The sequence below is a fragment of the Hemitrygon akajei genome, chromosome 1 (assembly GCF_048418815.1).
Source record: "Hemitrygon akajei chromosome 1, sHemAka1.3, whole genome shotgun sequence".
Classification (NCBI taxonomy): Eukaryota; Metazoa; Chordata; class Chondrichthyes; order Myliobatiformes; family Dasyatidae; genus Hemitrygon; species Hemitrygon akajei.
The window spans coordinates 201,244,878-201,310,451 of NC_133124.1; the positions used below are offsets into that span (position 1 = coordinate 201,244,878).

A 65,574-nucleotide genomic window follows, 5' to 3' on the forward strand; every position below is an offset into this window, starting at 1 on the left:
AGTATGCCAGTTATGTTTCCACTACGACTACAATTAGAATTAATAGAATCATAACTAGGAAATCATCCCCTTCAGCCCACGGATCAACATTAAACACCCATTTACACAACACTATTTTTAAAATATATAAATTCTTACCTCATTGCCATTGCACTCAACATCAGCATGCCAAGTAATTGATTGTAGACTTCAGGAAGAGCAAGTCAGGAGAACACACATGCCAGTCCTCATTGAAGGGTCACTGATGGAAAGAGTCAGCATTTTACATTCCTGGGTGTCAACATCTGAGGATCTGTCCTAGGCTTATCATATGATGCAATTACAAAGGCGGCTCTGTTTCGTTAGAAGTTTGAGGAGATTCAGCACGCCACCAAAGACCCTTGCAAATTTCTACATACTGCATGTAAAATGGAGAGAGTGCTGATTGGTTGCATCACAGCCTGGTCCAATGCACCAGAGGATCACAAGGGGCTGCAGAGGGTTGTAGATGCCATTTCAGAAATAACCCTCCCACCATTGAGGACATCATCAAAGAACAGTGCCTCAAGAAAGCAGAATTCTTCATTTAGTACCCTGACCATCCAGGCCATGCCCTCTTCTCATTACTACCACAAGGGAGTGAGGTACAGGAGTGTGAGGAACCACACTCAGCTTCTTCCCCTTGGACGAATTTCACATCAGACAGCGATAACAATCCTGATTCATCAGCTCCACTAAATTCTATCGTCAACCAGTTTACTGGAACCAACGAACCTCTCAACCAGATGTGGGAGGAAACTGGAGTTCTTGGAGGAAACCCACAATCACAGCAAGAATATGCAAACAACAGTCAGCACCTCTGGTCAAGAATGAACGTTGGTTTCTGAATTTAGAAAGAATTTATTGAGATATAGTGTGGAATAGGCCCTTCTGGCCCTTCCAGCTCTAGCAGTTGTGCCTCCTTGGCTTGCATTGGACCAGGGCAGCAATTTATTGCCCTGTCCTGCAGCTCGTCACAGAAACGTTTGTGTGTCCTCTTCCTGCTCCAGACGACAGAGTGTGAGATGGACTCTTGGCCGCACAACCTACCTTATGAACTTGCCCCATCTTTTACATTTGATTCCGTATTAATGATTTACTCTACACTATCTCAATGCACCATGTAATGATTTGATCTGTACCAATAGTACGCAAGACAAGCTTTTCCACTGCATTTTGGTAGATCTGACAATATTAAACCAATTCCAATGTTTCTCTGACTATAAAGTACAATTCATTCCATATAGAAGATCAGCCTGGGGATGAGCAAGATGCTTCTCCCACGTGGGACGTTTCTCAAAGTACCTTTTCAATCATTGATTAGTTTGCAAACTTCTACAGACTGGATTAGCTTGCACTATTTATCCCTTTGTGGCTAGGATCAGGTTCAGCAAATCAAAAGTTTTTATTCAGAATGCTGGTATGTTTACTATTGAACTCATATCAATGGATTAAGTTTAAGTGCCTCTTGATGCTCAATGACCACTACCCTTTGGCCTACTTTTCCCTCGGCAACGCTTACATACCCATAGGCTGGGCTGGCTATTTAGAACAGTAGTTAACAATTCTTGCTGGGGTTCTGGGATCTCTTCATGGATCAAGGAAAGCAAATTTCATTGAGGAGGTCTTAAAATTGATTCACTGGCAGTCCCTAAAGGTGATATTTTGAGAAATATATTCCTCATGGAAGAATCCTTTCAGAAGCACCTTTCTCACCCCTAGGCTGACCTTGTATAACAACTGAATCATCGACACTGTGTGGGAAAACATGATAACATGCTCGCCCTCAGCAGGCTCCTGTAAACTTCAATAAGCAGCGACGTAATAATAATCCCAGTAGTGATCGAGAGATTAATGTTTCACAAGGTAAATTTTCAGGAAGAATCATCTCTTCAAAAAGCAAGACACACCAAGCGCTATGAATGAAGACTTTTGGATGGTGCTCCCCCACCCCAGGTCAGCAAGTCCCTTGCACAGGTTGGTAGGTCCCAGGATCAGTAGTACATGCAGGAGGGAGGCATGAGGGCCTGTGATCCCCTAGGCCAGCAAGTTGGGTGTTTGAGGCCTGGCTGGATACCGGAGATCAAAGCCCAAAGTTTAAAGACGAAGTTGACAATTCCACTGGAGAAGTCAGAAGCCCGATATCAAGCTAGGACAGGTGTACATTCATCTTCTCCAGTGTCTGTCATGTAACTGCAGAATTTCACAGTTTGATGGAGCTGAAACAAATTAGATTACTAGCATCCCTGAACTGCATAAACAGAGGAGAGCATGAGAGAGAGGCCAATTCAGCTTGATTGCATGCGGGAGGCTTAGAGTATACTGATAAACCCACGCCTCTTCAAAATAAAAGCAGGAGCACTCCTCATAGGCTGAGTGAACGGCAGAGCACAACCCTGACGACTACTTCCTCACGTTTGTTGCTAGAGGTCTGGGACCCTCAGAGATCCTTGTTTGCACATCACTATCATCTATCTTCAATCACTTTTAAAGTTTAACAGACGTAGATATTCCAGAAAACACAGAGTAAGCCTTTGTTTTCTTAAATCTTATCGCAGTCAAGTTGCTACTGTACCTTATCAGCATGGGGGGAATTCAGATTGAATAAATCTTTCCTGATAGGCAAACTGAATCAGATTAAGGTGCAACATGAAGACATCAGTTCACTCCTTTCAGTTCTGGGCAAGTCCAGAATTTGCCTCACTTAGATTTTTTTTTAAAAAAAATAATAGTTATCTTGTTTTTGTGGAATTGCAGATGGGATACAGTCTAGTGAACATGGTTCAACAAGAGGAGGAAGTGCCAGGTCCCTTCTGTGGTGGGGGCTCAGCACAGAACCATTTAGACTCCTAAAGTATTGGACCATTGCAAATAAAGGTGAGACCAGGTGATGCAGCAGGACAGGTTGCAACCAAATCCAAAGAGACCTCACAACCTTTCAAGGCCATTTGCCATTGCTGTTGGGGAAAAAAGAATAAATTGATTTGGTAGGGAGAAATGAGACAGATGTATAGTTGAGGGGGTGGTGAGACAAGGGGAAAGAATGAAGGAAACTATAGACAGTAGGAAGCACAGTTAGCTCAGGACATAGGTGCATAAAAGACCATGGAAAGAATACGAGCCTAAATGACATCATTTTGAATGCAAAGTTTCTGGAAACGCAGATGAACTTGGAGCTTCGATCAGCACATGGGAACTGAACATTCCAGGGTATAGAACAGCCAGAATGACAGGGGGCTTTGCAATATTGATTAATCCATTCCTGAGGTAATGAGGAAGTATATCATAGAAGACACCTCAAGAGCACATAAGCATAAGGGGCTATCATTTTGCTAGGGACCAATGATAGACTTCCTTACAGTCAACAAAGGAAAAAGAAGCAGCGGGACAATCCAGGAGCAACACGATTATAGCAGGACGACTTCAACTTCCTCAATATTAAACTGGATCACTTTACTGAGAAAAACATAGAAGTGTTGGAGATCTTTGAGTTGATGAATAGCCCTACTAGAGAAAAGGAAACAAAGGTTATCGCAGCAATCCTATTGGTTTTAAGGAATATAATAGAACATTACTTAACACATTTAACTATGAACGTAAGAACTGAAAAGGCATTGCATGGTTTATTCATTTAAATATTATGAATAAACTTAACATTTATATAGAAAGACAAGTTTGTTCTTGTAAATAATTTATGAATAAAGTTTTATTTTGCTATATTAAAAATTCAGCCTGTGGGTACTGTATGACAGAGAATTGATGGATTCTATGAGATGGTTCCCATCTGGCAGAATCCCTCATTGCGAGACTTCACCAAAAAGGACAGATACCTACATTGGTTTGTAGTTAGACAGGCCACTCACACCAGATCCATCCTGTATAGACAAAATGTCATCTCCATGTACACTGTCATTAGGACAGCCGCTGTGGGCAAGATGAGGGTGGGACTGATAGCTCAACATTCCAGGTATAGAATCACCAGGACGACAGGGGATGTTGCAGTGTTGACTCTCCTGTTGGTCGTCTGTGGATCTACTAAGGTGTGCATAGGGAGGTAAGGATTCTTCCCTTGGGTAATCCCAAGCAACTGCAAAACAGTGAACTCTCTGACCTATGGACTGTTCCCAGTGGTCACCTATCAAGATGTCAAATGCTGCTGCTAGGACATGAACTTGGTGATGCTCTTTAATCTGCCTGGAACTTGTTTCTTTCAGCACAGCAAATGTCTATAAGGGAATACTGCCGACTGGCACATCCCAGGCTGCAGGAGCACATGATAAAGCTCGGTACAGCCAACACAAAGGCTCTGTGAGGAAAGGCCACAGTGTGGACTCCTTCCACTTCTACACAGGGAGGGGCTGAATTGAGTGGGGAAGGCCCTTGGACACTGAAAGGATGGTAATGGGTGATATAGTTTTAATTTTTTTTTTTAAAGTTAACATAACTGAATATATAGACCATGAGCACAAAAACTTACACAATGCATTTAGTATTTTGGTATTTTTTATTATGAATAAAGTTTATTTTTGAAATAAAAGAGGCACAATGGGACCAGATGTTTGAGATTGTAGCCAAGCCAGTGGTTGAAATGTTAGCTGGAACGCGCTTGAAAATAGCATCCTTAAGTTTCAAGATAGTTATAGAAAGGAATACGGGTGGCCTGGAGATTAAACTACTGAATTTGGGGGAAGGCCAATCTCATTGTCAGAAGACCAAATCTGGAAGTAGTACGTCTACTTGAATGGGAATTATTCAAAAGCAAAGTTAAGCATTTGAGGCTGACTCATTCACACAAGGGTGAAAGGTACTGAGAGCAAATTCAAGATGCCAAGGTGCAGAAGGACTGGATAAAGTAAAAATAACCATACAGGAGAGATAGATAATAGAGGCAAGGCACTTTAGGAACACAAAATATGCAAGGAATACTTAAGGGAAATTAGGACAGAGTGTATGAAATATTACTGGTGGAAAACACTGATGGAAATGGAGAAAGAATAATACATTTCCAAGCTGCAGTACTGCACAACATGAAGCTCAAGAACAAGTACAAGATCATCAAGGACTAGAGGGTAATCTGGGAAAGCACAGATCCCACAGGACTTATTTTCTTGGAGCAGAGGAGGCCGAGCAGTAACCAGAGGAACACAAAATTAAGAACCACAGCAAAGATAGATAGCAAGAAACTTCCATATGCAAAAAAACAAACGGATCTGGAAGGCATGCAGTTAAGGTGAAGAATATTTAGTCCCTCTGATTTTGTTGCTATTTTGTCTGACTTTGATTGGGGTGGCCTGCAGATAATGACAGTGCTGGACCGAACTGAACATGCTTGAACTGTTTCAATGAAGACTTTGTGGATTTGTGTTTTATATTCTGTGTTTTTTTTTTGTGGATTGTACAATGTTTGTTTTTTGCACATTGGGGGTAAGGGGATTGATGTTTTTCTTTGAATGGGTTCCATGGCTTTGTTTCATTGTTGGCTGTGGGAAGGTGAATCTTGGGGGTTGTATACAGCACACAAACTCTGATAATACATGTACTTCGAACCTCTGAAGGGGACCAGTGAATTTTCTTCCCCACCCAGAGGGGTTTTAGAATCTGGAATGCATTGAAGACAGGAAATCTCAGCATTGAATAGGTCATCCCTTACATTCAGGTCTGGTTGCCTTATCGGAAGCATGTTGAGTCTTTGGTTTAGGTACAAAAAGAGGCTTGCACTAGGATGTTGTCACAATTAGAGGGCAGTGCTGAGGTGGGACAGATTTGAGCTGTTTTCTCCAGAGCAGCAGAAGCTGCAATAAGACCCAACATTGTGAAACAAGAATATGAAAGATTGAGATAGATAGCCACTTTTTCCCCAGAATTGAAACTGCATGTTTTTTTTTTAAATGGTAGGGGTTAAGTTCAAAGGAGATGTACAGGGCAAGTTTTTCCTAAGTGGTGGGAACCTGGAACAGTAATGAGGCAAATATGATAAAAGGCAATCAAGAGGCTGTTAGGCACATGAATGTGCAGGGAATGGAGGATAAGGGCACTGTGTAGGAAGGGAATAGTTTAATTGAGTATTTAATTACTAATTTACTTAGCTCAGCACATCACAGTCCCAGGGGCTAGACAAGTAGTGTGTTCTATGTATTTAGATAAACATTTGAATCGTCAATGCATAGAAGACTACAGACTAAGTGCCGTAAAATCAGTTTTGAACAGCAGGTACTTAGTCATTATTGAAGTTGGATGGCCAAGGAACTGTTTCCATGCTGTATGACAGCCCAAAACTATTCCCTCTCCCTTGTGCAATGAAACCTACTGCTTCACAATGACTGAGCCCCACAGATGGACAGTCTTTGCTGAAAACTTCAAAGCTGTCATGCAAAAGCTGCAACCTCCTGAAAAAGTTTAAACATAGAAACACAGGAAATTCTCACCGTCAAAAACAGGAGGCTTCTGATGCCCAAAGAGCTGTGTCGATGAAGGACGACAGAACTTCCTCGTATTTGACACAAGTGCCAAGTATCCTCTCCCTCCACCACTGAGGCACTATGGGTACAATAGCTCCTCACCCTGCTGTGTAGATGAACAAAGGCAGCTGAACTCCATATTGTGCACCACTGCAGCTTCGGAATGTGTTATTCCTTCTCGACTTCCACTGGATAAAAACCTTGGAACTCTGCTAAGTTAGAGTAACCAAGCTCTGGACATTTTGGCAACTGTGCCCATCTGTACTGCAGTGGTTCAAGGTGGTAGCTTACCGCAACATAGCAGTTAGCACAATGCCATCCGAATGGATTAATTGCCCACCACTGTCAGCAAGGAGCTTGTATTTTCTAGCCATGGCTGCATGCTTCCTCTAGGTGCTCTGGCTTTTCCTCCCATATTCCCAAGCAGCACGGGTTAGTGGGTCTGTTGGTCATATGGGTGTAATCAGGTGGTGTGGGCTCATTGGGTTGGAAAGGCCTCCCACTGTGCTCTCTCTCTAAATAAAATAAATTCGCACCGTCTTCCCCAGGTAATTAAATGTTCAGGTTGTGACCTTCATTATCCAAAGCCAGGTTTTAAAAAATGTCATCCTTTCCAGATCAAATTAATCACACACCAAAAGCACTGATTGCATAGATATCCATGCTTGGCACAAGATTGGTCTTGATAAATCTCTGATAGGAACCAGATACGAGAGGTCACAGGCAGGTCATTACCACCTGTAGCTGCTTCAGCACCAGAGACAGGCAGACGAGCAGCCCATACAAAACAGCAGGCTTGAATTCAAGGAAGTTTTGACTCGAGCAGCAAGTCCTAACATGTGCAATTCTCAGCCTCTGATTACAGAGCACAAGTCACAAATGAGGAAGGGAAAGGGGGATTAAGGGGAGTGTAATAAAGAGATGGAGACTGAGGACAGCCTGGGAGTGATACCAAGGAAAAGTGAAAGGAGATTGTGATTAGACTGATAGAATATTAAGGATAAAAGGGAGCAACACGAGGATAGGTTTAAGCTTGGATTGACATTAAGGACACAGGGACTGGGATATTAGGGATTTGGGAACATAAGGGAGAGTGGGGCTTGTTCTTGGAGTGCAGGGCTATGCATCTTGTAGGTTAGGAAAGTTGTCGGCTGAGCAGAGGCCTGAAATGCAGCCACAATAGAAAGGAAAGCTGTATTTCAAGACATTTGGGCTTGAATATCATTTCTAAAGAGAATTAAAGGCAAATGACAAGGAACAGGTCGATACTGGTAATGTCTGTGTGCCGGAAGATATCAGTAGTCTCCACAATGGCATGAGGTTGAGCCCTGTTGCAAGTCTGGATAAGACACAACCTAATGAGGTCTGGCTTGAGGGGCGCAGTAGCTTCATCCTATTTTTGAAATCGTGGACCTGCTACATCCTCCAGAAGGGAACCCTGGCATTACCAAACACAAATGTGTTGCGTGGAGACATCTTCAGCAGCATCTCTTAAACCTGCAAACCTCGCCATCTAGGAAGACAAAGGCAGGTGTAGCTCTGAGGTTCTACTCAATCATTCATCACCATGTGGGTGACCTCCTGTGCAGTTACGTGGCTACCTGTGCATTCACATCTAGGCTCCAAGAACAGCAGCCTGCCACGCTTCCAAGTGACTGGTCAACTAGCCAGATGGTTCTCAGTGCAACAGCCTTGATCTCCAAAACAGATGGATGCAAGTCAGTCCAACATTAGAACAGGTAACACTGAGAATGTACAACACTGTTGAGGGCAAAAAAATTTGCTTACGCATGGTGCAATAGAATTGAAAGTGGACGACTACAAAAGTGTGACTTTCCACATTAGAGAATTCCTGTTCTTAATTCTTCAGTGAGATATTTGCAAATCTTGAAGCCCTTCTGGTATGAGAAATTTATAAATAGGATTCAGCTCAGAACCTGTTCCACCAGCTGCTCTTCTAACCTCGGGTATCATTTTCTGTGCCCGTTTCACTGGATTCCTGAATAAAGAAATTTGTCACTGCTTTGAATGCAACCCAATGATTCATCACCTTCAGATAAAGTTCTCAACTCAGTCCTGCATCTTTGCTTGCACCCTTGTTGAACCATTTAAAAATTGCACTACACTCCCATGAGCCCCAGCTTCCTTATTTTCTCATCATACATCTGATCCCACAAAGCTGTGGGGTGAATATTTATTGCAAGTCTTTTGGATAAGGGAAAAGAATATTGTGCACAATACTCCAGAAGTGATGTGGAGACCCTACATAATTGTAATATTTACTATCATACTTCAATCCACTTACAGCAAAGCCCAACTGATCAAAGGCCTTAAGACAAATTGTTGGAAATACTCACCAGGTCAGGCTGCATCTGTGACAGCAAATAAAGTTAACATTTCAGTTCAAAGGCCCTTAATCTAAAAAAATACCATTCATCTACTATGCCTGCATGTTAACTTTCTGATGTAAAAGGCCACCAGGTCCCTTTCAGCATTGCTTTCCGATCTCTCTATTTTAAATAGTTTTACTACCAAAATGGGTGACCCCATGCATTCCACACTGCTGTCCACTAACAGTCTTAGTACCCACTTCAGTACTCGGATTTCCACTGAACTGTTACTGGCATTCTTGGAAATGTTACCTTTAGCTTCCCTCAGACAAATCAGTATAGATTGGGAATAGTTGGTGCCCAAATATTTGTCCCTGAAAGACCCATCAGCTGTGAATAAGACCATAAGAGCAGATTTAAACCACTCGGCCCACTAAGTCTGCTCTGCCATTCCATCCTGGTTTATTTATTATCCCTCTCAACCCCATTCTCGTGCCTTCGTCCTACAACCTTTGATGCCCTGACTAACCAAGAATCTATCAAACTCTGCTTTAAATACAGACTTGGCCTCCATGGGTGTCCATGTTAATGAATTCCAGATTCACCACCCTCTGGATAAAGAATTTCTATAGATGCTGCCTGACCAGCCGAGTTCCTCCAGCATTGTGTACGTTGCTTTGAATATCTAGCATCAACAGACTTCATGTTTATAACACAGTATTTGCCTTCCTTAACACAGATTTCAATCTGAAAGTTAAACTTTAGTGAACACTGCACAAGTCCCTTTGTACTTGGATTTTCTATTTTCTCCCCATTTAGAAAAAGCCCACCTTTATTTCTTCTACCAAAATACATGACCATACACTTCTCTACACTGTATTCCATCTGCCACATCTTTGTTCATTCTCCCAAACTTCTGTAGACTCCCTGCTTCCTCAACACTATCTTCACGTCCACCTATCTTTGTATCATCTGCAAACTTGGCCACAAAGCCTTCCTGAGATTCGTGACCCTGACTTGTGCCATGACTGCATTAGCAAAGAAGATCAGGGCCAAGATCACACTCCGGTCTCAAGCTACCAGTGCAGAGTTTTAATTCCATGTTCCATTCTCATTCTGATATGTCTATCCACGGTCTCCTCTACTGCCAAGATGAAGCCACACTCAGGTTGGAGGAACAACACCTTATATACCGGCTGGGTAGCCTCCAACCTGAAGGCATGAACATTGACTTCTCTAACTTCTGTTAATGCCCCCTTTCTTACCCCATCCCTGATATAATTTAGCTTTTTTCCCCCTCCCCCTTTTTTTCTCTCTGCCCATCACTCTGCCTGTTCTCCATCTCCCTCTGGTGCTCCCCTCCCCCTTTCTTTCTCCCTAGGCCTCCCGTCCCATGATCCTTTCCCTTCTCCAGCTCTGTATCCCTTTTGCCAATCACCTTTCCAGCTCTCAGCTTCACCTCACCCCCTCTGGTCTTCTCCTATCATTTCGCATTTCCCCTCCCCCTCCTACTTTCAAATCTCTTACTATCTTTCCTTTCATTTAGTCCTGACAAAGGGTCTTGGCCCAAAACGTCGACCGTGCTTCTTCCTGTAGATGCTGCCTGGCCTGCTGCGTTTCACCAGCATTTTGTGTGTGTTGCTTGAATTTCCAGAGTTCTGCTGAGCATGGCGGCTATTCAATCCCAAGAAAGTTGAGTGACATCTAATTCCCCTTCAGCCCACAGGAACAGCCTTCCTTAGTGTTCAGAGATGGCACACCATCAGCCTGCAATACTCGTCTAGGGCCCATAATGATCTCCATGATTGCAATGCACAAAGCATGCCACCTCCAGAAACCATACCAGGTCCCCACAGCATCCTTTCATTCAGAAGCAGAGAGTACTGGACATAAAGCATTTAAGTCTTCAAAGAGCCATGGGATGGAGCATAACATTAAATCCTTGTATTTAAACATGATGGCCACAGCACAAGATTACTGAATACACCAGCTGAGGCAGTGTGTGGGGTTCCTGTCAAGCTACCTCACACAGAGCTCAAGGCAAGGCTGACCGTTTCCCTCAGCAAAATTAACAGAAAGATCCTATCAGCAGATGGTATCTATCACCTGAGACACCAGCTTCTGTGCAGGTACTAAAACATGAATTGATACAACAACTTATCACGTTGACACACATTGAAGTTTTTGAAGTAATCACAGGAGCAGACTTATCAACAAGTAATGACCACTGAACTGTACCCTTCTTAACTATGTTACACCACCACACTGAGCAAGTTTTACCTTTTCCACAAGTATCTCACACACTAATCTAAATCAGACATGTGGCAAAGTCTGACTGGGCAATACAGGTTTCCACCCGCTATCCGAAAGTACAGCGTTCCTATGAAACCTTTCGAAAGCTAAAATGGTGCAAAGCGAAGAAGTAATTACCAGTAATTTATATGAGCATTCCCAGACTCAAAATAACCTACCAAATCATACCAAATAACACATAAAACCTAAAACACTAACATATAGTAAAAGCAGGAATGATATGATAAATACACGGCCTACATAAAGCAGAAATAGTGTATGTACAGTGTAGTTTCACTTATCAAAATCGGGAAGATTTAGCCAAAACCCATTTGTAGAGAGAAAAAAAAAATCGGCACGTACATGCACGCGCAAGGCTTCAGTCACGGTAGTCTTTCTCAGGGTAAACACAAGTTTAATGTGGGCATCTTTTTTCATAAAAGTGAAAATCCTCCTCAGATTTCTTTCAGTTAGCGAAAATAGGTACTAATGTAGGTCTTTCGCAAAAGCGAAGTGGCGTAAAGCAAGCTTTCGTAAAGCGGGGGGGGGGGGCACCTGTAGCAGAAATGACATAGGTTATACATTCAGTTACGTCGCCCCCAAGAAAACTTTTATTTCACCAATGCAGGATGTCTTAACGTGCTTTAGTCACGGACTTACAGAAAATGCTGTAACAGAGGCAAGGCTGAAAGGCAATTTGTGCCAAGTCGGCTCCCCAAAACATCAATGACCGGATGATACTCCAGCGATATGACAGGGATCGATGTTGGGTGAGATATCAGCCAACTCTTGCAGTGGGCAAAGTGGAGAGCAGGAATCCCACTGGGCTTTAGCATGCATCATATCTCTATATTATAACAGCGGCCACAACACCAGTTACGTGGTTGAGCCATTTAATTTGCTCTGGTGGAGGGTATGGAAAAGCATGGGCAAAGGCTGCCGTTTTTCATGGGGCCTTTTAACAACCACTTCGGTTGAGAGTCGTTCAGTAAGCACGAAGCCAATGAAGCATTTAACTAGGTCTAAGTATCGGTCCACATCAAAAGTTTGCCGCTGCCCTAACAGTAAACGCTTCTGATCACAAATCCTGAAGCACCACCTAGTGGAGATTGCGCTTAACTGCAACAGTTCACTGGTTTCCCCACCGCTGCCACTCATGTCTGCAGGACTGTTGAATGCTGCAACAAACTATCTAGCTCCAGTTTCTGATTAACCGGAAACAAGCGCTCAGAGTTGTTCTTGTCACAAGAGAAAATCTGCAGACGCTGGAAATCCAAGCATCACACAAAATGCTAGAGGAACACAGCAGGCCAGCTTGCATCTATAGGAAAAGAGTGCAGTCAATGTCGCGGGCTGACTGAGTTCCTCCAGCACTTTCTTTAGATGTGTTTTCATTCATCAAGACACACACTCTGATACAAAGTTAGCAACTGTTTTGGGGCTCTCGGGATATAAATTAAATGTCGTCAATTTGTGCAACCCAACAGATTTGAAACCCACCTACTTAATGTCAATTCTGTTACACGTCAATTTTCACCCACATATTGTAACACACCCAGTTTATATATACATATATATTTTAATTTAACAGTTTAAAAATACATGGCATTTCATTTCAAAGAATCTTGCAAATTTCACATGAACATTAGTCCACACTTCTATAGAAAGTCCTCTCAAAATGAGACAATAAGTTATCTTTTCACAAATACCGGGAGACAATTTTAAAGACACCAAAAGTTACAGCAGCTGTGAGTGGTTAGAGTCTGACTACCCAATGCATAGACCCGGAGAAGCACAGCAGTACTCAAAGTGTTGAGGTAGTCAATGCTTTTGCATCCAGTCTTTATCCCCTCATTCCAACTTTGCTTTTTTAACATCAAAGTTCAACATGTACCATCCCAGTACAGAATTATTTGCTCAGCACTGCAAGGAATATTGGGCATAACAGGGGCCAGCATGGCCACCCCTAACATCTACTTCAGGACACGGTGCCTCCCTCAACAAACACAGCATCAGAGGGAGTCAATAATCTAAGAGATAACCCCTGTTAGCAAGACTCCAAACTCATTTTCTCATCAGTCCCAACTCCTCAGCCCAAGGATTGGTTGGGTTAGATATACTGTCAGAAAATACTGGGGAAGCTTAGAAAAGTGACAGAGACTCAATGGAAAGAGAAAATTGTTCTATATCTGAAAATTTAAAAAAACGTGTTTGTGGCTTTTGTTGTATGATCAGATTGGGTTTGAGGGGGTCTTGATCTCCGTGGCCAAAGAAGAGGGTTGTGGAAGAGACAACAGGAGGGCAAGAAAGTGAGGAGCAGCATCTTGCACAGGCACAATGGACATTCAGCACCATACAGAAAAGCAGGCATATACCTTAACTTCCACTTGCTTTGTCTGTCAAATGGGACAAACTTAAAATTGTGCACATTTCACCACCCGGTAATCTTCATTCTGGAGTCAATAAAAACTTATGAAACATTCAAGCTCCCACCAACCCCTCCTCCTATGCCACAACTTTCTTCAAAATCAGTGTCAGGAATTTGGGAAGCGGGCAAAGATTTTCACTCACCTTCCCTCAGTAACTGGTAGGAAAAAATCCAAACTACTAAAATGCCTCACCCTGGACTGACAAAAATACCTATATGATACATTCAATTTTAACATATTTACCATACTCCCTCTGGACAAATAGTGTAGGGGAACCTCTCCAAACCAAGCCCAGGGACAGCCAAGACCAACACAGTCACCCATTCACTACCCACCGTGGCGTGGGAAAGGTCTAGACCCAGCATCCCTCCCTTTTACCTACAGTGCACTCCCATTGCAGATTTGCACCCTCTGAAGATGGGTCAAATTGCATGCACACCATGCACTAAACCAAATTCCTAGTTGCCCCACTACTGTGTCCTCCCCTCACTTGCCTCCACCACAATTTTCTGCTTTTATCTCACTGCTCCAAAATTTCCTCGTCCACCCCTCATTATCTTCGTAGAATACCTTCTCACTTCAGTACCCATCCAGCACTCCTTCCTCTCCCTTCCGTACAACTCCTCTCCTTCACCAACCTCAATCCCATTCCTTCATCCGTCCCTTTTCATGCTCCCACCAGCTTCTCCCGTCACTCTCTCACCTTCCTCTTCCACTAATTCGTCCTTAAACCTCACTCTCTTCCTTCCAAGCGGAGTCAAGTTCTCCTAACCAAACCCACAAGGATGAGAGGTCAAGTGTTAAATGAATGTCAGCATAGATTGAAGGGTTTTAAAATCCCTGTGCGAGAGCACACTGCCAATCTCCATGTGTACGCATACCAGGTCAAGCACAAAACAGTCCACTAATCTCACTGCATATAAACCCCTCCCATGCCTATCCTCATGCAACCACCCTTCTATCAAAATTGACCTTCTTGGCTGCTGCAAATGAAGCCCCAGTGCTAATTTCCCTGGTTGGAGGCAGGTTTTATTAAGAGTTATATCCTGATCCATTGAGTCCTGCAACACACAGCCAAGGTGCAGGGCAGTTTGCAGTGTTTCAGAATTCAATCACTGGCTGGGTTCAAAGCTCTATTGGGATATGAAATCAGCTCTTTCATGCCTCTAACATTCAGACCTTGGCTTGCTTTCTAAAATTGCCCTCTCAAGTTTTTGAGGACGGTTGGGGAAAGGTCAATGAGAGATACCCAAAGTGCTGGTGGGCTAACACACTGAGTGTTTCGGCATCCTCGTTCAACCTTCAGTTCCATGGGAGCCACTCATTCAAAGCTGTACCACATTTCTGCTACAAAGAGCGCCCTCACAAAGAGGATGACAAGCTCTGTTGCTGCTTCTTCAAAATGACGCTCTTGAAGAACTCGTAGACCGACCAGGAAATGGCAGTGGAGGGCATCTGGTAAATGACACGGGCATGCACGCCTTTGAAGTAGGCAGCGAGGCCACCAATCTGGTAGACAGTCCGGAAGGCATTGGCCAGGCCCGAGAGGTGCCCACTGTTGGGTTTCAGCGTTCTCACCGCCAGGTTCTCCTGCGTGTTCAGCAGCGTCTTGCACACGTCTAGGGGTGTGGTGGCAGCCGCGGCCACCGCTCCCGCCATGGCCCCAGACAACACATGCGTCGAGGGGCTGTACTGCCTCATGGGGTTCAACCACTCCTGCATGATCTCATAGGTTATGAAGTGGATGGCCTGGAAGGGCACGTTCATGGTCAGCTGTGTGGTGTAGCTCCGATAAAAGGCACGGCTCCCTTCAACTTGCCGGATGATCCGTATGCAATCCCAAACGCCTTTGTAGGGAGACTGGAACATCTGCATCCGCTGCTTGATAGCTGTGGGGATGGGGAAAGTGGAAGAACAAAAGGTTAGCAGTGACCATTCAAAAGCCAAAAAGGAACAAACACTCAGCCAGTCAGGCAGCATCTGTGGGAAGAGAAACTGAAGCTCAAGGTCAATGACCCTTCTTCAGAAACCAGTAGTGGGAGAAGGAGAGGGGACTTTTGTTTCAGATTCCACTAGCTGCAGTTTTATTTGCCTTCTACTACTTCTCTTCCAGGTATTTCCTATCAATCTTCTTTGAAAAATCCACAGATTCTGGAATTTGGAGCAGCAAAGGAACTCATTGGGTTAAGCAGGGTCCCTGTGGCTGTGTAGTTGATGTTTCAGAATCCTGATGCAGGGTTTCAACCCAAAACTTCAAAGTATTCCTCTCCCGCTCCCACCAGCAAAAATGCTGCCCATCCTGCCGAGCTCCTCCAGCAGACTGCTTGGGAGTCCTCCTCATCCCGGAGAGGTTTGTGTCAGACCTTGTTCTCCCTCACAGCTGCTTTGAAAACTGTAACCCCTCTACTCTTTCAAGCTCAGAAGGGCCCCAGATTCAAAACTTTTAAGTGCTTTGTCTCCCCCTCCACCTGCACAGATGTTGCACGATTCGTTGAGAACTCTTACAGATTCCATCATCTGCAGTTTTGCTTTCTCTAATGCCCATCTTTGCCCAACCAAGCGCAGGCTGCCTCCTCCCACCCGAGTGGTGCTCTGAGTGAAGCTGCAGTAACCTCCATTGTCTTTGATGTGACTGATGAGGTTCTGAGACCTGCCAAAGGGTTGCTTCCTGTTGTGAATACACTAACTCCTGCACTGCACAGATGGACATGGTTGCCCTCAAAGACAGTGGTTGTACACTTCAGCAATTAACTTAACTGCATCTCTTTAGATTGAAAGGGGAAACTGGAGCACCAGAGGAAACCCGTGCCAATGGGGAAGAAGAGACAAGCAAGGATGTAATTAGGCTCGTTGGGCCAATTACAGAGCTGTATCTCTAAATAAACAAATCACTTCAGGAGCAGTCATATTGCAGGAGAAGGATGTTACCAGTTAGGGGGCCTTGCAAATTACTTGTCAGCAGAAGTTCCGGGGCCAAGGTTAACTTGCAGAACCCAGACAGCGAAGCTCCTGGGAAGCAGAGTAACAATTTTAACTGAAGGTAGCAAGTGGACCAGGCAACTTGTGGGTTGGGTGTAGGAGACAGGATACTACGCTCACACTGAACAAATATATTTATAGATGACAGGGCCTCAGGGGCTGATACCAACATGGAACACACTGGGAAGCAGAACGTGAAGCGACCCCAACCGCAGCTTCTCTCAGGAGCCTTTACCTTCAGCTGGCGTCATTACAGCGTCATGCAGCAGTGTTGCTGTGCCTCCGGCAATACCTGCAGAAGGAATGGGAGACATCAGCAGGTTGGCTCTTGGCACTGCCAAAGACCCTTGGAATTTCAACTCAATCACCACCTTCAACAAGTAACACAGCAACTAAAGAACAGACACCTCACCCCCATCGACCGGAAAACAGGCAAAGTCCAGGCACCAGGAGACTCTGGACAGCACATGTCTACAGGCATGGCATGACGCCACATGGCAAGGTTTTAGAGCTTAAGCAGCCACCAGCTCTGGCATCGAGGAGAGACACGAGAAGCAGGAAGAAGAAAGATCCTTGAAATAATACATAACAGAGCAAAAGTCTTAAGCTGGGACTTCACTAGCTATCAACCTGATGTTTCAGGAGAGAGGAGGCATGCAGTGAAGGTGAGGGCTAGAGACAGGATCAATGAAGAGACAGCAACACAAACGATCAATGGGGACGCAGGGCATTTCATGATCACGGGATGTTGTATGCAATTCACATCTAATGATGTGCTTTGAGGTACAGTGCTGGGGAAGGAACTGATTGGACTCAGGCGAGTCTGCGGAACCAGTGAAAAGGTCAGTCGGGCTGTGTCACAATGCAGATTTATCTCTTAGCATCAGTTCTCCTGCAGAAATGTTCTCAGTGTATACTGGATTTCCTTGACTGCAATACAACACACACTTTGGTAATATTAGCTAGATTATGCACAGTTGGTCAGTAGAGTTCACTGCATAAGACATTTAACCTAGGCAGCAAATCACTGCCCAACATTGAAAGTGTGGACACAGAAGACATTGCAGAAACCAAACTTTAACCATGTGCAAACGATCAGAGATACATCTCAGCTCTCAATAAAACTTAACCAATTAAAGTCACTGCATTTAACACCAAGGGCTGGGTGCTTAAAATGAATCTCAGGGTTGTATATTGTAACATGAGTACTTTAATAAATTCCCCTTTGAACTTAGTTTAAAGAATTCCTTAGAAGCCCTGCTTCAAATGTGGATGAGAATGCAAAGATTAACCAAGTTAATTCCAAGGATAAGAGACCATCCAGTGAGAATAGCTGAAGCAGATGAAGCCTATATTTGAAGTTTAGAAAAATGAAACAACCTCATTGAAACGTCCAAGGATTTCTTTCGTAGGAGTTGACAGGCAAGATGTAGGGATGATTCTGGAGTAACTAGGATCAGGGGTTAATCCCAAAATAATGAAGCAACCATTCAGGCCTGAGCCAGGAAAAAGTTACATTAGTCAGAGGCTACAGTGGCTTAGTTGCTGTGTTCAATACTGATATATGCTTGGACTTAAGGAATCAAGGGATTTAGGACAAGCAGTTAGGGACATAAAGTAATATTGGCTTAATAATACCTATTATAACAAACAAACTGAACAGAAATAGGTATAGGTCAATTGGCCTCTCATGCCTGTTCTTGCATACCATGATTAATGCAATGTTAACAATCCACCCATACCTTAAAGAACAATAAGAGCAGACACCTGGGTTAAGATATTTATACCTGGTTTCATATGTACTTTTGCTCTAGATATGATCCAGTCATAATGTTTTGCTCATTTTTAGAGACTTTTCTATCCAAACTGCTTGTGGCATTTCCTGCATTACAATGCAATGTTTTAATTTCAGGTTTATTCCCTTCCTACCTATATCCATGAACTTCACAAGCTCTCCAATACTTTCATAACTTTTCAGCTCCCTGGCCCATTATGAAAATGAGGCAGTCAGGATAAACCAGTCCCATACACTTCCACCCCCATCAAGGCCTTGAAGCCCTCTGCTTTTGACAACAGACCTAACCAGTTCCTCCTCCACTACCACCCTCCTGTCTGGCAGAACTGGTCCTCAACTTTTCTTTTGGCTCCTCCCACTTTTTCAAAAAAATGGTGTAGCGACAGGCACTCGCACGGGCCCCAGCTATGCTTGACTTTTTGAAGGCTACGTGGAGCAGTCCATGTTCCAAGACTACACTGGTAATGCTCTCCCCCAACTTTTCCTCCACTACGTCGACGACTACACTGGTGCTGCTTCCTGCACCCACGCAGAACTCAATTTCATCAAGCTTACTCAAAATGTACTCGTTCCATCTCTGACAACTTCTCCCCTTTCGTAATCTCAGGAGACAGACTATCCACTGACGTATTTCACAAGCCTACTGAATCTCAGTTTTCTTGACTGCACCTCTTCCTCTTGCCACCATGTCAGTTGTAAAAATGCTATTTCCTTCTGAGTTCCTCTGACTGCCACATCTACAGTGGTGTGCAGAAGTTTGGGCACCCTGGTCAAAATTTCTGTTACTGTGAATAGCTAAGCGATTCACCTGATTTCCAAAAGGCAAAGTTAAAGATGACATATTTTAAGCATGATTACTTTATTTCCATCTTTTACAGTTTCAAAATTAACAAAAAAGGAAAAGGGCCGAAGCAAAAATTTGGACACCCTGCATGGTCAGTACTTAGTAACACCCCCTTTGGCAAGTATCACAGCTTGTAAACGCTTTCTGTAGCCAATTCTTGTTTGGGGAATTTTTGCCCATTCTTCCTTGCAAAAAGCTTCTAGTTCTGTGAGATTCTTGGGCCATCTTGCATGCACTGCTCTTTTGGGGTCTATCCACAGATTTCCAATTATGTTTAGGTCGGGGAACTGTGAGGGCCACGGCAAAACCTTCAGCTTGCACTTCGAGGTAGTCCATTGTGGATTTTGAGGTGTGTTTAGGATCATTATTCTGTTGTAGAAGCCACCCTCTTTTCATCTTCAGCTCTTTTTTTTTTAAACAGACGATGTGATGTTTGCTTCCAGAATTTGCTGGTATAATTGAATTCATTCTTCCCTCTACCAGTGAAATGTTCCTTGTGTCACTGGCTGCAACACAGGCCCAAAGTATGATCGATCCGCCCCCATGCTTAACAGTTGGAGAGGTGTTCTTTTCATGAAATTCTGCACCATTTTTTCTCCAAACATACCTTTGTTCATTGCTGCCAAAAAATTCTATTTTAACTTCATCAGTCCACAGGACTTGTTTCCAAAATGCATCAGGCATGCATCAGGAAAATGTTCCTTTGCAAACTTCTGACGTTGAACTTTGTGGTGAGGACGAGGAAAGGTTTTCTTCTGATGACTCTTCCATGAAGGTCATACTTGTGCAGGTGTCGCTGCACAGTAGAACAGTGCACCACCACTCCAGAGACTACTAAATCTTCCTGAAGGTCTTCTGCAGTCAAACAGGGGTTTTGATTTGCCTTTCTAGCAATCCTACGAGCAGTTCTCTCAGAAAGTTTTTTTGGTCTTCCAGAGCTCAACTTGACCTCCACTGTTCCTGTTAACTGCCATTTCTTATTTACATTACAAACTGAGGAAACGGCTACCTGAAAACACTTTGCTATCACCCACCGATGACCCCTTCTTCCTGTCTTCAACCCTCCTCCTCTTCATGGACACCCCGCTCTGGTCTTCTACCTGCTCTGGATCTCTTTATTGCTAATTGCCGACAGGACATCAACCGTCTTGACTTCACCACACCCTGTTCCAATTCCAACCTCACTCCTTCCCAACACTCTGCTCTTCGCTCCCTCAGCACCAATCCCAACTTCACTATAAAACCTGCTGATAAGGGGGGAGCTGTTGTTGTCTGGCGTACTGACCTCTACCTGGCCGAGGCACAGCGTCAACTCTGATACCTCCTCTTATTTACCCCTTGATCATGATCCCACTAAGGAGCACCAGGCCATTGTCTCCAATACCATCACCAACCTTATTAGCTCTGGGGATCTCCCATCCACTGCCACAAACCTCATAGTTCCCACATCCCGCACTTCCCGTTTCTACCTCCTACCCAAGATCCACAAACCTGCCTATCCAGGTAGACCTATTGTCTCAGCTTGCTCCTGCCCCACTGAACTCATTTCTGCATACCTTGACACTGTCTTATCCCCCCTTGTTCAATCTCTTCCCACCTATGTTCGTGACACTTCTCATGCTTTGAATTTTTTCAATGATTTTAAGTTTCCTGGCCCCCTCCGTCTTATTTTCACCATGGACGTCCAGTCCCTATATACCTCCATCCCCCACCAAGATGGTCTCGAAGCTCTTCGGTTTTTTTTGGATTCCAGACCTAACCAAATCCCCTCTACCACCACTCTCCTCTGTCTAGCGGAATTAGTTCTTACTCTCAATTATTTCTCCTTTGGCTCCTCCCACTTCCTCCAAACCAAGGGTGTAGCCATGGGCACCCGTATGGGTCCCAGTTATGCCTGCCTTTTTGTTGGCTTTGTGGAACAGTCCATGTTCCAAGGCTATTCCGGTATCCATCCCCCTCTTTTCCTTCGCTACATCGACGACTGCATTGGCGTTACCTCCTGCACACGTGCTGAGCTTGTCGACTTCATTAACTTTGCCTCCAACTTTCACCCTGCCCTCAAATTTACCTGGTCCATTTCCGACACCTCCCTCCCCTTTCTTGATCTTTCTGTCTCCATCTCTGGAGACGGGCTATCTACCGATATCTACTATAAACCTAGACTCTCACAGCTACCTGGACTATTCCTCTTCCCATCCTGTCTCTTGCAAAAAGGCTATCCCCTTCTCACAATTCCTCCGTCTCCGCTGCATCTGCTCTCAGGATGAGGCTTTTCTTTCCAGGACGAACGAGATGTCTTCCTTTTTTAAGCAAAGGGGCTTCCCTTCGTCCACCATCAACTCTGCTCTCAAACGCATCTCTCCCATTTCCCGCACATCTGCCCTCACCCCATCCACCCGCCACCCCACTCGGGATAGGGTTCTCCTTGTCCTTACCTATCACCCCACCAGCCTCCAGGTCCAACATATAATTCTCCGTAACTTCAGCCACCTCCAACGGGATCCCACTACCAAACACATTTTTCCCTCCCCCCCCCTTCTGCTTTTCGCAGGGATCGCTCCCTACGCGACGCCCTTGTCCACTCGTCCCCCCCATCCCTTCCCACCGATCTCACTCCTGGCACTTATCCTTGTAAACGGAACAAGTGCTACACCTGCTCTTACACTTCCTCTCTCTCCACCATTCAGGGCCCCAGACAGTCCTTCCAGGTGAGGCGACACTTCACCTGTGAGTCGGCTGGTGTGGTATACTGCGTCCGGTGCTCCCGGTGTGGCCTTTTATATATTGGTGAGACCCGACGCAGACTGGGAGACCGTTTCGCTGAACACCTACGCTCTATCTGCCAGAAAAAGCAGGATCTCCCAGTGGCCACACATTTTAATTCCACGTCCCATTCCCATTCTGATATGTCTATCCATGGCCTCCTCTATTGTCAAAATGAATCCAAACTCAGGTTGGAGGAACAATACCTTATATACCGGCTGGGTAGCCTCCAACCTGATGGCATGAACATTGACTTCTCTAACGTCTGTTGGTGCCCCTCCTCCCCTTCTTATCCCATCCCTGACATATTTAGTTTGTTTGTCTGTTCTCCATCTCCCTCTGGTGCTCCCCCCCTTTCTTTCTCCCGAGGCCTCCTGTCCCATGATCCTTTCCCTTCTCCAGGTCTGTATCACTTTCGCCAATCACCTTTCCAGCTCTTGGCTTCATCCCACCCCCTCCGGTCTACTCCTATCATTTCGCATTTCCCCCCTCCCCCCTCTACTTTCAAGCAAGTCTCTTGCTATCTTTCCTTTCGGTTAGTCCTGACGAAGGGTCTCGGCCCGAAACATCGACATCGCTTCTCCCTGTAGATGCTGCCTAGCCTGCTGTGTTCTACCAGCATTTTGTGTGTGTTGTTGCTATCTTCTTATAGCCTTCTCCTGCTTTGTGGGCATCATTTATTTTAATTTTCAGAGTGCTAGGCAGCTGCTTAGAGGAGCCCATAGCTGCTGATTCCTGGAGGTTTGAGGAGTCAGGGTATTCATAAAGCTTTAAAATTTGCATCAGCTGGCCTTTCCCAACAATGACTGTGAACAAGCCATAGCCCTAACAAGCTAATTAAGGTCTGAGACCTTGGTAAAAGTTATCTGAGAGCTCAAATCTCCTGGGGTGCCCAAACTTCTGCATGGTGCTCCTTTCCTTTCCCCCCCCCCCCCAACTCTAAAATTGTACCAAATGAAAATAATACACTCATCTTGCTTAACATGTTGAAAAGAACGTTTCATCTTTAACTTTATAACTTTTGGAGATCAGTTCATCTTCTACTTAACTATTCACGCAAGGGTGAAGGGGGAAAAGTTTAAAGGGAACATGGGGGGGGGGGCTTCTTCACACAGAGAGTGGTGGGAGTGTGAAATGAGCTGCCAGATGAAGTGGTAAATGCAGGCTCACTTTTAACAGTTAAGAAAAACTAGGACAGGTACATGGATGAAAGGTGTATGGAGGGATATGGTCCAGGTGCAGGTCAGTGGGACTAGGCAGAAAAATGGTTCGGCACAGCCAAGAAGGGCCAAAAGGCCTGTTTCTGCGCTGTAATGTTCTATGGGTGCCCAAACGTTTGCATGCCGCCTTATTCCCAGGATGACTCTTTCCATTCTGCAACATCTGAGTGAGATGTCCTTCTCCCTCCACCCCCAAAGAATGCAGTTTTCTTTCTACCGCCATCAATGCTGTCCTCATCCACACCTCCTCCCCGTCTATCCTCACCTATTCCTCTACACAACAGGATAGGGATGCCCTTACCCAACACCCCAAGAGTCGCCATATTCAACATACGATTCGCTGTAGTCTCCATCATCCACCAGTACGAACTGTCCCTGCACCCCCCCCCCCCCACAGGGTTTCAGTAGGAAAGACTTTGTGATTCCCTTGTTCACTTGTCCCTCCTTATGAACTCTTTCCTGGCACCTCCCTAGCAATTGGGACAAGAGCTGTACATGCCACTAGACCCCCCCCCCCCCCCCCCCAACCACCATTCAGGGCCTCCAACAATCCTTCCAGCTGAGGTGACATTTCACCTACAAGTCTACACCAGTGACAGAGCTGCTTTGTCAAGCACTTTCATTCTGTCATCCAAAAGGGAGGATATCTGGTGGCCACCCATTCCATTTTCCATTCTGGTTACTCTCTTACCCCTTCCCCTTCTCTTCACCACACTCTGTTCCCTTCCGGTTTCCCTTTCTTCTATGGTCCACTGTCCTCTCCTATTAGACTCCTCCCTTTAGCCCTTTACCTCATTACCTATCCCCTCCCATCTTCTTCATCCCCTCTTCACCATAACCTGTCATTTCTCTTCCCTCCCCCCTTTGTTTTCCCTCATTCCCATGGTCCCCTCACCCATTCTCTTCCCCTCTTCCACCTTCACTATCTTTCCATCACCTCCCTCTGGTTTCCCAACCTCTTCCTTTAATTCCATAGTCCACTGTCCACTCCTATCCTTATTCCTTATGCTCAATATTGAGCATTCTCCAACTATCAACTCCCAGCTTTTCACATTATTCTCTTCCATCCCCTTCACCCACCTACCTTGCCCCCTCTCTTCTGAACTCGCCCATTACCCATTAGCTTGCACTCTTCCCATCCTACCTCTTTATTCTGTTTTTTTGCCCTCTTTTCCCAGCCCTGATGAAGGGTCTCAGACTGAAATGTCAACTTTTCATTTCCCTCCATAAAAGCTGCCTGATCTGCTGACTTCCTCCAGCATTTTGTAATTGTCCATCATAAGTCAAGCGTTCACCGATATGACTGAAAGACCAAATAACGATAGAGCTTCGTAGCTCTCAGCTGCCACGCAGCCAAGCTCAGAGCTGGAACCTTCTGTTTGCAACAAACAAGGTCACAGCTTCAAAACTTATTCTCAGGACTCTTGAATGATCTGACAATTGTTGGGGATGCCACATTTTGGTTAACGTGTTAAACCAAGACTCCATCTGCTGTGAGGACAAACAGCACGTTAGCTCAATTTCAAAGTGTAGCGTAAATTATTAAAATACATATTCAAAAATATCAAAGTTTATTTAACAAGTCATTAAGGTCTGGAACCTGCACCCAGGGTAATAAATTCAGCTGATTAAAGTGCAAGTGTAAAATTGAGCTGGATGAGAATTTGAAAGGAAGTGAGCAGTGGGTTAGGCGATGCTGCTCTCGAAGCCACCATGGTCTGGTGTACTGAATGGCCTTTCACACTAACCTTCTTTGACTCTTCAGGTCATGAGTGAAATTTGGATTTGCAGCAGTTGAGAATAAAATCACAGTTAGTCTACGGAGAGCACACAAAGGCAGGTCTCTTACCCTTAAAGACATTTATGAAGGGCATTTTTTAAAAAATAAATAAGCCAAATCAATTACATGGAGAGAAAAGGTAGAAGTCACATTCCCAAACTACCAGGGTGTTATCTGAACCTGCAGGCCTGCCAGATGATTTGTTCAGTAGGATATCCAGTATACCTCCCATCGTGATGTGTAGGACCTTTCCATTGTGCAAATAGATGTCTACACTGTTGCTGTACCTCAATGATGGCAGGCGATCTTGGGATATTGAGACTCCGTAAAACATTTTGCTCCATTTTCTTACACCCGTGTGTAACAATTATAATGCAAAGATCCAAATAATGAGCTGCTGCCAGGAGCAACAAGGTTTACGAAAAACCAAACGCTCAATCAATATTTTGACCCTAATAATATCCCAGTACAGCCTTGGCTTTGGTGCACCATTACACCATTCAACTGCCCTGAAGTGCTGCAGGAAATGGGAAAATAAATCAGGAGGGAAAATAGGTGGAAAGCCACGGTAGTCTTCGCTGAGTTATTTAGCTGTGACTGAACTCAAGGCTACTGGCAGCAATCACAGACTTTATGGCAGCTTCAAGCACTTAACTTCCTTCTGTGAATTTCTAGTTATACATTAATCTTTGCTCGGCTGGAAGCTCATGACCCACTTGGACTTGGACTTGGCAGTGTCTCCTTATTGCCCTCTGAGACAGCACCACAGAGGTGTGGGATCCAATTCCTAGTCACATCTCAAAAGGAGACAGCTACCCACGTCTGGAATGAAGATGCAACGGGGGGGGGGGGGGCACAACCAGGTGTAAACTCTATGAGGGAAGCCAGGATATGGCAGGAGAGCTTTACTGTGTTAAAAGACAAGTCCCTACCTTATTGACTGTAAGAGATGGCTCATGGTAACATACAGCCTGCACCTACTTCAGTACTGAATTAGCTCTTAGTTGGAGTCATAAATATTGCTTCACTGTTCTTTCAGACCCAATTTAAAAGGTGGTTGTCTCAGTTACTTACAAGCCACCTTGACTGATAAGCTACCCTCTAAATGAAATTTAATGGGAAAGTTTTAATGGTTAGACCAATTAATCTGTAGTATCATCTGCTCTAGTAATAATGTAGTGTTATGAATCTCACCCCATTCACTTCGAACTAAGTCGGAATGATCAAGCTGATTAGATACTACCACCTAGTGGTCACATACGATGGCTCTGGAGAAGAGAGCTCAGAGCCCTTTGAATAAAGTGGCAAATTCAAGAAACCTAGGCAGCACTTAATGGCCAGAAGCTCAAACAGGAACACAGTGCTTTTAACAGGGAGACAAGGGACAAGTTGTTTGTCCCACTCAAAGAAACAATTATGTTAAATAAAGCAGACATCGCTACCCAACAGACAAGCATGCAACAGACAACTATTTTAGAGAAGCTTACAGTCGCCGGCTGATTTAAGTACAAGAGCTGAGCCAGGATTGCAGCAGATTGTTAGAGAACAGAATTCATCGGACTTAATTGTCAAATACCGTTTGCCAAGTGACTATTGCCACCGTGACTGATGGCGTCACTTAAAGTCCTTTTCATTTTCTCATAGCAGGCAAAGTACAAAGCGTGGGCAGGGCCCGCACCGACCACCATCGCATTCAGTCCTCGCAGAGGTCTCCAGGCGCCTTCCGTGTGGATTATCCTCAGAAGACCATCAAATACGTTCCTGTATTGTGCCTTGGGATCAGGCTGCAAACTCTGCATGCGTGTCTGTGTAGGGGGAGAAAACACAAAAAGGTGAGATGAGAGGGGGTCTTGGGGCTGCTGAATCCCCACCCACCAACCTGTGAACTGTAGCAGGTCAAGGGGGCAGAATAACAAGTGCCAGGAGGGAGATCAGTGGGGGAGTGACGAATGGACAAGGGGGTCATGTAGGGAGCGACCCCTGTGGAAAGCAGAAAGTGGGGGGCAGAGGGAAAGATGTGCTTGGTGGTGGGATCCCGTTGCAGATGGTAAAACACTAGGGATCACTCCAGACGTAACTCACTTGTCCATTCGTCCCTCCCCACTGATCTCCCTCCTGGCACTTACCTTTGCAAGCAGCACAAGTGCTACACCTATGCCTACACCTCCTCCCTCACTACCATTCAGAGCCCTAAACAGTCCTTCCGGGTAAGGCAACACTTCACCTGTGAGTCTGTTGGGGTCATTTACTGTTTTCGGTGCTCCCGGTGTGGCCTCCTGCACATCGGTGAGACCTGACATAGATTGGGAAACCATTTCACCAAGCATCTATGCTCCGTCAGCCAGAACAAATGGGATCTCCCAGTGGTCACCCAGTTTAATTCCACTTCTCATTCCCATATGTCCATCCATTGCCTCCTCCACTGTTGTGATGAGGCCACACTAGGTTGGAGGAACAACACCTTTTATTCTGTTTGGGTAGCCTCCAACCTGATGGCATTCTCAGACTTAGAGTAACTCCCCCCAACTCCCTCCCCCATCCCCTTTTACCCCTCTCACCTGATCTCACAAATCAACTTTCCAGCTCTTTACTTCATCCCTCCACCTCCAGGTTTCAGCTATTAACTGGCGGTTCTCTCTCCCCTCCTCCCCAACTTTTAAATCAGCTCAGCTTTTTCTCCCCCACCAGTCCTGCCAAAGGGTTTTAGCCCGAAACATCGACTGTAGTTTTTTCCCCATACCTGCTGAGCTCCATCATCACGTTGCTGTTTGTTGCAGTCAGATTGACCATTACCTCTGAATATGCCCTGAGTACAAACCAATTTGGTTGCAAGGCACTAAGTGACAACATGCAAGCTCCAAAACATGCCACACAAGGTGCTTCTATAAATCCTTCAGTTATACCCATCTGTGAAACATGCTCAACTGGTATAATGATGCTCTCATCCACAGCAGCCGATTTGCTATGCTGAATGTAGCAATTCACTCAGGTTTATTTTTTATACAATGGAATCCAGTTAACTGGGGCACATCTGAGCCAGTACATTTACACCCAATTAAACTGCTGCCCCAAACATGGAAATTGTCAAGGTATATAAAAAGGGAAAACTACTATTTAACTGGGAAATAAATTACACGTTTAAATGAAATACAGAACAAACTAGAACACTACCAATAGTACTGGCAGCTGTCTGTCATATCTGACAATCACAGGAAACCAGTGCGGGAGAGGTTTTAAAGTCAAAAAGCCATATATTGAGGTAGTTCACTGTCCCAACTCAGAAGTCCTAGTCCAGTGGTAGGAGTAAACTTCACAGCTGGGGTCCTCCCTGGTTGCAGAGGATGACCATGTTCCTAGACATTGCCCTTTGCTCTTCATAGTGTTGCAGAACCGCCTTCCTGGCTGTTGGATCTCACTGTAGATCTCAGTCACCTAGAGCTGATTTCACATGCTAAGACAGGGATGTCCCTATCTCATCAGCGTATGAAACTCATTGGCTACACTCGCCTGGTTTAACCTGTCTGTCAAAGCAGTGAACTGGGTGTAGCAACAGACAAAATGCTGGAGAAACTCAGGTCAGGCAGCATCTATGGAAATTAATAAACAGTCGACATTTGGGGCCGAGATACTTCATCAGTCATCGTCACAAGCAAATACCTATTTGGAGCCACAGATGAGAACTGAGTGTCAAGTGGAGACCAAAGGTAATATTCAAGATAATTGACACTTCAAACTCTTCATATTCGTAACTTGAAGGAGAATCGAATGGCGGAGCTAAGTTAAGATGGCCCTAAACACCGACTCCTTTGCTTGCAACTTTGGAACCAGCTCTATTTCTACCTTTGATGTCTTTTTTTTCCTTTTCAAGATTCTTTTGAAGACTGACCTGGAGTTGCACCGACTTTGGTTCTTTGCGGGAATGGGACCCTGTTCTCAGGACCTCACGACCAGCCGCTTTTTGATATGCCAAGGATGCGGCCAAGAAGACTAGCACGTCTTCAGGGTGCTGGGCTTCGTGGCTCTGGAGATGGGCTGATTCAAGGTCAATGCCCCCAACTGGGGTGTTGTGGGAGAACACGGAACATTGGGAGCTGTGTGTCCAGAGCTGACTCTCTGGGCACAGAACTCAGAAAAAGCAACGCAATGGACTGATCATAAATTGGCAAGTTGTTTGTTCTGTCTCCCCTCTCGCCATGAAACAGGGACACCTCTTTTCCCCTTATTAGGAAGGGAGCCTGTGGTATGTCGAATTACTGGGCGAACGAGAAGTCTTTAGGGTACTGCAAGTCTGTCTTTATTGATGCTTGGCTGCATGCTTGAGTGCTCGGTGGAGGGCGCTGATGCTTTTATGCTAGTGGGGAGGGGTGGGGGTTTATTGCCTTGCTGCCCTGTGTGTGGGAGGGGTGAGTTGGGGGGCTTTGGGGTTCTAATGTTTTAATTGTCATTCATTCTTTGGGCCACTCCTCTGTCTTTGTGGATGTTTGTGAAGAAAAAGAATTTCAGGATGTATGTTGTATACATTTCTCTGACATATAAATGTACCCATTGAGCCTACCCATTTCATTTTCACTCCCAGCCCTTTCTGGCATTTCCAAGCCTTAGACTGCAGTGAGCAAAACAGTTCTGAATTGTCTTGCTGATTTTTTTCTTGTTAACTATCAGTGGCAAAAATCCCTGCTTTTTGAACACAATCGCACACAAATGACACTATTTAAAAACTGGTCATTCTAAGCATGGTGTAGTATCTAACGGCCACACAAGCGCACATGACTGACTAGGTAGAAATTGTTCAGCAACAGTTTTCTGTCCCAATTAAGTAGCACAGTGTCCAAACAAACAAAAGGAATCTCAACTATTTGCTATATTAGTTTTTATTCATTAGAGTTGCCTCAAATAAGCAGCTGCCTTGATAAACTGATGGCCAATTATCGGGAATCTACTCTGCATAACTCTTTCTTAATATTGTTGAATGTTTTTGTTGCTCGACACACCCTGACTAACACAATAAATTCCTCATACATGTATAGTATATGATTAAAGTTGATCCTTGATAATTTCACTTGTCCATAGTTATCAGCTTAACAGATGGTGTGTCCATACTAAACACACTCCAAGGAGCAAGGGACAATTGAGCAATGATGTTCAACATCACTTTCACCAATAACACTCACACCTGTGTTCTCATATTCAGACCTGAAGGATGCACAGAGAGAAATGCTTGCTGTCAAACATTCATGCATTTGTTGCATGCCTACAGCCCAACCAAGTGATCTGGAGCAATCAAGTCAACCCCCAACAATCCGCAAGACAGAGAGGTCATTGAGTCCAAACAGTTGGGACTAGCAGTTTAAGATTCACACAATCCTGTTCCTGATCTTTAACTTGCACAATCAATACATCCCTGTAATCTGGGCTCACCACCCCCCATGCCCCCACCAATGTAATTATCCAGTCTCTCCTTAAATGCATCTCCTATTCACTTCAATCCCAGCAAAACAAGTTCCACCTTCACACCACTGAAAAGGTGGCACTGGAACTGAGCTTTGCTCAGTGCTGTCTTACTCTGGGAATATTCTATAGTTGAGGTCACTAACCACGCTCTTCCCTTAGTGGGTCTATCAAAGCCCTTCACAACTTCAAGCTCTTTGATTCAGTCACCTCACTGCCATCTCCTATCAAGAGAGAAGAGTTTATTCATGGTACTAATGATTTGAAAGCAGGGTTTACAGATGAGAGCGATTCATTCAACAATAGGCAAGATTTTTCCACCCACAAAGGAATATTATCAGATAATAAACATGAAAAGTCATAAAGGAGATGTATAATAATGCTCGGATAAACAGTCACTCTGAACTGCAACCTCACAAACTCTCCAACGCAAGTTGTAGCAGAGAGGTGTGGGGTGAAGGCCAGGTGATTTCTCTAAGCTCATGTCTGGGTCTGTTGCAGAGCAGTTGTTAGGGATGGTCTGCTTACTCAACAACTTCATGAACATAACATCATGTGTCTGCTAGTCAGACATTTTGCCCTTCATGACCTTGCAATACCATGCTCTTAAAGCACTGGAAATCCAATTGACAGTGAATCAAACATGAAATTCTTCACTTTGGATTTAGTCCATTTTCATTGACAATAATAACAGAACCTCCTGCCAGATGTGGAAGCCCTACAATTGATTAATGAGTTTGTCTTTCAACTCCCCTTACGAGTTGGGCATTCTACTGATGTAATCACTTTAACCACTGCAAATCATGTTATGTATCCAGGTTAACCACTTTGGTGAGGACCATGAAGATATAGTCAAAACTATAATGTTAAAGCTATACAAGACCTTAGTTAGACCCCTCTTGGAGCACTGATCAGTTCTGGTTGTTTCACTACAGGAAGGATGTGGATTTATAGAGTGCAGAGGAGATTTACAAGCATGTTAACTGGATTAGAGAGTGTGCCCTATGAGAATAGGCTGAGTGAACTTGACCTTTTCTCCTTAGAGTGATGGCAGATGAGAGGTGACTTGATAGAAGTGTACAAGATGATGAGAGGCATTGATCGGCTGGATAGCAAGATACTTTTCCCCCCCCCACAAGGTTGAAATGGTTAACACGAGGGGACATAGTTTTAAGGTGCTTGGAAGTAGCTACAAGGGGGATGTCAGAGGTTAAGTCATTTTTAAATACAAACACAGAGAGGTGAGTGCGTGGAATGCACTGCCAGCGAGAATAGTAGAGGCAAATACAATAGGGTATTTTAACAGACTGTTAGATAGGTACATGGAGCTTAGAAAAAGGTTATGTGGTAGGTAATCCTAGGCAGTTTCTCCTGTAGGTTACATGGTCGGCACAACATTGTGGGCCAAAGGGTCTGTAATGGGCTGTGAATTTCTATGATTCCATGAATAAGTGATGTGGAGAAGCATTCACAGGGCTGCTGTGAATCAACTAGACCATCCACAGGGATTCATCTTTGGGTCTGTATGACTATGTCACAGATGTCACCAACTTCAAGAATTATATGAACGAGTGTGTGCCTTCAAAGCAGAAGCCCTGGACGAAGCAGGAGATTTGCACAATCTGTTGAGAGCTAGATCTGTGGCATTCAAGACCGGTGATCTAGATCCCTACAGGTAGTCTAGGTACATCATACTGAGGGCAATTGTGAGAGCGAAAAAGCAATTCTGTGTGAAGTTATAGGCAATTTGATGCATGAGAGGGTATGCATACCATTATCTTCAATAAGGCAAAACCTAACTGCATAAATGGCAGATGCTTCGCTCCCTGCCGAGGTCAACACCGTTTATGCACTTGTCGAAAGGGAGAATAAAACTACATCAGTGCAAATCTCCACAGCACCTGGCAATCCTGTCATCTGTCGCAGCAGCCGAAGTCAGAATATCCTTCAGGAGGGTGAACCTTCTCATGGTATCAGACATCAATGATGCACCCGAAAACCTGTGCCAACCAACTGACTGGAACATACAAGGACACCTTTAATCTCTTATTGCTGCAGTCATAGGTTCTCACCCGCTTCAGAAAGGGCAGCGCCAAGAGCAGGGTGAGCCACCTCAAAAACTATTGCCCAGTACTGTGATGAAGTACTTAGAGAGGTTGATTACAAATAGAATTAACTCCTGCCTGAGAAGGGCCTAGATCCACTGCAATTTGCCCACCACGTCTACAGCGGACGCAATCTCACTGGCTCTCCAGCTTTGGAGCACCTGGACCACAGCACACATCAGGCCAGGGGTCCCCAACCATTAAGCAGGTCACCTCTGGTCTAATCTGCGCTGTTGTCCAGGTGCTCCAAAGCCGAGTGGAGAGCCAGTGAGATTGATCTGCTGTAGACCTGCTGTCGCAGTAAGCATTAGGCCTATGCTCATCAACTACAGCTCAACATTCAACCATCATTCATTCTACTTATCAACAAGCTTCAAACCCTGGGCCTCCATACCCACCTCTGCGATTGGATCCTTGACTTCCTTGTCCAAGACCTACTGTCAGAAATAACACCTCTTCCCCAGAGCAGTTCAAGGATGTGTGCTTAGTCCACTGCTCTACTTTCTCTACACTCATGACTGTGTGGTGGGGCACAACCCAAACAGCATCTATAAATTCGCCGGTGACACCACTATTTGCAGATCTCAGATAGTAACAAGGAGGCGTACAGGAGTGAAATAGATCAATTGATTGAGAGGTGTCACAACAGTAAGCTTGCACTCAGTGTCAGCACAAGCAAGGCACTGATTGTGGCCTTCAGGAAGAGGAAATCAGGAGAACACACACCAGACCTCATTGAGGGGTCACTGGTGGAATTGCTGAGCAGTTGTGTGTTCCTGGACATCAGCATCTCAGAAGATCTATCCTGGGCCCAACATATTAATGTAATCACAAAGGCAGCACACCAACTACACTTCACTAGGAGCTTGTGGAGATTTGCTATCTCACCAAAGTACATTGGGTAAATCAGCCCCTGCTACTCAGGCTCCGATGCAGAGGATCGAAAGAGACTGCCAAGGGTTGTAGTCAATCAGTTCCATCATGGGTTCTGCACGCCCACCACCTTTAAAAGGCAGTGCCTCAAGGAAATGGCATCATTAAGGACTATCATCTGGGACATTCCCTCCTCACATTAAAACCATTAGAGAGGAGGAACAGACACCTAAAGATAAACACTCAACATTTTTCTTGCTCTCAACCTTGCTATTACTCTATTGCGATATATGTTCATTTCTTGTCATTATAGTAATTGTTAAGTCTTGCATTCTACTACTGCCACAAAGCAACAAATTTAATGACATATCAGTGATAATAAATCTGATTCACCACCTAGGGTTAAGATCAATCCAATGTTCACAACAGCATTCCAAATTGATATTGGGAAAACTGACTGCACTCTATACATTTTGTCCCAATGACCAGACTCCCGTCTCACACTCCATAGATTTCACGCATCTAGAACTGTACTTCTCACATCCTAATTCAATGATCCAATTCCCTATTCTCAATTGTCTACTGGTTGAGTCATACATGAAAATTCTCACCTTCCCTAAATTTGGTTGCTCCATCTCTATTTCCCAATCCAAGATTTCATAGCTCTTCCATTTCAGGCTCACTTTTACTTTTAATGATTCCATCATTGGCAACCTTGCCTTCAGCTTCCTTGGACTCAAAGCTCCAGAATTCACTCCCCAAATATTTTCATTACTCATCCCTCATGAACGTGAGAAGAAATCCAAAGCAACTCACACAACGTGCTGGAGGAATTCAGCAGAATTCAGTCTTTGGAAAAGAGTAAACAGTCAGTGGTGGTGGTCCTAATGAAGGGTCTCTGCCTTAAACATTGACTGTTTACTTATGTTCCACAGATGCTGCCTGGCCTGCTGAGTTCCTCCAACATGGTTTGTGTCGCTCCTCATGAGGATTTTTGCCCAGGTTTTTGGCCATTTGCCCCTCAGCAGCTACATGAATAATTTTCTAAGCAATGCTCCCACGAAATGCATATCAAAAGAACATGAAATATGCATGGAATGTCTTTATGCTGCTACTAACCAAGCACAATAATTATCTTTCAAACTCAATACAGATTGTCTGCAAGGGAGACAAGGTCTTCATCAGAAGCATTAGACTGCAGTCACTGAAAGTTTAGATCAATCATTAGGCTAAAAGCTTACACAAAACCTATTTGGAAAAAAACAGAACCTTTCTCCAAAATGGCCTAAAACATCAGGTTAACTATTGAACTAATTATCATCACTTGGTTTTGATAGGGAAGTGGTAGAGGATATAATTGGATTTAAAGTGAACTTTAAACCAGGAGTTATTGAGGTTGAGAGTTATAAACTATAACCAGGATATTTCTATCTCAGTCAGAAAATGTAAAACAGTCTATGTGCAATACCTGGAGGCAGAAATACCACAAGCAAACAGACACAAAGAAGTCTGCTCAATCATTCTCAAGGTCACAATGCCAAATGCAATTTTAGATAACTTGGGGCACTGTTTAAACCACGCTGCAAGTGAACAGCCAATGCCTAGATCCAAACTGTGCATAAAAACTCACTTGCACCTAACCACATTAATTAGGGAGATACAAGAGACTGCAGGTGCTGAAAATCTGGATCTATACACACTCGCACACACACACACACAAAATGCTTGAGCAACTCAGTGGGTCAGGCAGAATCATAGAACCACAGAACATTACAGCACTGAAACAGGCCTTTTGGCCCTTCTTGGCTGTGCCGAACCATTTTTCTGCCTAGTCCCACTGACCTGCACCTGGGCCATATCCCTCCAAACCCCACTCATCCATATACCTGTCCAAGTTTTTCTTAAATGTCAAAAGTGAGCCCGCATTTACCACTTCATCTGGCAGCTCATTCCACACTCCCACCACTCTGCATGAAGAAGCCCCGCCTAATGTTCCCTTTGAACTTATCCCCTTCACCCTTAACCCATGGCCTCTGGTTTTTTTCCTCCGCTGGCCTCAGTGGAAAAAGCCTACTTGCATTCACTCTATCTATATCCATCATAATTTTATACATCTCTGTAAAATTACCCCTCATTCTCCTACACTCCAGTGAATAAAGTCCTAACCTATTCAACCTTTCTCTGTAACTCAGTTTCTCAAGTCCCGGCAACATCCTTGTAAACCTTCTCTGCACTCTTTCAACCTTCCTGTAATTAGGTGACCAAAACTGCACACAATACTCCAAATTCGGTCTCACCAATGTCTTATACAACCTCACCACTACATTCTAACTCTTATACTCAATACTTTGATTTGTAAAGGCCAATGTACCAAAAGCTCTCTTTACAACCACATGTATCTGTATCTGTACTCCCAGATCCTTCTGCTCCATTGCACTCCTCAGTGTCCTACCATTTACCTTGTATGTTCTACATTGGTTTGACCTTCCGAAGTGCAATACCTCACACTTGTCCGCATAAAACTCCATTTGCCATTTTTCTGCCCATTCCTCCAACTGGTCCAAATCCCTCTGCAAGCTTTGAAAACCTTCCTCACTGTCCAATACACCTCCAATCTTTGTATCATCAGCAAATTTACTGATCCAATTTGCCACATTATCATCCAAGTCATTGATATAGATGACAAATAACAATGGACCCAGCACTGATCCCTGTGGCACACCACTAGTCACAGGCCTCCACTCAGAGTAGCAATCCTCCACTACCACTCTCTGGCTTCTTTCATTGAGCCAATGTCTAATCCAATTTACTACCTCTCCATGTATACCTAGCGACTGAATCTTCCTAACTAACCTCCCATGTGGGACCTTGTCAAAGGCTTTACTGAAGTCCGTGTGTACAACAGCTACTGCCTTCCCTTCATCCACTTTCCTGGTAACTTCCTCGAAAAACTCTAATCGATTGGTTAAACATGACCTACCATGCACAAAGCCATGCTGACTGTTTCTAATAAGTCCCTGTCTATCCAAATACTTGTAGATCCCATCTCTTAGTATTCCTTCCAATAATTTACCTACTACCGATGTCAAACTTACCAGCCTATAATTTCCCAGCTTACTTTTTGAGCCTTTTTTAAACAACGGAACTACATGAGCTATCCTCCAATCCTCCGGCACCTGACCCGTGGATAATCTCTGGAGGAAAATGAACAGGTGATGTTTCTGGCCGAGACTTTCATTGGACTGGAATGGAAAGGAGAAACGGGTAGGAAAAGGAGAAGGTGGTGAACCCAAGAGAGATGGGAAAGATTCAAATCCTGAAGCAGGGTCTCAACCAGAAACGACAATTCTTCTGCCCTCACAGATGCTGCTCCACCCAGAGTTCATCCTGCTTCCCACTATAGGTTGCGGAATCTGGAGAATCTGGAGCCGGAGAACCTGGGTGAAAATTGCACAGAGAATGTGCAAACCCACTTAGGTAGCACAAAATGTTCAGGCTTGAACACAAAATGCTGGAGCTGAGATATCAGCTCTGTTAGCCTCCTTACTGCCTTAATAAATCAATCAGCATAACCAAAGCATCACCCAGCCTAGGAATCTCTTTTACCCTCTTCCATTGGACAGAAGGTAGAAAAGACTGAAAGCACATACCACCAGGCTCAAGTACAGCAGCCACCCTGCTGTTGTAAGAATTGAATTGTTTCCTGGATCCTATACGATCAAAGTTCAAAGTGCTTGTACATCACCTTGTTCAAGATTGTAATGCTATTACCAGTACACAATTGTAAAGGAGAACAAAATAATCATTACTCTAGATCCGAAGTCTCAAGAGAAAGAACACAATGGTGGCATCCGTTAGTCTCGTGAGATCATGGTTCTGCGCCTGGAAAGTCTACTGGAGTATCCTCCCCAGGGCGCAGGCCTGGGCAAGGTTGTATGGAAGACCAGCAGTTGCCCATGCTACGCCTCCCCTCTCCACGACACCAATGTTGTCCAAGGGAAGGGCAAATGCCGATACAGCTTGGCACCAGTGACATCGCTGGAGTTGCCATAACAAAGTTGAAGGCAACGTCGGACTCCAGCTCTGGATTTGTCCTCAGGGTTTACTCCCAAAGCCTTTCCCATGAGTGGGTATGGCCGCAAGGCAGTGGAGGTTTGAAATCAGAGTTTTCCCTCTCTTAAATGGACTGCCTTCCCGGCTGACGAGCTCCACCTACCCGAAACACAATAGCAATTTAAAAAACAGATAGCTTATATACATGGATTGATTGTATGTTCATAAAGTGATGCCAGGCACAGGTGTGTCTACATAAGTGACCGACAGGACCAGCATAAAGTAATGGTGGGGGGGTATTGTGGAGGGGTGGATTAGTGGGTGGAGCAGTTGACCGGTCTTGCTGCTTGGGGAAAGTAAATGTTTTTGAGTCTGGAGTGGACATTACGTAGCCTCCTCCCTGATGGGAGTGGGACAAAAAATCCATGAGCAGAGTGGATAGGTTATTAGCCCTTTTCTAGCACCTTTCTATATACACATCCCTAAGGGCAGGTAGGCTGGTGCCAGTGCACTGGGCAGCTTTGACTACCCGTTGTAGAGTCTTTATGTCAGCCGCAGCGCAGTTTCCGAACCGTGCAGTAATGCAGTGTTAGGATGCTCTCTACAGCACAACCGAAACAGAGACATCTCTTTCTCCCTTATTAGAAAGGGAGAGATCCTGTGGTATGTTGAATGCAGGGTGAATAATGTAGTCTTTGGAGTACTGCAAGTCTGTCTTTACTGTCGCCTTGCTCGCGCTTGAGGGCTTGGCGGCAGGTGCCGATGCTTTTTTCCGCTGGTGAGGGGAGGGGGGACTGTTGCTTGCTGCCGCTTACGCAAGGGAGGGAGGGGAGCTGGGGGTACTTTGGGGTTCTAACTGTCATTCATTCTTTGGGGCACTCCTCTGTTTTCATGCATGGTTGCGAAGAAATCGCATTTCAGGATGTATATCGTATGCAGTTCTCGGACATTAAATACACCTTTGAAACCTTGAATGATGAGAGTATAGATATACATAGTTCAGTTCCCTTCAGTCTCCTCAAAAAACAGAGCTGTTGGTGAGCTTTCTTGATGGTGTATAATGTGGCTTGGGACATGGGAGGTTGTGTGAGATGTCCACTCTTATGAGTTTGAAACTGCTCTCAGTAGAAAAAACTGCTGTGCCGCCGATATAAAAATGGGTACGAGTGGTGCGAGTTCTCCCGAAGTTGATAACCATCTCCTTTGTCTTGTTGGCAAGGAGGAAGAGATTATTTGCGGGACACTAGGCTTCGAGCTCCTTCACCTTCTCTCCGCAGGCCATCCCATTGTTGTTTGTGACGAGCCCCACCACCAGCTTGACATCAACAAACTTGATTATTGACGTGTTTATTTGTGTGTTTAGCTATGCAGTCACATGCGAGCAACAGGCTCAGCACACAGTCCTGGGGTGGAGAGCACCTGTGTTGAGGATGATGGGGAGGGAGGAGCGGTTGTGCACCCTGACAGTGAGTTAGGAAGTTCAACATCCAGTTGTACAGTGGAGTATTTAGACCAAGGAGTGCGAGCTTGTTCAATGTCTGTGGGATAATATTGTTGAATGTCGAAATGAAATCCAGAAACAGCATTTTAACAAAGTGTCTTTGTTTTCCAGATGCACTTTCCTGAGACTCATTTTCTTGCAGGCATTCACAGTAGAAGAAATACAATAGAATCAATGTAAAACTAAAGACTGGCAAGCAGCCAATGTACAAAAGGAAACGCCTGTGCAAATACAAAAAAGCAAATATATAATATTGAGAACATTATTTGCAGAGTCCTTGTAAATAAGTCCATAGGTTATTAAATCAGTTCAGGGTTGACAGGAGTGAAGTTGGCCACTCTAGTTCAGGAGCCTGATGCTGGAAAGCTAATAATTGTTCCCGAATCTGGTGGTGTGGGACACAAGGCTTCTGTACCTCATTCCCAATGGCAGCAGTGAGAAGAGACCATGGCCTGCATGAAGGAGGTCCTCGATGATGAATGCAACTTTCTTGTGGTAGCACTCCTTGGTGGGGAGGACATTACCTACAATGGACTGGGCTCTATCCACCATCCTTTGTAGATTTTTCTGTTCACTGGCATCGATGTTTCCAAAATAGGCTACAAAGCAACCAGTAAGGATTACTCTCCCGTGCATCTAACAGAAGCTCATCAGTTTCAGATGACGTGCCGAATCAATGCAAACTTCTAAAAACAGAAGCACTGTCGTACCTTCTTTGTAATGGCACTTAAAATGGACTCTATGTCACAATCTACCTTAACTAGACCTTTTACCCCAGGGCGTAAATAGCTAATGGGGGGGGGGGGGGGGGGAAGAGAAGAGGTATCACTTTAAGATGACTGGAGGAAAATGTAGGAGGGAAGGGGAATGTTCGATATAGGTTTTTTCTCCAGAGGGTGGTGGGTGCGTGAAATGTGTTTTCAGGTGCGTCAAGTAGCAGCAGATACATTAAGGACATTTAAGACACTCTTAGATAAACACATGGATGAAAGAAAAATGGAGGGCTATATGGGAAGGAATGGTTAGATTGATCTTAGTAGGGCAATCTGGATAATCTGTTTCACAGATGTCAGATGAGGCATAAATACTGGCTTGTACAGCCCTTCCTTACATCTCTATCATTTCACCTTTCACACCCAGAAAACAGACAGAGCTTCAGTAATATCGCATCCTCTGACAACTCAATCCAGTTTGATACATTCAAATCTCTGGAATGACAAACCCACATTCTGCTGACTGACAGGCACAAGTACAACCCACAGAGACTCAGCTGGCACCGACTTGTTCTGCCTGTTGTGCACCCCTGTTTCTAGGTTACATCAGTGTCTTAGCCATCAAGAGCACAAATGAGCTGGAGGACCAAATGCATCTGAGGATTTATCAGTTGCCCATACCCTCAACAACATAGCTGTTGAAAGGGATCAGAAGCGCCAGGATTGGAATATAAATAATTCATTTATCTGTATAATATAGGTCTGTTCAGGTGCCCAGCTACAAATCAGAGGCTGCCCCCTTTTCAAGCCCGAATTGTCAAAGAGAATCAAAACTGCAGATTGCAGAAAAAGGGAAATACTCAGCCAAACGATATGGACAGAAATGGTCCAATTTGATTCAGACAGTAGGAGGATTACCTAAAGTTGGACAATTTGACATCGTGTACTGGTTTCTAAAAATAGAGAATTCAATTGAGATCTGAAATAAACAAAATGCCGGAAACATTTAGTCAGGTTCCCAGACTGGTAAAAATAAACAATTCCTATTTTCCAAAGATGCTGCTTGTGTTGATACATTCAAGGCCTGACTACACTGGACGTTCCATTGTATACTCCTGACTTTGCTTGCCCTTGACAAACTCAGGTCACAGGTTAAGACTGCCTTGCCTCTCATTGTTATCCACGTAGTCAACTCTCTTTCAGTCAATTTATCACATGGAATAGCAGAACATTCCAAATGCGTGATTCAGGGCTCATATACAAATCCAATAAATGATTTCAAAATCAGAAGACACGAGTAGAATTAGGCAATTTGGCCCATCGAGCCTGCTCTGCTATTTTATTATGGCTTACTATCCCCCTCAATCCCATTGTCCTGCCTTCTCTCCATAACTTTTGATACCCTTACTGATCAAGAATCTATCAACCTCTGTTTTAAATATACCCAATGACTTGGCCTCCATAGCTGTCCATGGCAACAAATTCCAGACTCACCACCACTAAAGAACAACTTCCTCATCTCTGCTCTAAAGAGATGTCCTTTTATTCAGAGGCTGTAGCCTTTTGCATTAGACTCCCCCACTATAAGAAACATCCTCTCTACCAAAAACTTTCTATATCAGGAGGTACCCACCCTGGGGGTCCATGGACCCCCCCCAGTTAACAGTAGGGCCACAGAGATACTCATTCCTTCTAAACTCCAGTGACACTGGTACAGAGCCAAATGCTCCTCATGCATCAACCCTTTCATAGTCAAGATCATTCTCATGAACCTTCTGTCGACTCTCTCCAATACCAGCAGATCTTTCTTAGGTAAGTGGTACAAAACTGTTTACCATATTCCAAATGCGATCTGGCCTATCACTGATTTAAAATCTGTTGTTTTGCAGCACTATCACAGTGCAAAAGAAATAGAAACACTATAAATTACAAAAATAATGGGGGGGAAGGGAATATCAAGGTAGGAACCACAGACTATTGAGCAATCTGATGGTGGAGGACACAAAGCTGTTTCTTATCATTGAGAGTAGGCCTTTAGCTCCTGTAACTCCTCCCCAATATTAGTAATTGATGGTGAGAGCCCTGAGTGGTGGATGTCATCTTCTTGAAGATGTCCTCCATGGTGGGTTAAGCCCATGACGGAGTTGGCTTAGTCTACAGCCCTCTGCAGCCTCTTTAATCTTGCACACCAAAGCCTCCACACTAGTTTGGAATTCAACCAGAGTGGTGTTCTCCAGTGTACATCGGAAAAACAAAATGCTCACAAGTTTTCTTGATGACATACCTCATCTCCTGAAAATTCCAATGAAAGCCAGCAACTGGTGTTTTTCTTCATGATTTCAGTCTCAAGCCCAGCTTGGATCCTCCGAATGTGGATGCACAACTTAAAGCTGAAAAACTTCCACTGCTGACCTCTCAATGACAACTGGTATACGTTCTCCCAATTTCCCCTTCCTGAGCCATACTCCTTGGTCTCGCTGACATCGAATCCGAGGGTGCTGTTGCATCACTCGTACACCAGGAGTCATCACCATCTTGGTTGCAGTCAATTAAGGACATTTGGAATTAAGTTAGCTTCCTGCTCACATCACGGATACTACTGGAATTAACATCTGCTTCATTTACAGTATATGGATTAAGGAAGGAAATCTGTCTCCATCATCAGTCTAGCCTATTGATTACAAATATATAGCAATCCAGTTCACTGTTAGCTTCCCTCCAAAAAGACTCAAAGACTCAATTAGAGATGGATGGTGGACTCTAGTTTGCCAGAGATGGCCACATCTGTATGAATTGGGAGCAAGGGAGCATAGTGGTTAGTGCAAAGCTTTACAACACAGGCAATCGGAAATTCAGCTCCCATTACCATTTGCACACTCTCCCCGTGACCGCATGGGCTAATTTTGGGTGCTCGGTTTCCTCCCGACTTATACAAAGGCGTTACGGTTAGTAAGTTACGGGCATGCTATGTTGGTGCCAGAAGCATCACAGCACTCGCAGGCTGCCCCCAGCACACCCGCTGTCTGCGTTGGTCATCGACTCAAAACAACACGTCACTGATTTTTCGATGTACGTGCGACAAATAAAGCCAACAGTTAATCTGTTTGCAAGCTCTCCCCCATCACAGCAAGGGTTTCTTCACATTCTCTGGCTTCTTCCCACATCCCACAAGCATGCGGGGTTGATAGGTTAATTGGCCAGTGTAAATTGCCCATTCTGAATAGACAAGTGGTAGAATCTGAGGGAAACCAATGAGATTGTAGTAAAAACAAATCAGGGATCTTCTGATTTTAAAAAGTTCAGATGGGTGGTTGAAAGCCAGTGAGCTCAGAGATTAACAGCATTACCCAAATAAGTCCACACTGACCACTAAACACCAATTTACAACAACCCAACATTAATCTTTTTTTAAAAAAAGATATTGTAGAGTGTTTTTTTAAGTCCTTCCAGATTCTCCCACTTACCTATACACTAGGGGTAATTCATATTGACAAATAACCAGCCAATTCTCACATCCCTGGGTTATGGGAGGATCTGAGAGCACACAGAAGAAACCCTCATGGTCACTGGGTAAACTCCACACAGTCAGCACCCGAGGGCAGGATTTGAACCCAGGTCTCTGGTGCTGGGAGACAGGCTGCACCACCATGCATCGGTCGGTGGGCCATAGAACATGTTTCATGCCGTATCTCTCTAGATTAGCTTTGTTACTTGCACATTGAATTATTATCAACCTCCAACAATCTAAGGAGGCTCTGGGGGCAGCCCGCAAGAGTCACCATGCTTCCGGTGCCAAGAAAGCATGCCCACAACTTACTAACTCATTCTAATCTGGTTTTGGAATGTGGAAGGAAATCCATACAGTAACAAGGAACATACAAACTCCTTACAGTTAACAGCAGGAATAGAGCACCAAATCGCTGGAGCTGTGAAGAACTACTCTATGACTACAGAAAATACAGTCATTGAAAGTGCCAGTTTTTAACTCATGTGTCAATCAACTGAGCATTGGATGGGATCCCAAGGCATCACTATGGACTCCCTACAACTTGCAGTGCAATGACAGACACTCCCCAGTTTGGTTAAATTGGGCAGACTACTAATGCTGAAATCCCTTTTAACACTCCCCTGCATGACGGTACACTTGTAACCTCACTAGTTCCCCCACCGCCACCCTCCCCTATTTGGTAGAACTTGGTCCTCACCCTCAAAATAATTCTTTTCTCTCCTCCCACCTTCTCCAATAAAGGTGTAGCCATGGACACTCGCATGGGCCACAGTCAACCCTGCCTTTTTGTTGGCTGTGTGGAAGAGTCTTTCCAAGTTTATACTGGTAACACTCCCCAGCCTTTCCTCCACTACACTGCAGACTGCATTGGTGCTGCGTCCTGCAACCACGCTGAGCTCGTCAATTCCATTAACTTTCCCTCCAACTTCCACTCAAACTTATTTGACCCATCTCAGACACCTCTTTCCTTTCTCAATCTGTCTCCATCTCGACATCTTTCACAAACCTTTTGACCCTCATTTATCTTGACAATACCTCTTCCCACCGTCAGTTGTAAAAGTGTTACTCCCTTCTCTCAGTTTCTCTGGCTCTGCCGCATTTGTGCTCAGAGTGAGGCTTTCCATTCTGGAACATTAAGTGAGACGTCTCTCTTTTTCTCCCCCCAAAGAATGGGGTTTACTTTCTACCACTATCTGTGCTGCCGTCACCTGCATCTCTCTCCCGCCTAACAGAATGTGTGTATATCCCGAACAGCTTTGCTTCTGATTACACCACCACCCCCCACCCCAGATTCTGGGTTGAAGAAGGTCTGGGAAACAGACTAGTTGACAGCCAGGGCAGTCACAGGAGAACACTGTGGGCTCCAGACAAGCCATGTACTTGCCAACTCAACACACATAAGAGTCAACATTTGCTTATTCCTTGCTGATGTCATTTCACAAACACTTCTTAACTCACTTTTTTTTAAATCACCAAGATGACACAGCAAGCTGTAAATCAAGGTGTACCTCCGTAACAGAAATGAAGTCAGCAGTCAGGTGGATTCCCATAAGTACTTAAAAGTGATTTGCATAAGAATTACTCCAGAGAAATCAGTAGTTCCACTGAAGGCTTTAAAACTGTTTCTTCCTTGACAACAAACCTAACCAGTCCCCCTACTCCCTCTGGCAAAAATGGCTGGTCCTCTCATGTTCTTGCTAACACCAGAGGACACAGTTTTATGGTGCATGGAAGGAGGCTCAGAGGAGATGTCATAGGCAAGTTGTTTTATTTTTTTAAAAACGCAGTGAGTGGTGAGTGTGTGAAATGGGCTGCCGGCAACGGTAGTGGAGTCCTGGCGAAGGGTCTTGACCCAAAACGTTGACTGTTCATTTCCACGGATGCTGCCCGACCTGCTGAGTTCCTCCACTGTGTTGTGCGTGTTGCTTTGACCCCAGCATCTGCAGGATATTTTATGTTTAGGGTCTTTTAAGAGATTCCTGGATAAATACATGAAGCTTAGAAAAATAGAGGGCTATTTCTAAAGTACATGTTTGACACAGCATTGTGGGCCGAAAGCCCTGTATTGTGCTGTAGGTTATCTATGTTCCTTACCCCTCTTTTGGCTCCTCCCATTGTCTCCAAACTAAAGGCAGCCATGGGCCCTAGGAAGGCATGGTTTGTCGGCTACGTAGAACACTCCATGTTTCCAAACATACACTGGTTACACTCCAATTTTTCCTCAGCACAGGTCCACCACCGCCCCCCCTCCCCCCGCGTCTGCACTGAAACTACTCTAAACACAAGAGATTCTGCAGATGTGGAAAATACAGTCTTTCTACGCGAAGTACCAGTTTAAACTCATCTCCCAATCAATGGGCATTGGATGGGATCCCAAGGCATCGCTATTGACTCCCTGGAACTTGCAGTGCCAAGACAGACACTCCCCAGTTTGATTAAAATGGAGACAGATTACAGATGCCAAAATCCCTTCTACTAGCATTCCCATGTGATGGAAGGGATGTGACCTAACCAGTCCCCTTCTATCACTACCCCACTATTTGGCAGAACTGGTCCATATTCTCAATTTTCCATTTGGCTCCTCTCATATTTTCCAATAAAGGTGTAGTGACAGGAACTCACATGGCCCCAGCTATAGCTGCCTTTTCATTGGCTATGTAAAACAGTCCACGTTCCAACCAAACACTGGGAATGATTCCAACTTTTCCTCCACTACATTGATGACTGCATCAGTGCTGCTTTTTGCACCTGTGCTGAGCTCATAAATTTCAACTTTGCCTCTAACTTCCACTCAAACTTATTTGGCCCACCTCTGATACCTCCATTACCTTTCTCAATCTGTCTCTATCTCGACAACTGCAGTAGTCCTGCGTACTGACCTCTACCTTGCTGAGGCCCAGCACCAACAAGACACCTCTTCTTACATACCTCTCAAACAGGACCCCACTAGGGAACACCAGGCCATTGTCTCCCACACCATCCCCAACCTTATTGACTCTGGGGATCTCCCATCCACCGCCACCAACCTCAGTTCCTCCACCTCCTGTTTCTACCTCCTACCCAAGGTCCACAAACCCACTTGTCCAGGTTGAACAATTGTTTCAGCTTGTTCCTGCCCTACTGACCTCATATCTGCAGACCTTGACTGTTTCATTCCCCCGAGTTCAGTCCCTTCATACCTACATCCGTGACACTTCACACACTTTGGATCTTTTCAATGATTTCAGGCCCCCATCATCTTACTTTTACTATGAATGTCCAGTCTCTATACACCTCCATCCCCCACCAGGAAGGCCTCAAAGCTCTCCATTTTTTTGACACCAGACCCAACCAGTACACCTCCACCACCACTCTCCTCCACCTAGCGGAACTTGCCCTCACTCTAAGTAATTTCTCCTTTTCCTTCAAACAAAAGGTGCAGCCATGGGCAGTCACAAGGGTCCCAGCTAAGCCTGCCTGATTGTCAGCTACATGGACCAGTCCAGGTTCCAAGCATAGACCACCCCGCACTTTTCCTACGCTACAGCTTCATTGGTGCTGCTTCCTGCACCCATGTGGAGGAAGCAGCACCAAGTTCCTTCACCAACTTCCACCCTGCCCTGAAATTTACCTGGTCCATTTCCAACACCTCCCTCCCCTTTCCAATCTCACTGTCTTCATCTCTGGAGACAGCTTATCTACTGATGTCTATTATAAACCCACAGACTCTCACAGCTACCTGGACTATACCTCTTCCTATCCTGTTACTTGTAAAAACGCCATCCCCTTCTCTCAATTCCTCCCTCTCTGCCGCATCAGCTGTCAGGATGAGGCTTTTCATTCTAGAACGAAGGGGATGTCTCCCTTTTTCAAAGGGGATTCCCTTCCTCCACCATCAGTGCTGCCCTCAACCATATCTCTTCCACTTCACACACGTCTGCTCTCACTCCATCCTCCCACCACCCTAACAAGGATAGGGTTCCTCTTGTCCTCAACTACTATCCCACCAGCCTCCACGTCCAGCACACAATTCTTTGAAACTTTTGCCACCTCCAATGGGATTCCACCACCAAACACATCTGTCCCTCTCTTCCACGCCCCCCCACACAATCTGTACTTCCAAAAGAATCGATCCCTATGCGACTCCTTTGTCCATTCGTCCCTCCCCACTGATCTCCCTCCTGGCACCTAGTCCTGCAAGCAGAACAAGTGCTACACCTACCCCTACACCACCTCCGTCACTACTATTCAGGGCCCTAAACAGTCCTTCCAGGTGAGGTGACACTTTACCTGAGTCTGTTGGGGTAATATACTGTGTCCAGTGCTCCCAGTGTGGCCTCCTGTTTATCGGATATACCTGATGTAGACTGGGAGACCGCTACACTGAGCACCTACGCTCCCTCTGCCAGAAAAAGTGGTATCTCCCAGTAGCCACCCATTTCAATTCCACTTCCCATATATCAATCAATGGTCTCCTACACTGTCGTGATGAGGCCACACTTAGGTTGAAGGAACACCACCTTATAGTTCGTTTGGGTAGCCTCCAACCTGATGCATGAACATTGATTTCTCAGATTTCCAGTAATGCCTCCCACCCCCCCCTTCACTATTACCCTCCCCTTTTTCCTCTCACCTTATCTGCTTGCCCACCCATCACCTCCCTCTGGTGCTCCTCCCTCCATCCCAGCTCTGTTTCATCCCTCACCTTCCAGATTTCACCTATTACTTGTGATTCCCAGCGCCCCCCCCCCCCCCCCACCTTTTAAATCTACTCCTCAGCTTCTTTTCTCCAGTCTTGCCAAAGGGTTCCGGCCCTAAACATCAGCTCTTTCTTTTCCGTAGAATCTGCCTGACCTGCTGAGTTCCTCTAGTAAACACACACAAAGTGCTGGTGGAACACAGCAGGCTAGGCAGCATCTCTAGGAAGAAGCACTGTTGACATTTCGGGCCGAGAAGCTTCGTCAGGACTAACTGAAAGGAAAGATAGTAAGAGATTTGAAAGTGGGGGGGGGGGGGGGGGAGAGAAGAGAAGACCGGAGGGGGTGGGGTGAAGCTAAGAGCTGGAAAGTTGATTGGCAAAATGGATACAGAGCTGGAGAAGGGAGAGGATCATGGGACGGGAGGCCTAGGGAGAAAGGGGGAGGGGAGCACCAGAGGGAGACAGAGAACAGGCAGAGTGATGGGCAGAGAGAGAGAAAAAAGGGGGGGAAGCTAAATGTATCAGGGATGGGGTAAGAAAGGGAGGGGGGCATTAACGGAAGTTAGAGAAGTCAATGTTCATGCCATCAGGTTGGAGGCTACCCAGCCAGTATATAAGGTGTTGTTCCTCCAACCCGAGTTTGGATTCATTTTGACAATAGAGGAGGCCACGGATAGATATATCAGAATGGGAACGGGACGTGGAATTAAAATGTGTGGCCACTGGGAGATCCTGCTTTCTTTGGCAGACTGAGTGTAGGTGTTCAGTGAAACGGTCTCCCAGTCTGCATCAGGTCTCATCAATATATAAAAGGCCACACCGGGAGCACCGGACGCGGTATACCACACCAGCCGACTCACAGGTGAAGTGTCGTCTCACCTGGAAGGACTGTCTGGGGCCCTGAATGGTGGTGAGGGAGGAAGTGTAAGGGCAGGTGTAGCACTTGTTCCGCTTACAAGGATAAGTGCCAGGAGGGAGATTGGTGGGAAGGGATGGGGGGGGGGGGGGGGGAGAGAGGAGTGGACAAGGGAGTCGCGAAGGGAGCAATCCCTGCAGAAAGCAGAAAGAGTGGGGGAGGGAAAGATGTGCTTGGTAGTGGGATCCCATTGGGGGTGGCGGAAGTTACGGAGAATTATATGTTGGACCCGGAGTTCGGTGGGGTGGTAGGTGAAGACCAGGGGAACCCTATCCTGAGTGGGGTGAGGGCAGATATGCGGGAAATGGGAGAGATATGTTTGAGAGCAGAGTTGATGGTGGAAGAATTGAAGCCCCTTTGTTTTAAAAAAAGGAAGACATCTCCTTCGTCCTGGAATGAAAAGCCTCACCCTGAGAGCAGATGCGGTGGAGACGGAGGAATTGCGAGAAGGGGATAGCATAGTTCCTCTAGTATTTTGTGTGTGTTGCCTGGATTTCCAGCATCTTCAGATTTTCTCTTGTTTTTGTCTTTTTACAAATCTATCAACTCTGAGTTATGTTGATGGCACTGCTTCCCACATGTCAAGCACAAAAATGCTATTCCCTTCTCCCAGTTTCTCTCAGTGGGCTGCATCAGTACTCAGAGTGAGGCTTTCCATTCTGGAATGTCGGGGAGAGATCTCTCTTATTTCCAAAGAACAGGGTTTCCCTTCTACCCACCCACATCTCTCTCCTGCCTAACAGAACGTGTGCATATCCTGAACAGCTTCACTTCTGATTACACCACCCACGAACCCCCACTCCAGATTCTGTGTTGATTAAGGTCTAGGAAACAGTACAGGTGACAGCCAGTGCAGTCAAAGGAGAAAACTGTGGGCTCCAGATAAGCCATGGACCTGCCAACTCAGCAAACACAACAGCCAACAATTGCTTATTATTTTTTTTGCTGATGTCATTGCCTGCAATTCTTAACTAACTTCTTTCCTCACTCAGTCACCAACATAATCACCAGGATGACACTGCAAACTGTAAATCAAGGTGTGCCACTTTAAGGGAACTGAAGTCAGCAACAGCCCCAGACAGATAGATTCCTATAAGTACTTAAATGTGATTTGCATAATTCCTCCAGGGAAATCAGCAGTTCCATCCCCCATCAGGAAGGCCTTAAAACACTCTGCACTTGACAACAGACCTAACCAGTTCCCCTCCTCCACCACCAAAATCCTGTCTGGTGAAAATTGTCCTCACCCGCAAAAGTTTCTCCTTTTGTTTCCTGCCACTTTCTCCAAACTAAAGGCAGTCGTGAACACATGCGTGGGCCCCAGCCATGCCTGCCTTTTCGTCAGCTATGTGAGAGTCTATGTTCCCAAGCAAACACTGGTAAGTAATACTTGCCAACTTTTCCTCCGTTACATCGATGACTGGATTAGTGCTGCTTCTTGCACCCAAGCTGAATTTGTCAATTTCATCACCTTTGTCTTCAACTTCCACCTGCCCTCAAATTTCTTTGGTCCACCTCTGACACTTCGCTTCCTCCAACTTTGGAGGCAGACCAACAACTGACATTGTTTACCAATCTACTGACTCAGGTATACTGACGATACCTCCTCTGACCCTGTTGCTTGTAAAAATGCTCTGCACTTTCCTCAGCTGCTCTGACTCCACTGCACATTACCAGGATCACACTCAACGCTGGAGGAACTCAGTAGACCAGGCAGCATTTATAGAAATAAAAAAAGTCGACATTTTGAGCCGAGACATTTTTTGTAAAAAGACAAAAACAAGAAAAAATCTGAAGATGCTGGAAATCCAGGCAACACACACAAAATACTAGAGGATCTATGCTATCCCCTTCTCGCAATTCCTCCGTCTCCGCCGCATCTGCTCTCAGGATGAGGCTTTTCATTCCAGGACGAAGGAGATGTCTTCCTTTTTTAAACAAAGGGGCTTCAATTCTTCCACCATCAACTCTGCTCTCAAATGTATCTCTCCCATTTCCCGCACATCTGCCCACCCACTCCACTCAGGATAGGGTTCCCCTTGTCCTCACCTACCACTCCACCGGACTCTGGCCCTACGTCAGGACTGGAGCGGCAGGAGGAACACAACAGAATAAAAAGAGGTTGGGGGGGGTGATAGGTGAAGCCAGGTGGGTAGGAAAGGTAAAGGGCCAGAGATGAAGGAATGTAATGAGAGGAGAAAGGAAAGGACGAGGGGACCAAGCTGAGCGAAGGACGCTGAGTAGGCTACGGTCAATTATGGAAAACCCTGAACATCCTCTACATAGCACCATCCAGAGACAGAGAAGCAGTTTCAGCGACAGGTTACTGTCGATGCAATGCTCCTCAGACAGGATGAAGAGGTCAATACTCCCCAATGCCATTAGGCTTTACAATTCAACTGCCAGGACTTAAGAACTTTTTTAAAGCTATTATTAATGCTTTTTGAGTTAGTGATTTAGATGCATATCATATTATTACTGAGTTAAGTATTGTATGTAATGAGTTTTTGCTACAACAAGTGTATGGGACATTGGAAAAAATGTTGAATTTCCCCATGGGGATGAATAAAGTATCTATCTATCTATCTATCTAAAAGAGGTAAGAGCCCAGAGTGGGTTACAGAAGGGGGGGGGTGGGGGGAGATGATTTTTTTTTTCTCCAGGGAGAAACCGATATTCATGTTGTCAGGTTGGAGGCTACCCAGATATAATACAACGTGCTGCTCCTCCACTGTGGTTGGCCTGATCTTGGCACAAGAGTGGGTATGTCAGAACGGGACTGGGAATTAAAATGTTTGGCCATTGGGAAATTCTGCTTTGGCGGATGGAGCAGGGGTGCTACAGAAGCGATTTCCCAGTTTACAGCAGACCTCACCAACGTGGAGGAGGCCACATTAAGAGGACCGGACACAACAGACAACCCCGGCAGATTCACAGATGAAGTGTTGCCACACCTGGAAGGACGGTTTGGAGCCCTGAATGGAGGCAAGGGAAGAGGTGAATGGGCAGTTGTAGCACTTTGGCCACTTGCAGGGATAAGTGCCGGGAGGAAGATGAGTGGGAAGGGACAAATGGACAGGGAGAAATCCCTGTGGAAAGTGAAGAGGTGTGGGAGGTAAAGATATGATTAATGGTAGGATCCCTTTGGAGATGGCAGAAATGCAGAGGATAATGTGTTGGATGTGTAAGCTCATGGGGTGGTAAGCAAGGACAAGAGAAACTCTATCACTGATAAGGCTCTGAGAAGGTGCAGGTGAGGGAAGGGAAACCTGTTCTTTGAAGACCGAGTTCACCTCTGATGTCCTAGAAAGAGAAGTTGCATCTTGGGAACAAATGCGGTAGAGACGAAGGAACACAGGAAACGGAATTTTTTTTTTACAGGAGACAGGATGGGAAGAGATAGTCAAGATAACCATAGGAATCAGAAGATATTGATCGACAGTTTGTCTCCAGAGACAGAGATAGAGATTGAGAAAGGGGAGGGAGGTGTCAGAAGTAGACCAAGTAAATTTAAGGGCGAAGTGGAAGTTAGAGGCAAAGTTGATGAAACTGACAAGCTTGGTATGAAGCAGCCCCAATGCAGTCGTGAAAGTAGCAGGGGAAGAGCTGGGGAGCATTACCAGGGAAGGCTTGGAACATGGACAGTCCTAAGTGGCCGACAAGGGGGCAGGCATAGCTAGTGCCATCTCAACCCACTTTCTCCAGACTCGTGGGTCCATGATCTCCACGTGCCACAAAGAGGCCACCCTCAGAATGGGGGAGCAATACCTTAAATTCCGTCGGCATAGCCTCCCAGCCACCTGGATTCACCTATCACCTTCTAGCTCTCCTCCTTTGCTCCCCCACCCCACCCTTTCATCCTGGTGTCTTCCCCCTTCTCTCCAGTCCTGAAGAAGCTGTCTCGGCCCAAAATGTAGACTGTTTATTAATTTCTAGAGATGCTGCCTGACCTGCTGAGTTCCTCCAGCTTTGGATTTCCAACATCTGCACATGTTCTGGTATTTGTTTTCAGGATGAGGCTTCCCATTCGAATACATTAGAGATATCTTCCATCTTCAAAGTTTTCCCTTCCACCGCCATCAATGCTGCCACCATCATCTTCTCGCATAGCAGATAAGAGTTCTCCTTGTTGTTACCCAAATCCCAATGGCCCTCTATATACATCACCCTCTAAAAATTCCATCTATAATGCCACTAAGCACATCTTCCTCCCACCCCACGTGACTCCCTTGTCTATTTGTCCCTCCCCACTGCATCTTGGGAACAAATCCGGTAGAGACAAAGGAACTGAGAAAATTGATTTTTTTTTACAGGAGACAGGATGAGACGAGATACAGTCAAGATAACCATAGGGATCAGAAGAAGCGTGACTAGTGGTACACCTGCCCCTTCACTTCATCACCATCATTTGGACTCCAAACCATTGTTCAAGGTGAGGTGGCACTTCACCTGTGATTATCAGGGTTATCTACTGTATCCAGTGTTCCCAGTGCAACCTCTTCTACATCAATATAACCGGATGCAGATTGGGGGGGGGGGGGGGGGTAGTCACATTATCGAGCACCTTCACTCTGTCTGCTACAAAAGTCAGGATCTCCCAGTGGATACTCATTTCAATTCACATTTCCATTCCAACATGACTGTCCATGACCTCCTTTACTGCCATGGTTTGATGGTTTGGCCAAACTCCAGCTGGAGAAGCAACACCTTTCTGTCTGGATAACTTCCAACCAGATGGCATGAACATCAATTTCTCCAACATCTGATAATGTGTCTTTTCCCACCCCCCCACCCATCCCTCCTCCTCTCTTTTGCCACTCCCCATTCTGGTTACCGTCTCACCCCTTCTCACCTGTCCATCATCCACCTCAGGTTCCCCTCCCCCTTCCTTTTTGACTGTTCTTTCAATCAGATTCCTCCTCCTTTAGCTTTCACCTCCTATCACCTGCTCTCACCTATCAGTGTGTACACCTCATGCCCCCACCTTATTCTGGCTACTATGCTCTTTATTTGATTAAGGATCTTGGCCCAAAAACATTACTGTTTACTCCCCTCCGTAGATGCTGCTTGATTTGCTGAGTTTCCCCAACATTGCACGTGCATTATTCAAGCTTTCCAGCATCTGCACAATCTCTTGGGTTTAGAGTTGTTTCAATGCAGACGCTGGAAGCCTGGAGCAAAACACAGGAAATGCTAGAGGAACGCTGCAGCTTGGAGGGAAATGAATAGTCAACATTTCGGGTCAAGACCCTTCATCAGGACGAAAAGACTGAATCAAACTGTTGGGGAGGGGGAAGAACAAGCTGGTGGATGATAAGTGAATCAAAGAGAGTGAGAAGTGGCATTGAGGGAGGGAATAGGTGGAAGAGAAAGGACTGAACAAAATGGAATCTAATAGGGAAGGACAGTAGACCATGGAATAAAGGAAAGGAGGTGGCGAACAAGGAGGAGGAAAGTGAGGGGGGATACAGGAAGTTCAGACAATTCTTGCCTGCATCATGGGTTCCAGTCTCTGGAGTACCCAAGACAGCTTCAAAGAGCGGTGACAAATATAGAAAAAAATTAATTACAGCAAGTGTGTATGTATGTGTGTGTGTACATGCACACACACACTTGCTGTAATTGATTTTTTCTATATTTGTCATGTATTGCATTGCTGCTCAGTTAACAAATTTCACGACATATGCTGCTGACATTAAACCTGATTCTGATGCAACGTAACTTGCAATATACCAAACCCTATGCAGTTAAATGATTTCAATTTGATTGTTCGCAAGCAAATCCACAGCACAAATGGCCCCTTCTGGTACAGTAGAAAGCATTGCTCATTTCCACGGATGCTGAGTTCTTCCAGCTTGTTTGTACGTGTTGATTTGACCACAGCATCTGCAGTGTACTTTGTGTTTACAGTAGAAAGTAGAGTTGCCTGAAGTTAAGACAGTAGGACAGGGACACGGACCTGCAAGGCTTAGTACAGGGCTCCCAACCTGGGGTCCATGGACCCCTTAGTTAATGGTAGGGGTCTGTGGCATAAAAAAAGGTTGGGAACCCCAGGGGAGAGAGATGGGCAACTTGGCCAGCTTGGACGAGTTGGGCAAAACTGTCTCTATGACTCTAATAATAAATGGAGCATGAATAGAGTTTAAACTGATGCTCTGTTTAACAGACAAGCTATTTGAATATTCTATTCATACAGAGAAAGGCTCCAGAGTGGTTTGACTTGTAACAGCCGTAATCCTGTCACTTACAATGAAACTGCCAACCACTGCTACAGCAGAAAGTTGTCTCATTGCGAACTTCTCAGTAAACATAATTCATTGGTAAACTTACAGGTTGCCCAAGAGAGCGGCTCCAAGCTGATACTTAAACTAGATACGTCTTAACTCAACAAATAAACCAGAGAAATATGCTACAAAGAGAGATGTCCCAGTGTTATTTCTTAATGGAATGCATTCATACCCTAGGGCATCACTGACTCTGCATTGTTTTACAAAGAATGCATGCCTGCCCAAGTGGATAAACTACTGGTAATGATGCATTGCACCCCAGGCAAGAGTCACAGTGCTCAAGAGAACATAATCATTACTCTGATATAACACACAGTCAATGATTTATTCAAATGCACTCCTCAGGTACAAAGGTCACGTTACCTTACAGACAAGCACTCCGAATACAGAACAACTTCTGGCGAGTACAAATTACAATCTAAAGCAGTGTCTCCTGAAAGAGACGTCTCACCGGCTTGCATAAAATGCACACCTAAGGATAAAAGTGCTTGTTACTTTACATGAATGCTTCCTCCACTGTATAAAACAGCACATTTCACAGACAGCAGTCTCAGCACTGCATGTAGCACACACCAATTTGCCAAGGTGTAGTGGCATGATTAATGTATTGTTTCGAATATCCCATGACAATTAGAGAATCCCCTTAACATGGGGCTCTTCCTCCAAAAGGACCATAACCTTGTTGTTGGGTTTGGAGGCATGTGTCGCCTCCTCAATCGTATCCTCTCCCAATGTGAACTCCATTCATTTAAAGCAGGGGTTCCTACTCTTGCTTAATGGTACTGGTCCATAGCATAATGTAAATTGGGAAACCCTGATTTAGCGGCATAATGGATGATCTTCAATGATCATAATCTTCTAAAGAGAACTACAGGGAACAGCATCGATCACCAAGAGATTTTGGTGACTTTAGACCGGCCCGCGGTGGAATTATCTTTGGCCCGCGAGATAATATCTAATTACTATTAAAGCTGGCCCCAGTAATCGAAGCGCCTATGGCGTATGATATGGCTAATGCTGAGTTTATTCAGGTACCAGGTTTTCAGGGTTTTTAGTGTTTATTCGGCAATCTTGCTCGGCAGTCTTCTTCATAAGAAACGCAATTTGTAAAGTGAAACACTTTGTAGTTATAGCAGAGACTGAGACACATGAGAGCAGGCTGAAAAAACGGAGGCAACGAAAGCTGCGTTCGCACCCATCCGACTGATCCGGCCCGCATGAAGCTACACTTTGCTCAATCCGGCCCGTGACCTAAAATGAGTTTGACACCCCTGCTTTAGACTGTCCCCAGACTCCATCAGCTGAGGTGGCCTGTAGTAGATAACCTTTTCAAATTTGGCTACCTGAAGAAATTCTTCTACATGATGCAGAAACACTATGCCGCCATGGAATTAATGGCATTAACGAACAGGTCCACAACAAACAAAACTTAGTGCAGAGTGGTGTCAAGCAACGCTCTATCATCGCTAAGACACTTACTGATGTTTGTTGCAAGATGGTGCATCTTACCTCTGACTGACTTTACTGCTGTAGTGGAGCTAATCCACAGAACAAAGTTCTATTTACATCTTCAGTCCAACAGCAAAAATCAGCCCCAATCCCAGTGAGTGGCAACTGCTAATATGCTGAGAGACTGCACTCCAAAAGTCATAGTCAACTCAACCAATGAAGCTCACAAGAGAATGAAAAGGCTCTTGAGCAATCCACCCCACCATACAATATCAATCTCAACAGTTAAAGTTCAGAGACACCAAAAAATTTGGGACACTTGCACCATCTCGCAAGGCAACTCTCAATTAAGGTAGACAACGATGAATGCCTCAGGTGGCAAATGTGTTCAGCATGCATCCCTGCAATGGGCTATAACTCAAATGGGAAAGCAACACGAGAAAACAGTGCCGGGACCTCAATAATGAGAGATAAAACAGGGATATGGTTTCCTTAGAGCACTAGCCTGCTACTGTATGCAGCATACTACCCAGACCCAAAGATCGCAGATACACACCTCCCACCCATCTCCAACCCCTGCCTCATCTGTGGAAGAACCGGCAGTTCTCATATCGCCATCTTTAGCCACTTTAGACCCACAAATCTCGGAGGCATACTTTCCTCTATAATACCAACAGTCCCAGAACATGCCCCAGAGTCAGAGCCTATGGGTTATCAGCAGTAAGCATGCACTTGTGTCTCTAGGGATAAAGCTGAAGTAGTATATTATAATGCTACCAGCTACAGAAATAACAGGGAAATCCACTAATTAGAGCAGTCCCAATGCCCCTGAAAACACAACCATAGATTAGAACAGATATTGTCATCTCCTGATAGATCCCAAATTAAAGAGTAATACCAGGTTTATGATTTCTCATTCTATCGTCCAGCACAGTCACATCTACAGCGTGAAGTGCTTTGAAAGGTTGGTTATGACTAGGAACAATTTCTGACTATGTAAGGACTGGACCCACTATAATTTTCCTTTTGCCACAGTAGGTCTACAGTAGATGTGATTTCATTGGCTCATCATCTGGACAGGTTGCTGTATATTGACTACAGCTCAGTGTTTACACACCATTATTCCAAAGGCTCTGACCAAAAAAGCTCCAAAACCTAGACCTCTGTACCTCCCTCTGGTTCTTTGAGGTCTGTGCAGGTTGGAAATAACATCTCCACCCACTGATCATCAGCACTTAGGGATGTGTGCTCAGCACACTGCTCTACTCTCTCTACACCCATGACTGTGTGGCCTGACACAGCCCGAATGCCAGCTATAAATTTGCAATCTCATGATCTGAAGGCCTCCAGCTTGCTTGTTTCTCACATTGGGCACTGGTTTACAACTTTCTGCGGCTTATTCCGATCCTGTGCAGTGCACCTCCCACCGCAGTGATTAGCTCAACCCAGATTCATCTCCCAGCACTGTCTGTAGGTAGCTTGTACCTTCTCCCCGTGACCGCGTGGGTTTCATCAGATGCTTCAATTACTTCCCGCAATTCAAAGACAGAACAGTTGGTAAGTTAACTGGTCACTGTAAATTGTCCCAGAATTAGGTTAGGATTAAATCGGGGGATGTGGCTCAAATGACCGGAAGGGCCTATTCTGTGGTTTATCTCCATGACTATTGCTGGCAGAAATTCAGAAGGTGATGAGAGGTACAGGAGTGAGATAGATCAGCTGGTTGAGTGGTGTTGCAGCAACAAACCTTGCATTCAACATCAGTAAGACCGAAGAATTGAGTGTGGACTTCAGAAAGGGCAAGACGAGGTCCTGATCGAGGGATCAGAAATGGAAAGGATAAACGATTTCCAGTTCCTGGGTGTCAGCATCTGATAAACTATCCTGTGCCCAACATATCGATGCAGTTACAAAGAAGGCACGAGAGTGGCTATATTACATTAGGGGACTGAGGAGCTTTCGTATGTCACCAAAGACTTCCATGGAGAACTGGCTGCATCACTGTCTGGTATTGTGTGTATGTGGGCCGGTGGGTACTGGCACTGCACAGGATCAAAATAAGCTGCAGCAAGGCACAAGCTCAGTCAATTCCACCACGGCCACTGGCCACCCCAGCTTCCAAGACCTCAAGGAATGATGCCTCAGAAAGATGGCATCCATCATTAAGGACTCATCACCCAAATATATGCCCTCTTTTCATTGCTACCATCAGGATGGAGGTACAGAAGCCTGAAGGCACACACAACAGTTCAAGAATAGTTTCTTCCCCCTTCCAGATTTCTGAATGGACACTGAACCCATGAACATCGTCTCACTACTTTTCTCTTCTTGCACTATTTATTTAACTTTTTTGATATACACTTACTGTAATATACAGTTTAATTATGTACTGCTGCCAAAAGCAACAAATCTCAAGACATATGCCAGTGATATTAAACCAGTTTCTGATTCTGCAGTGTACAGTTATATATATCCAGTTATAACACATCATGACCCCTTACCAAGAGATTAATATTCTAATCTCATAAAAACTTGACATGTCACCATCAACCCTTAATTTTTTAGTTGATGCATTACAGCTTGTTATGGCATCTGCTCTACCAGTTACCACAAGAAACGGCAGAGCAACATGGACACAGCTTGGTACATTAGGGAAACCAGCCACCCTGCATGGGCTCCGTCTGTATTTCCCACTCAGTAAAACAAGCAACATAATCAAAGACCTCTCCCGGTCTAGTCATTTTCTCTCCATTGGACAAAGACACAAAATTCAGATCACGTGCGGCTCGGGTGGTCGGTGGTAGGGTTGAGTTCTCCAGTCTTGGGAATTTACTCGCAAACGTTTCTTTGCCCTGTGACCAAAAGTATATAAAGGCCAAGCATTCGGAGGACACACTACAATTAACAGCACACTCATGATGTCTCCTTGTATGATGATGAAACGCTTGCAAGTAAATTATCAAGATCAGAACAACTCAACCCAAGCCAACGAAGACAAAAGCCTGAAATCACATACCACCAGGCTCAAGGACAGCTCCTAACCCATTGTTATAAGACTATTGAGTAGTTCCCTAGAATAAGATAGACTCTTGACCTCACAACCTACCATGTTAGTATTTTGCACCTTATTGTCTACGTGCACTGTACTTTCTCAATACCTGTTGTATTTTATTCTGCATCCTCTTTTGTTTTTAAACTGCTGCTTCAATGCAATGCGTACAGCTGATCTAAATGACCAGCTTTTCACTATCATTGGTAAAGTGAAACCAATTCCAACCCCAACCCCGGGTATTTGGAGTCACAGTGTTTTATGCAACCTTCTCTCCAGACCTGAGCGCCTAGTTACAGGCTGGTGTCCTGCTCCTTATTCGGAGCTGCTGGCCGATAACCATTGACACTACACAGAAACTACTACTCTGTGGCCTGATGGCCAGTCACCAATGGCACTCACACCAGCATCCACTGCCCCTGAGCCCACGCTCACCAGCCCGGCACCTACCCTCGCCACCCCAACACCAACAGCCCAGCTAACCAGTACTCATTACCCCTGCACCCACCGGCCGTGCCACCAATCATCATCTCCATCAATGGCCCATGCCCCGAACCACGTGCCAGGGGAGCGGTGAGGGCTGTCAATTCCCGTCGCTGTACCCACCTTCACTGAGTCGATAGGGAACATTAGCGAGTGCTCCAGGATCCCGGCCACCGAGCCTGCCAGCATGTGCGCCTTGACCGAAGCGCTTTCGGGCAGAGACTCGTAGACGTCAACGGACGCGGAGTCCGGCCCGGTGGCCTGCACCTCCGCCCGGGGATCCATCAGGAGACGAGGGGGGCGGCCGAGACCGCGCTCCGAGCCGACACAACCCACCTCCATGGACAGGGGGACTAAACCGCTCCCGGCGCCCGGCTTATAGACCAAGCTCCGCCCCCTGATGCACACGGTCGTCCCGGCGTGACAGACGCACTCCCAGTTACGTAACATAATGACAGACAGCCCTGAGCACCAATCACTTCGCAAATCTCTGCCCGTCACGAGGGCAAAAGAGGCGGGATTTGTTGGGCAGCTCCTATTAAATGGAGGAAGAGGGAGGTGCCTACAGTCCATTTGCACCAATGGAATTTCGGAATGATCTTAAAATTGATTGGTCTATGTGCCTATCAACATTCCGTTAAATGACCAATGACAGTAAACGTCTCGCCCACCTAGTGAATGGAACACCGGGGAATTTATGGGTGATTTCGGAGCCAAAGTTAAAATAAATATTGCAAACAACTTTGCAATCCAACATTACCTTACGAAAAAATATGCATTTGCACTGCTTTTGAATCATCAGCAATCAACTTCACTGGATTAGGCAACACGAGTGAATCTGCAGATGCTGGAGATAAATAAAAACACAAAATGCTGGCAGAACTCAGCATCGATGAGAGGAGGTAGTGACGACGTTTCGGGCCGAAACCCTTCATTAGGAGTGAAATTAGGATTTGTTTGTGGTGCGATTCACCTGCGTCAATGTGAATTGTATTTTTGGGGCAAAATCCTCACATTTAATTAATCTAGTCTTTTTAAATTATCAGAATTAATCATTGGAGGTGATTCAGTAACGTCTTAAAGTAAAGTCGAAACCGGTCGCAAAATTAACTTGGCAAAATTTCCAACTGTAAATGTCAGTCTAACGGTCGGGCGTAGCTGGTTCTTTGCGCAAAAAAATGGACATTTAAGATAAACAGACGGTTTCGTGCAACTGAACAAGTGGCTGACGAGGGAACCAGATAGGAATACGCAAATGTGTACAGTAGTGGAGAAGTGATAGCTGCTGCACGAAATTCATCTCAATGAGGCAATCAAGGGGGCCAAATTGACGTAGCCAGCTCCATGAGTAATACACCCGTGCTCACCAAGTGGGATCAGCTTCCGGTTTAAGTTTCTTATTCCTTGCTTTCAAATTCCCCGTTTGTCTCCCTTTTTGCGTAACATTCTTCAGGCCTACAACCTCCTAAAGACGGAGTGAGCCTGACTTTCTTCCCCGCACTCTCCTGATTTTATATTGCTTCGTTGGCTGTACCAACTAAATACTGTAGATCCTAAACTTCTTTCTCTCTTAGTCAAGTCAGTTCTTGTCACATACACAAGTATGGTGATGTATTAAAATGAAAAATCTCGTTTTCAGCAGAATCATTGGCACATGAATTCTGACAATACTAAAAAAGTCTTACATTAATTCTTAAAAAGTTCAAAAGTAAATTAATTATCAGAGTACGTGTATGTCACCACTTACAACCCTGCGATTCACTAGAGAATAGTAACTATAACAGGATCAATGAAAGAGTGCAGAAGACAAACTGAGCAAATGCAAATATAAATAAATAGCAGTAAATAACAAGAACATGAAAAAACAAGGTAAAGACTCCTTAAAGTGAGATAATTGGTTGTGGGAAATTCTCAATGGATGGGCAAGAGCCTGATTGTTGTGTGGTAGTAACTCTTCTTGAACCTGCTGGTGTGAGTCCTGAGGCACTTGGACCTTTTATGTACAAGTAGGTGAGAAAAAAGACTGAGCAAAACAAGACATTTGTGCAAAACAACAATCAGAGACGAGACTTCAGATACATTGACTGTCCATTTCCCTCTATGGATGGTGTCTGATCCGCTGAATTTCTCTAGCGCTTTGTGTGTTACCGTAAGACACTGGAGCAGAAATAAGCCATTTGGCCCACGTCAGAGAGAAGTCCATGCTAGTGCAGGAGGTGGTGCATTGTGTTCCATTGCTCAGACAGGATTAGAATTGTTGAAATCATTGAACCTGACAGTTGTAGCTGTTCCTGTAACTGGACGTCTGGCTCCTGTGCCCTGTGCTCAATGATAGCAGCGAGAGGAAGGCATGACCTGGATGGTGGGGATCATTGATGATAGATGTAGCCTTCTCGAGGCAGCAGCTCGTGCAGATGCTCTCAATGGTGGGGGTGACTAAATCCAATACTCTCTGCAACCTCCAGTGTTTCTGCATGTTAGAACTGCCTACCAGACTATGAATGCAAGTATTCACAGTACATTCAATTAGAGTAAATGGTAACATTCAAAGTTCAAAGTAAATTTTAATATCAAGGTGTGTATGTATCACCATATACAACCCTGAGATTCATTTTTGTGGGCATATTCACTAAATCTATTTAATAATAACCATTACAGAATCTATGGAAGTCCATTCAACCAGAGTGCAGAAGACAACAAACTGCAACTAAAAGAAGAAAAAAATAATAAAAATAAATAAATAAGCAATAAATATCAAGAATGAGATGAAGAATCCTTGAAAGTGAGGCCTTAGGATGCGGGAACATTTCAATGATGGAGCAAGTGAAGTTCAAGTCAAGTCACTTTTTATTGTCATTTCGACCATAACTGCTGGTACAGTACATAGTAAAAATGAGACAACGCTTTTTTCAGGACCATGGTGTTACATGACACAGTACAAAAACTAGACTGAACTACGTAAAAAACAGCACAGAAAAAACTACACTAGACTACAGACCTACACAGGACTGCATAAAGTGCACAAAACAATGCAGGCATTACAATAAATAATAAACAGGACAATAGGGCAGTAAGGTGTCAGTCCAGGCTCTGGGTATTGAGGAGTCTGATGGCTTGCGGGAAGAAATTGTTACATAGTCTGGTCGTGAGAGCCCGAATGCTTCGGTGCCTTTTCCCAGACGGCAGGAGGGAGAAGAGTTTGTATGAGGAGTGCGTGGGGTCCTTCATAATGCTGTTTCCTTTGTGGATGCAGCATGTAGTGTAAATGTCTGTAATGGAGGGAAGAGAGACCCCGATGATCTTCTTAGCTGACCTCACTATCCGCTGCAGGGTCTTGCGATCCGAGATGGTGCAATTTCCGAACCAGGCAGTGATGCAGCTGCTCAGGATGCTCTCAATACAACCCCTATAGAATGTGATGAGGATGGGGGGTGGGAGATAGACTTTCCTCAGCCTTCACAGAAAGTAGAGACGCTGCTGGGCTTTCTTTGCTATGGAGCTGGTGTTGAGGGACCAGGTGAGATTCTCCGCCAGGTGAACACCAAGAAATTTGGTACTCTTAACGATCTCTACCAAGGAGCTGTCGATGTTCAGCAGGCAGTGGCCGCTCCGTGCCCTCCTGAAGTCAACAACCATCTCTTTTGTTCACATTCAAAGACAGGTTGTTGGCTCTGCACCAGTTCGTTAGCTGCTGCACTTCCTCTCTGAAAGCTGACTCGTTGTTCTTGCTGATGAGACCCACCACGATTGTTTCATCAGCGATCTTGATGATGTGGTTTGAGCTGTGTGTTGCAGCACAGTCGTGGGTCAGCAGAGTGAGCAGTGTGGACAGAGCACACAGCCCTGCGGGGCCCCCGTGTTGAGTGAAGTTTTCCCTTTGGTTCAAGAGCCTGATAGTTAAGGGGTAGAAACTATTCCTGAACCTGGTGGTGTAAGTCCTGAGGATCCTGTACCTTCTTCCTGATGGCAGCAGTGAGAAGAGAGCATGACCTAGGTGGTGGGGGTTCCTAATGCTGGATGCTGCTTTCCTACGACGGCATTTCATGTAGAGGAGATGATTTTTTGAAGACTACAAATTTCACTAGGCCTTGTCATCTTGGCTGTCTACTGACACAAAGGACAATATCACAGAGTTCCACAGCACCGAAATGTGATTTGGTCCATCCATACGATCACATTCTTCATTATACCAGTCTAATCTACAGCCTTGAATGCCCTGGAGATTCCTGTGCTCATCCACACCTTTTAAATGCATTGAGATGATCTTTCCCACCATCTTCTCAGACAGATTCCAACTGCTGTCCAGGTTAAAATAAAGATCCCTCACATTCTCTTAGATCCTGCCTCAAACCTATGCCCTTGGCTTTAGACATCTCTTTTATGGGGAAAAGTTTCTCACTGTTCACACCTCTTGTCATTTTAGTTACCCCTATAAGGTCCACTCTCAGCTTCTGTTTTAACGGAAACAAACCCAGCCTATCCAGTCTCTCTTCATCACTGAAACATCTCATGCCATGCACCATCCTGGTGAATCTTCACTCCATTCTCTCCACTGAAATCAGGTCCTGTCTATAGAGTGGAGTTCAGAACTGCACACAATACTCCAGCTTTAACTAGCCAATGTTTTATAAAGTTGTACCATGACCTTCATATACTTACTGGTTTTGTCCAGGCTAATGAACTACAGGTTTCCATATGTCTTCTACACCACCCCATTGATCTATGCTGCACCCTTTGGAGATCTATGGACTTACACACTCAGATTCTTCTGTTTCCGTAAACACCCTAATGTCCCCCCTCATCCATAGTGCATATCCTGGGCCCCCAAAAGTGCATCACCTTGCACTTGTTAGGATTAAGTTCCATGCAACATTGCTCTGTCCATCTTACCAGCTGAGAAATATCCCTATCCCTCTCATTATCAACAACATTAACAATTTTCATCTCATTTGCAAATTACTAATCCTATATACACACAACAGGGTCACATGAAGCCATGGAAGCAGGTGATGGGTGGATGGTCGTTTGAGCAGCTGGTGCACACCACAAGTCCTGGTTATGTGATGCCAGGCAGACAATCTCTGAAGAGTATTGATAGTGGCAAGGATCACCCCTCTTGTAAAGACACTGCCCAGAATAAGGCAATGGCAAACCACTTCTGTAGAAAAATTTGCCAAGAACAATCAGGGTCAACAGACTATGATCACCCACGTCATACAACATGGCACATAACGATGAAGATGATGTGCACATACAAATTATTAAGTACATATGGCAAACAGTAAGGGGACCAGCACTGATGCTTGTGGTACGCCACTGGTCACAGACTTCTAAGGATAAAAGCAGTCTTTATCATTCACCCTCTGCCTCCTATTACCAAGCCAACACAGCATCCAAGGAGCAATCCAGTGCCAAATTACTATGGACTAACCCGCTAATTGCTCTAATTTAGAGTACAGATGTGAGGAGCCATGTTCCACTCTCATATTTCCTACACCTTCCTCCAAACGTTTAGTCACCCCTTGATGAAAGGAAGTATAAAGGAGATGAAAGGTCTTGACCCAAAAAGATGACCCTCCATTCCCTCCACCGACCTGCCTGAC

General features: G+C 45.1%; 1 protein-coding gene across 2 annotated transcripts; it reads right to left on the reverse strand.

Moving 5' to 3' along the window:
• Positions 1–12,657: 12,657 nt before the first annotated feature.
• Positions 12,658–60,366, reverse strand: LOC140734581 (mitoferrin-2-like). Of its 2 annotated transcripts, XM_073058744.1 has the most exons (4): positions 60,095–60,366; positions 26,485–26,713; positions 16,742–16,798; positions 12,658–15,416 (listed from the first exon to the last, which is right to left on the reverse strand). In XM_073058744.1, exons 1-4 carry the CDS (start codon positions 60,311–60,313, stop codon positions 14,890–14,892), a joined length of 1,032 nt encoding a protein of 343 aa, XP_072914845.1. In that variant the 5' UTR covers positions 60,314–60,366; the 3' UTR covers positions 12,658–14,889. The 2 variants fall into 2 exon arrangements, with proteins under 2 accessions (XP_072914845.1, XP_072914855.1); XM_073058754.1 differs by lacking the exon at positions 60,095–60,366 and having other exon boundaries at positions 26,396–26,511.
• Positions 60,367–65,574: the final 5,208 nt, after the last annotated feature.

What these genes read in the sequence shown, in the direction of transcription:
- LOC140734581 (XM_073058744.1), bottom strand. Translation starts at nt 60,313, where the DNA reads ATGGAGGTGGGTTGTGTCGGCTCGGAGCGCGGTCTCGGCCGCCCCCCT. An exon ending in TCCCTATCGACTCAGTGAAG is followed by an intron (nt 26,714 to 60,094) that starts GTGGGTACAGCG and finishes CCCCCTACACAG; the next exon opens with ACACGCATGCAGAGTTTGCA. An exon ending in CAATAGTCACTTGGCAAACG is followed by an intron (nt 16,799 to 26,484) that starts GTATTTGACAAT and finishes TTCCTTCTGCAG; the next exon opens with GTATTGCCGGAGGCACAGCA.